Genomic DNA, 72089 nt, shown 5'->3' with positions numbered 1-72089 from the left:
ACACAGGACCTGCCCTACAAGAAATGCTAATGGGAATTCTTCAGGTTTAAAGGCTAGGACAACCCAGGTATATCTTGGAGATACTGTGGATTCAGTTGTAGACCGTTACCATCAAGCAAAATCACAATATAGTGAGTCACATGGGTTTTTTGGGGACTCACAGTGCACAGAAAAGTTATGTTTATACTACACTACCTTATCTTAAGGGTTGAATAGAATTATGTCTAAAAAGCAGTGTACATAACTAAACTGTAAAAGAGACACAGAGTGAGCATTTGCTGTTGGAAAAATGGTGCCAGTAGACACTCAATGCAGGGTTCCCACAAACCTCCAATTCATAAAAAACACAATATCTGCAATTTGCAATAAAATAAAGCATAATAAAATGATATATGCGTATTATATAATAATATATGGCTTGGAACCATATGAAGAAATAAATACCTCAGGTAAATACAAACAAGAGTTTGAGATATTCCCAGTACATAAATCTACATTTTTATTTCTTACATAATTTAGAACATAATTGAATAAAAGTAATCATATTTCTCTATTATAAGCACACAAAATACGAAAAGGTAATATGTAGCAAAACAATGTAATAAGGGGGAAAGTAATGGTATAGGAACAGAGATTTGTATGTTATTGAAGATAAGTTGTATCATTTTAAACTAAGCATCTAAGTTTACTACTGAGGATGTTAAACACAATCCCCATCATTACCACAAAGAAAGTGTTTAAAATATACATGGAAACAAAAATGAGATCAATCCTTTCCTCTACAGAAGTCAACTATACACAAAAGAAGACTGCAATGAAGGAAATAAGGGGAAATAAAGGTGTAAGACATACAAGAAACAAAGGACAAAATGTCTGAAGTAATTGCTCTGAATGTAAATAGATTAAACTCTCCAATGAAAAGGTACAGACTGGCAGAATGAATTAAAAAGCATGATCCAACTGTGTGTTTTTACAAGACACTCACCCTAGATCCAAAGACACAAGTAGGAGGAAAGTGAAAGGATGAAAAAATCATTCTATGCAAATATTCACTGAAACAGAGCTGAAGTGACTATAATAATATTAATATCAGACAAAATGGATTAAGTCAAAACCATTACAGAGAAGAGAAGGACACTAGATATTAATACATGAGCAATGCACCAAGGATATATAACTATTATAAACATGTACAGGTATTATCAAAGAACTAAACTATAGGAAACAGACATTTACCAAACTGAAAGGAGAAATAGTTCTATAATAGAGACTTCAATACAACACTTTAAAAAATGGGATGCAATATCCAGACAGAAGGTCAATAAGGAACCAGATGACTTGAAAAATACTAAAAAAAAAACTAACCCCCAAAAATGTACAACACTGAAATAGCAGAATACATTTTGCTCTCAAGTACCTGAATAATTCCCAGATACACACCAAATAGTGAGCTGCAAAACAAGTCTTATAAATGAAAAAAAATTAACACTATATAAAATATCTTCTATGACCAAAATAAAATGAAGCTAGAAGTCAATAACAAAACGAAAACTGGAAAATTCACAAATATGTGGAAATTGAACAACATATTCTTAAAAAACAAATGGGCCAAAGAAGATATCATAGGATAAGTTATGAAATATTTTGAGATGAATGAAAAAGAAAACACTACATAAGAAAAGAAAATTATAGAGCAGTCTGTCTAATGAGTATAGATATAAAAATCTTCAATAAAACTTTAACAAATTGAATCTAACATCGTATTAAAAGAAGTATACACCATGACCAATTCTGACATACTCTAGGAATGAAAAGGTGGCTCAACCTAAGAAAATTGATCAAGGAAATACACTAAATTAACAGAATGAAGAAAAAAACACATGATACTCTCAATTGATGCAGAAGGCATTTGACAAAACAAACACACATTCATGATAAAACCACTCAGAAAAATAGGAATAGAATGTAACTTGCTCAATATGATAAAGTGCATATGTGAAAAATTCACAGCTAACATTTTACAAAATTTTGAAATACTAAAAGCCTTTCCTTTGATGTCAAGAAAGATACAAATATACCTGGTATCACCACTCATATTGAACATTGTGCTGGAAGTCCTTTCCAGAGCAATCAGGCAAGAAGAGGAGATGAAAGCCTTCCAAACTGGAAAGGAAGGAGTTAAATTCACTCTATTCACACAAGAAATGATCTTTATGTAAAACGATCCATAAGAAAAATATTAGAACTAGTAGACATATTTTGCAAAATTGCAGGATAGAAAAGTATTATAGAAAAAGCAGTTGTGTGTCCACGTATCAGCAAAGTGTGTTCTGAAAAGGAGAATCCCATTCAAAATAGCTACTAAAAGAATAAAATAACTAGGAATAAATTTCACCAAGGAGATGAAGGATTTTTCACAGAAAAGTAAAGAAGATTGCTGAATGAAATTAAATAAAACTTAAAAAAATGCCAATATATCCTATGTTCACCCATATGAAGACTTAATATTATAAGATTCAATACCACTCAATGCAATCTTCAGATTGAATGCAATATCTATCAATAACTAGCAGTCATTTTTGCAGAAATGGAATAGCTGATCCTCAAATCCATGTGAAATTGCAAGGGACCTCAGAAAGCCAAGTCAATATAGCAATGGAAGAACAACATTTTAGGTCACAAACTTCCCTATTTCAAAACTAATTACAAAGCCATAGTAATCAAAATACTGTGTTACTGGCATAATGATAGACATAAAGCCCAGTGAATTTCATTGAGAATTCAGAAATAAACCCACGCATCTTTGGCCAGCTGATTTTTGACAAAGGTGCCAAGTACACTAATTGAGGAAGGAACGGTCTCTTCAGTAAATGGTGTTGAGAAATTGCATATCTAGTTGAAAAAGAATGAAATTGGACAACTACCTTAAAACATATACGGAAATTATCTCTAAATGAATCAATCACCTACATGTAAGCAGTAAAACCATAAAACTCCCAGAAGGAAACATATGGGAGAACTTTCATAACCTTCGATTTTGAACTAATTTCATAGCTATGACACCAAAAGCACAAACAAGAAAATATAAAATCAATAAAATAAAAAAAAATCACTGTCAAGTGGGTGAAAAGATGACCTAACATAATGGGAGAAAGTAATTGATAGCTACATAACTGAAGAGGGCTTACTATGGTTTATAAAATACTAAAACAACTAAACAACAAAATTACAAATAACAATGTTAAAAAATTGGCAGAGAACTCAAATAAACATTTCTACAAAGAAATATGCAAATAGACAACAGCACATGAAAAGTTTCTCTACATCATTGGTTGCCAAGAAAATGTAAATAAAAATCACTACCTTACACATACTTGGATGACTATTATTAAATTTTTAAAAAAGTAAAATGATGATGAAGATGTTGAGAAGTAGGAACATTTATACATTGTTAGCGGCATTGTAAAATTGTACAGCCACTATGGAAATAAGTTTGATGGTTTCTCAGAAAGTTAAAAATAACATTAACATAAGACATACCAATGCCATTCCTTGGTATATACCCAAAAGAATGGAAAGCAGTGACTCTAGGAGATATTTTCCAATGTTTACAGCAGGAGTATTCAAAATAGCCCCAAATTGGAAGCAATCAATTATCCATCAACACAGAAAAGAATATATATACAAATAATGGAATATTATTATTATATACATATAATGGAATATTATTCAGCTGTAAAAGAGAAATCAAGTTCTGATGCATGTTCAACATAGTTAAATCTTGAAGACATCATGCTGAGTTAAATAAGACAAAAAAAGCAATTATTGTATTATCTCATTTATATGAAAAATGAAGAAGTAATACATTTCATACAGACAGATTACAAGTTACCTCAGGGTGAGGGTGGAAGGAGTTATTATTTAATAGGCACAGAGTTTCTGTGTAAGTTGATTAAAAGTTGGGAGAAAAAGGTATTATCAATGGTAGCACATTATTACAGTATTGTCTATGTATTTAGTATTATTAAATTGCACACTTAAAAGTGGGTAAAATGAGTAATATGTCACTACAATTGAAAAAAAAGTTTCTTAAATAGCTGGGATATTGACCATGTTTTTCAAATCAGATTATATAAAGAAATTTTTACTTTGTTAGGTATGATAATGGAATTGTGGTTATATTATAAAAACAAAAATCTTTTTATTGGAGATGTTTACTGAAGTAGTTATGGGCGAGATGGTGTGATATCTGAATTTTCTATAAAATGTTAAAATAAAAAGACAGTATCAACAGGGGAAATAGATGAAACAAGATGGGCAAAATGATAAAAATCATCAGAAATGCATTCTGGTGGCATAGAAACACAGAGACTGTTCTCTCTCTTTTTCCACATGCTTGAACATATCCACAATAAAAAAAAATAACAAAATTAACTTCAATTTCTGGTTTCCAATGTTTCCAACTACTTCATAAGTGTGGTTTTGTTTAATCTGATATAAAAATAAATGAACAGGAAAGAAAGCAGTCACATAATTTTTCATTTATATTTTGGCTTACCTTACATCATTAACAGCCAATATACTTAGAAACATAATTACATTTTAATCACACAAAACTAGGGAGTTGTTAATGATGACTACACATCTGTAACATTTCAAAATTAAATGGAAATTTTTTTCTTGAATAGAGAATATTCCTGGAAGGCATTTTTTCTTTCCAACCATTAAGAGTTAATTTCTCAGATTTAGGAACTGGCAAGATTGAGCCTGCATAGGAGACATAACTTGATTTGGAAATCTTTATAAGGCGGTTTGAATTTACAGAGTTATATGCAGTAAGTAAAATTGACATTCTCCAAATATCTTACCCCAGAGCAAGACTTTAATCCTAATACACACTTTCATTAAATACAGCAATGCACTTTGTTGTAATAATTACCTTCATAGTCACAAAAATAAACACTTTATTGGACAAAGGAGCATTAAAACTCCTTATTTATTCACATGACCATAAATATAAATTAATTCTTTTCAGCACCAAGACAGTCTGAATCCTTATAAACATTTTAATCTCTGATCTGCTGGGTCTGGAACTGTTCTCCTGTATTGATTAAATATATCACTGCAGAAATGGTGATGCTTATTGAATCTTAAGGACATGAACTTGTAAATACTCTAATTTAATGAAGTTAAATGGTGGAATGAGTCCCTCTTGTTCATGAGTATACCTTTTACACCCACAATATATCAACTTAAACTCAAATAGGAATCATGATTAGAAAAGGCAGTGCAAAAGGCTCATTACATCTGCAAGTACATTATTTTAGCATCATTATTGTACTGATAGCACTCTATTAGATATTATAAGTTCATTGCTCAAGAAACTAAACATTATGGAAATAAACTTCCACTTGCTAAGTGTATTCATATATTTTGCAACTCTTTGACATCTTCACACTTCCTGTCTCTAATATGTACCCTCTACACTTCATAATTTTATGAGATCCCCATTTATGACCCTTAGCATCATTTCCTAAAGAACCTCAAAAGCCCGTGAACCCGCTTTATGATATAGGGACTACATATTTTCCCATTATTGCCACTTGCTTTATTTTTAAAAATGATAGACCTTTTAACCTCTTTAAAATCATTCAGTGTTTGTAGGTTGTACTATGTAAGCTAGCACGTGTTTTAGTTATTCAGAGTGCAGGCAGATAATAGGAAAAGTTAAATGGATAAACAGAATCCTAAATATTAAGGTATTAGCATGACCTACTCACATAAGATAAAGATAGTGATATCCAGCTGGCTGTATCTCAGTTCCCTTTGAGCAGCATTGTCTTAATGCAGCCATTTGGGTGGAGGAATCTTCTCGTTTGTCTGCTATGAATTGCTTACATCAGTGTCTAGGGTTTTCCATGTTGAGGGGGAGAAGACGAAGCCTCCCACAATTACTTGCTAAAAATACCCTCTTATTAATATTCCAGGGCTGCATAAGGCTGATACTGGAGATGCCAAAGACATTTAATATTCATGAATATTGAAATAATTTGAGATTTTCAAATTATTTTGCTACTTGGTCTCAGAAACCTGGGATTACTTAAAATAAAAATGAACAACCTAGGAGTCAATGTAAAGATAAAACATGTCCTTCAAAAATGATGATAATTTAAAAACACATTAAGGAGTATATTAATGTGATTATGACATTACTAGTTTAAACTTGATGTGGGCAGAGGAGATAAATAGTGAATTATTGAGAGTTCAGCTATATTTGAAGACAATTAAAATCACAGGAAGCCCATGGTAGAATTCAGCTATTTTTATCCAATACCTCAACATAAATACCAGCCTGTTTCTATGTAACACAAATATAGTTATATATGTTAATTTGTAGTGCTATAGTAAAAGCAGTAATAATAAAAACAACAGCCCATTTCATATACATTTGTCTAGCACTATGTAGTAAGACATTACCTTGGGCTACAATTCATGGTTTTGCTATTTTTTTTGTATTTAACTGTTTGTTTTATTCTTAACTGCTTATTTGCAGGATTCCTGGGATCCTGGCTCCATTGTTTACCTGTTCTCTTACCTATTCCTGTTTTTAGTATATATGAATTTCAGAATTCTCAACTGTACAATGAAATTAAAAAGACAGACAATTATGTATGGAATATTAGATGGGCAGAGCTTGCCCAGGACAAGCGGAGTGGTAATAAAATTGCTCAGTCCAAATCCAGATGGTCTGTAATAATAGGCATTTAGTTTGTTATAGAGAATACATTACAGATCATAGTTATATTCCTGATTTTTTAATTTGAATATTAATGATGTGGTAAATCCTACCCTAATTTAGAGTAAGATTAGTTGCATGAGTGTAGTCTACATTTAAAGTCAAGATACTGCATTTCCTATCAAATCCTGGGATCCTAAATGAATGAAAGCAGTATATCAGTTATAAGTAGCATACAAGTTTTCAAATAAATACTGAAGCAAGAGGATAACTATACTTTGTAATAAATATTTCATCATTTCATCATCCAAGCATTCTTGTTCATGGGGTTACAGGTTGACAAAATTGATGCTCTAGTGACACAGAGTTACCATTGTCAGTTGTGGGGGCAGGTATAATTTTTGCCCAATGTAGATTAAGCCCTTTTGTAGGATCCCAGCACAGGTGGGAATTAAGGCCAACCAAGCTCTGTGTCAAGAGAGAAGAGAGATGTATCACTTGGAATTGCACTCTAAAATAAAAAGTACAGGGAAGTTGTTGTCTGAATTGAGATTAATAAAAGACTATTGTATAAATATGTGGGCAAGATTGAGATGAAGCAAAGAGAATTTGTGCAGGATTTCCATGCTGGCAAGAGAAGAAATCTTTTGCCACCACTACCCCTGAAGGGGCATTCGGAGGTAACAGTTAACAGAGTTCATGCAGACTGGCTGTGTAGAAGGCCATCTACCAGTGACTGTGACCCTGGCTAATCCAAAGTCAGAATTAAGGGGACACTTAGATGTCATTCACTCAGCTTGGCCTCCTGTAGGAGAAAGAAGGTGGAACATGTGTTGGGATTGCACAGATCTCTAGAAACAATGATCAATTCACTAAAATATGGTGCCTGGACATTCTAATTCCAGCAGAAGTACAGTGTCATTCAGAAGTTACCCAATTACAAATGCACTCACTTAGAATGCTTCCACCTATTAGCAGTTGTGAATACTGGTGCTGTTAACATTGGTGCACAGTTATCGACTCAAGCCCCTGTTTTCAATTATTTTGAGTGTATAGCTAGAAATGAGACTGCAGAGCAATGTGATGATTTTACATTTAACTTACCAAGGAACCTCCAATTCATTCTCCAAAGTGTCTGCACCATTTTACAAGCCACCAAGAATGCACAAGTCTTCTAATATCTGTGCACCCTTGACAGTTTATTTTGATTTTTGTTAATAAAAGCCATCCTATTATTGTGAAGTTTGTAGTTTGAGGAGTGCAGTGGTATCTCCCAGTGGTTTTGATTTGCATCTCACTAATGGATAATGGTGTTGAGCATTTTTTCATATGCTTAGTCGCCATATGTATTTCTTTGGAGAAATATCTATCCAGGACCTTCTTCATTTTCTTATTTTGATGATTTTTCATTAATGTCAATTTGTTGGAGTTTTTATATATTCTGAATATAAAATCCTTATAAGATATTTGATTTCAAAAATATATTTCCCATTCTGTTAGGATGTCTTGTCATCCTTGTGCACAGAAATTTTTAATGTTTATGAAACCCAAAAATGTATTTTCTTTCTTTTTTGCCCATGCTTTGCCTCTAATATCAAAGAATCCTTTGCATAATGTAAAATGACATCTTAGATTTTCTCCTATGATTTTTCCTAAGTCTGGGTTGATTTTAGCTTTTATTTGAAGGCCATTGATCCATTTTGATTTGATTTTTGTGTATATTAACAAGTAGGATTACAATTAATTGCATTCCAAATTACAATAATCTGGAAATCGCTTTAAGTAGTATTGAATCCTTAACAATTTTTAAGTCTACCAAGCCATGAACACAGGATACCTTTAACTTTATTGAGGTCTATTTTAATATACTTCATAAATGTTTTGCAATTTTTAGCATACAAGTCTTTTACATTCTTGATTAAATTTATGCTTAGATATTCATAACACTATTATAAATGGAATTGTTTTCATGACTTAATATCCAGATGCCCATAGATGATGCATAGAAATGCAAATGATTTTGAGCATTGATGTACCCTGCAACTGTGCTAAACTGGATGTTAACTATTTTCTTGCCTAATTTCTCTGGCTAGAATTTCCATTATGATATTGCATAGCAGTCATGATAGTGGGCACCTTTTCTTTTTCCTGATTTGAATTTTGGGAACACATTTGGTCTTTCATGGTTGAGTATGATTTAGATACATCACTTCAATGGCCAGTTTTATGAATTTGTTTATCAACAAACTGTGCTGGTTTTGTCAAATGACTTCTCTGTAAATTGAGATGATTATGTGGGTTTTTTCACTCATTCTCTTAATGTGAGTCTGACATTGACTTTCTTTGTTGACCAACCCTTGTATTCTCAGGAAATTCCACTTGATCCTGGGATATAATTATCTTAATGTGTCCTTTCACTCAGTTTGCTAGTAAATCCCCCACCATATGATATTTTGTTCTATAAATCAAGTGACCCACCTAATAGCTGCTGTTATATAACTCACTCTAAGAGTTGCAATACCCACTAGCACTGTTTCTCTTGAAGGATGTCCTGTTGCCCATACTTGAAATTATATAATTATATTCACCTTGCCTTTGACGTATATGTGGCACCAGATGATGCTTTTTATTCCAGAATTCTTTCAACCACTCTTATATGTGGAACCCTGGATATAGAGCAGCATCTTTTCACATGGATATTGACCAAAATGATCAGCTGCTTCTGAGTGATGCTAATAACTTCTTCAATAGTGCTTTTCATTACATTCTGAGCTTTCCTGAAAATGGAGATAAGATCACTTGGAATAATAAAATGGTACAAATCTTCCCATTATTCTTAGTTTTTGGACTTCTTATGCAACACTTATTGTGGCAGGTCTAGCATTTCAATCCCACCTAGAGTTGGTCTTTTTAATCGTTAGTTTCATGTGATAATTTGGCTAAGCTAAAGACAAGTTGCTTAGACAAATACTTACCTAGATGTTGCTGTGATGGTATTTGGCAGCTGTGGTTAATATCTACAAACAATTGACTTTAATGATATGGGTGGTGCTGACCCAGTAAATTGAAAGCATAAAGCACATATTCTGAGGTTTCCCAGGGTAGATTAAATTCAGTCTAAAACAACAGTAAATCCTGTTTCAGTTTCCCATCTGCCTGCATGCCTTATGGATATCAGGCCTAATTGGCCCACACAATTGCCAGTGACAATTATTTAAATAAAAATCTTTAAACACATATGTCCAGAGTAGAGCTAGAAGAACAGAAAATTCATGGTGCTGTGGTAGGTGCTGTGGACACACAGTCTAGCTTTTAGTGCCATTGGAGAGACCAGTGAGGCATACAGGCTGGGTTGAGTAATAATGCAAAGGCTGCAGTTAACTGAGTATCTAAGTGGGTGATGTTGTTGGCACTCTGAATAAACAGAATGGACACCCTCCCCCAAAATTTCATTCAAACATGAAGATGGTGTGAAACAATTTATTACTCACATAATTAGACTTTCAGGGGAAAGCACACTGCTCTCAAGCAGTCTGAAAAATTGCTTGAGGGAACTGGGAAAGGAAACTCTGTAGGTTTGTTCATTCAACCTTGTCTCTGTTTGACCACCTAAACTGAAAATGAATTCTTCTGGATTGACCCACTTTTCTAAACTGGAGGCAGAAAAGCTTCACAGAAAAAAAAAGTAATGGAGATTGGGAACTGAGCTGCTGTAAGACAGAGTGGGTACCAGAACTAGAAAGTTTAAGGAAAACGGGGCACTGAGGAAGAGAATTTTAACACATCGTATGTACAGGGGAAAAATTTTTGCACAAAATCAAAGAGATGAAAATTCCCAGAGAAGGAAGAGAAGAAAGGAAGCTTTCTCCTGAGGGTAAAACAAGTGCACAAAAATTGCAATTGTAAAATTTGTACAGCCTATCCAGGGAAAGAGACAAATGAAGAAGAGCTTAGAAAATCTGAGCAGTTAAGCATGGGCTACTCTGAAGACCCAGAATAAGTTGGACAAAGCATTAAAGAGGAGCCTTAACAAAAAGCCCATAAAAATAAAACTCTAGGCAAGAGGGAGAAACTGACATACAGAGTCAGCACATCAAAATAATCAAGGCCCAAACACTGGCAAAAAATTACAAGCCATTCTAAGAAACAAGAAGATATGGCTCAGTCAAGGGATGAATTAAAACTTCAGAGAAGACACAGAATTTGGAACAACTAATAAAATAATTTGAAAAAATTCACCTAAATAAATTCCAGGAGATGAAGGGAAATATGTATAAAGAACTAGAGAATATTAAAAACACAATGTGTGAGCATAAAAAAGAATTTGAAAGTTTAAAATTAAACGTACAGAAATTATGGGGATAAAAGGCAAAATAATGGAGATTGAAAATATACTCTACACATACAACAACATATTTGAACAGTCAGAGGAAAGAATCAGAAAAGTAGAAGACAGGGTAATTGAAATCATACACTCAGAAAAACAGATAGAGAAAAGCATAGGAAAAAAATGAGCAGTGTCTCAGGGTTTTGAATCAAAGCATGAAGCACACAAATATTATGTCATGGGTACCCCAGAAAAAGACAAAAAGTGAAAACAGCAGAAAGTCTATTTCAGGGTAAAATAACCAAAAAATCCAGACTCTTTGAAGGACATAATTATACATGTCCAAGATGTTCAATGTACTCCAAATGGAGTAAATCATAATAAACCTATTGTGAGACACATCATAATCAGAATGGTAAATGGCAAAGATAAAGAGAATTCTGAAAGCAGCAAGAGAAAAGGATTCATTGCAGACAAGGTATTGTCAATAAGACTAAGAGCTGATTTGTCTTGAGAAACCATGGAGGCAAGAAGGCAGTGGGATGACATATTTAAGGTGCTGAAAGAAAGAAACCTGCCAGCCAAGAATTCATTGTCTGGTAAAACTTCCTTTCAGACATGAGGGAGAGTTTTAAATATTCATAGATGAACAGAAACTGAGAGACTTTCTCATCAAAAGATCTGCCCTACATGAATTACATATGGAGTTTTGCAGGTTGAAAGGAAAAGATAGGAGAAGGCATCTTGGAGGAGTTATCTTCTATGAAAGTAACTTAAAGGATAAATTCAGAACCCTGTAGTGTTATATCCTCAATATACAACTCTACCCTCTAATTCCTGTAAGAATCAGAATTTAAATAAACAAGTAAAAGGCATATTTCCTTAAAATGGGCATGCAAAATACCAAGTGGTAATGTGGAACGAAGACAACATAAGGTAGAGAAGCGGGCACATCAAAACAGAGAACATGTGTGCTATTTAAGTTAAGTTGATTTTTTTTCAAACTAGTAGCTTATATTTGTAGGTTGTGTAATACAAACCCCAAGGGACACACACAAAGTATTCTAAAAAATAAAAAGAAACAGAAATTAGAGAAGTACCAGTCACATACATCACAAAATGTCAACTATACATAAAAACAGGATGCACTAATAGAAAAGAGAGACCAAAAAATGATATGACATATAGAAAGCAAAGGACAACATGGCTTAAGTAAACAATGACTCAACAGTAATAAAACTGAATGTTAATGGATATAATTCCCCAACCAAAAGATACAGATTGGCAAAATGGATTTAAAAAAATGATCCAACTGTATGTTATTTACAAGAGATTCACCATACATCCAAGGAAACAAATAGATTGAAAGTGAAGAGATGGAAAAAACGATATTCCACTCAAGTAGTGACTAAAGGAGAGCTGGTGTAACTATACTATTATCAACAATATAGAATTTAAGTCAAAAGTAGTTACAAAAGACAAAGAAAGACACTAAATATTGATAAAAGCATCAACCCACCAAAAAGAAATAACAATCATAAATATTTTTTAATATAACCACGGTGTTCCCAAATTCAAGAGGGAAACACTGGCAAAATTGAAGGCAAAAATTGACACCTCTATGATCTTTGTTGGAGATTACAATATACTACTCTCATCTATAGATAAAACATCTAGAAGGAAAATCAATAAAGAATCAGAGAACTTGAATAATTTGATAACTGAACTAGAACTAAAAGTCATATACTGAACATTGCACCCTGAAATATCAGTGCATATATTCTTCTGAAGTGCACATGGACCAGGCTCCAGGATAAGCCACATGTTGGGTAACAAAAACAAGTTGCAATAAGCTTTAAAATATTGAAATTATGCAAAGCATCTTCTCTGATCATGAATGAAGCTGGAAACCAATAATAGGCAGAGAACTGGAAAATCCAGAAATATATGGAAGTTAAGTAATACATTCTTAAGCAATCAGTGGGTCAAAGAAGAGATTGCAAGTTAAATCAGTCAATGTCTTGAGATGAATGAAAATGAGAACAAAAGATAGCAAAACTTATGGGAGGGAATGAAGGCAGTGCTGAGATGGAAATTTATAGTCCTAAAATGCTTACATTAAAAGAGAGGAAAGAGCTAAAATCAAAGACCTAACTGCATTCCCAGAGGAAATAGAAAAAGAACCTTGAAGTAATCCCAAAGCAAACAGAAGGAAAGAAATTGCAAAGATAAAAGCAGAAATGAATGAAATGAAGAATAAATAAGCAATAGGGATCATTACCAAAACCAAAAGTTGGTTCTTTGAAAATATCATTAGATTGACAAACCTTTAGCTAGACTGACAAAGAAAAAAAAGAGAAGGTAAAAATGAACCCTCTGAAATGCGAGGGGAGGTATTGCTACTGACCACACAAAAATAAAAATGATCATAAGAGGATACTATGAAAAACTGAATGTCAATGAATTAGACAACCTAGATGAAATGGATTAATTCCTAGAAACACACAACCTCCACTGACTTGAAAAGGAATAGAATATCTCATCAGACCAGTTAAAGTAAAGAAATTGAATCAGTCTTCAAAAACCTCCCAGAAAGAAAAGCCAATGACCAGCTGACGTCACAAGTGAATTCTACCAACCATTACAAGAAGAATTCATACAATCCTGATCAAACTCTTCCAAAAAAATTGAAAATGAGGGAACACTACCTAATTCATGCTACAAGGATGAATATTCTATCACCCTAAAATAAAGTCAGTTAAAAATACCACAAGAAAAGAAAATTACAGACCAATTTCTCTTATAAATACAGTGGCAAAAATCCACAACAAAATATTGCAAATCAAATTGAACAGTACATATAAGGAATTTTTCACCATAGTCAGTGGGTTTTATCTCCAGTGTTCAGGGCAGTTAAATCTAGGAAAATCAATTAATGAAATAAATCACATTAACAAAATGAAGGGAAAAAAACACATGATCATCTCAATTTATGCAAAAAATGTATTTGAAAAAATCCAGCATAAAATGTTGATAAAAACACCTAGAATGAGAGGAATAGAAGGAAACTTCCTCAACATGATGAAGAGTGTATATGAAGAAAAACACAGCTAACATTGTGCTCAATGGTGAAAGAATAAAAGCTTTCTCTCAAATGTCTGGAACAAGTCAAGGATGTCTACTGTCACCACTGTTATTCAACATTGTGCTGGAAATTCTAGCCAGTGTAGTTAAGCAAGAAAATGAAACAATAGCCATTCAAATAATAGAAAGGAAGAAATAAAACTTTTTCTATTTGCACATGATACGATCCTAAGTGGTTTGGTACAAAATTAACATGCAACAATCAGTAGTGTTTGTGTATGCTAGCAATAAGCAATATGAGGAAGAAAACAAAACAAAACGAAACAAGAAAGCCCATTTAAAATAGCAACTAACAAAGTAGAATAGCTAGGAATATATTTAACCAAGGATGCAAAGATTTATATTTTGAAAACTACAAAACTCTGCTAAAAGAAATTGATGAAGATCTAAATAAATGGAAGGACTTTCCATGCTCATGGATTGGAAGACTAAATAAATATTGTTAAGATGCCAATTCTATGAAAATCAATTACAGATTCAGCATGATCCCAATGAAAATTCCAACCGCAGACTTTGAAGAAATGGAAAAAGCCAATTATCAAACTTCTTTGGAAGGGTAGAGGGCAATGAATAGCCAAAACCATCTAATAAAAGAAGAAAGAAATTGGAGGACTGACTCCTCCTGACTTTAAAACTTATTACAAAGCAACACTGGTCAAAGCAGCATGATACTGGCACAAGGATTGACATATAGACCAATGGATTCAAATTGAATGTTCTAAAATAGACCTTTGCATCAGTGGCCAATAGATTTTTGATGAGACTGCCAAGTTCACTCAATTGGGAAAGAATAGTATCTTCAACAAATAGTGCTGGGAAACTGGGTATCCATATGAAAAAGAATGGAGGAAGGCCCCTATCTCACACCGTATACAAAAATTAACTCAAAATGGATTGGAGACCTAAATATAAGAACCAGCACCATAACATCCTAGAAGAAAATGTAAGGATATGTCTTCAGGATCTTGTGCTAAGCGATGGTTCTTAGATAAAAGAAAACAATCTCATCAAAATTAAAAACTATTGTACATCAAAGATTTTATCAACAAAGTGAAAACAACCTATTCAATGGGAGAAAACTACACATCTGATAAAGGTTTCATATCCAGAATATATGAAGAAATCCTACAACTCAACCACAAAAGGACAAACAACCAAATTTTTAAATGGGCAAAACTTGCATAGACATTTTTACAAAGATGATGTACAAGTGGCTAAAAAGTCAATGAAATGATGTTCAGCATCATTTGTTATTAGATAAAGTAAAATTAAAATTACAGTTAGATACCATTTCACACCCATTAGAATGGTTACTATTAAAAAAAACAGAAAATTAAAAGTGTTGGAGTATTGTGGAGAAATAGGACCATTCATTCATTGTTGGTGGGAATGTAAAATGGTGCATCTACCTGGAAGACAGTTTGATACTTCCTAAGAAAGCTAAGCATAAAATTACCATAGGACCCCATAATCACTCTACTAGGTATATACCCAAAATAACTGAAAGCAGGGATTCAAACACATATTTTCACACCGACATTCATAGCAGCATTATTTACAATTGCCAAAAGATGGAAGCAATTCAAGAGTCCTTCAACTGCTGAATGGATAAACAAAATGTGGTATATACATACAATGGAATATTATTCAGAATTACAGAGAAATGAAGGTCTTGTTCATGCAACAACATGGATGAACCTTGACATAATGTTGAGTGAAATAATCCAGGAACAAAAGGACAAATACTATGCAATCTCACGAATATGAAATAATTAGAATAAGCAAACTCATAGAGTTATAATCTAGAATATAGGTTACCAGGGGCTGAGTTGGAGTATGTAATGGGAAGTTAATGCTTAATTTGTACAGAGTTTCTATTTGGGTTGATTATAGAGTTTTGGAAATGAGTGGTAGTGACGGTGACACAACACTGTTAGTGAAATTAACAGCACTGATTATATATGTGAATACGGTTCAACACAGGGAACCCTATTTTAAATCATGGGCATAGTTAATAGTACAATTATAAATATTTTCTTTCATGAATAATAACAAATGTACAACACTAATGCAAGTGTTAATAATAGGGTGATATATTGGGGAAAATTTACACCCTACTATAAACTATACTTAATAGTCCAATTATGCTATTCTTTCATCAGTTGTCACAAGGCACCACACTAATGCAAAGTGTTAAAAAGTGTTGTAGGGTATATTGGAATTCTGTATTTTTGCATGGTTTTTCTGTAAATCTACAACTCCTCTAATAAAAACAAAAGTTGAAAAAATACTTAAAACAGCAGAGTCCTGACGACCATGTATTTAATACCGCAGAAAAAAATTCAAATTAAATAGTATATTGAGATTAGCTGGTTCACTCCTAACTGTGAGGGAGAATATTAGGAATAAAAATAGGGACCTCAGGGTCTCAGTTTCCCAGAGGATATCTGTACAAAGGAAGAAAAGTTTCTATATCTCCCCTGGAAAAAACAACAACAACAAAAAAAAACAAAAACAGAGGTGACATATCTGAAAAGTAACTCAGACCCTAATCCACTAGTGGCTGAATTGCAGGAAAAGATGAATTTCCAAACTTACTGATATCTGCTTTTAAATTGAGGGCATTGATTGAGAAGCAGTGGCATCCTGAAAATCTGAATGGGGACCTAGTCTGGTCCTGATTTAGCTGGGGCTTAAAATCCCCAAATTATGCTAATTCCTATTGCCAGTAGCATCAGTCCTTCCAGCATACCTGAGATGGCTAACCCTGCTTATTCCTGAAAAAAACTGTATTAGTCTTCCTTAATGAAGATACCTTGTGGGACTGTTGATTTTCTTCAGGAACAACCCCACACCACACATCATGCTTCTAGACCTATAAGTAAACTTAAGTCCCAGCTAGTTCCAAAGGTTGAGGTGCAAAGTATAAACTGTAACAAAGTGTGCTACACTCCAAATCAATTGCATGGGTTTTCCAAATTTATAGGCAGAAATATGGTGAATGTGTATATGATAATTAATATTATGGGTATGAGATATAGTGGAAGCAACATAAAATCAACCAGGCTTAATTTAGTGATAAAGGGAGATGCTGCTACGTCCACTAGAATTGCTAAAAATGAACATTGACAATACCCAGCATTGCTGCCAATGTGGAGCAAATATAACTTGCCAGTCTTGCTAGTGGGAGTGCAAAATTGTCTACCTGCTTTTAAAAATAGTTTATTCAGCAGGTAATCATACTTAAATAAGAGAAGTAAGAAACTATAATTATGAAAATGAGGTTAATGTAGCTTTATTAATAAGAGATCCAAACTGTAAATGGCATATATGTTCATGAAAAAAGTTAAGTGAAAACAACTATGATATATATATACAATGGAATAGAACCAATAAAAGAGCAAGAAGTGATAAATTTAAAAATAATGGAGTTTGTGTGTGTATACATATGATTATGTATATATTGTATACATGTATAGAATTATATATTTCTTATTGGCTTCTTACAAATACACGCACATATTTTAACATATATATATATATATATATATATATATATATATATGTATATATTATGGGAGCAAGAAACACAAAATAAAATTTCCATTTATATGAAATACTAGAATAGACTCAACCAAAGTATGTTAACAAAAATTATATTATATGTGATTGGAATTTTCATGGACAAGAACAGACTTTTCTTTTCATAACAGTATGTGTATCTCTTGAAAGTGGGGATGATTTGTATGTGTGCATGTATTTGTCACAACTGTCTAAAGGTATACTTCAGATCTGGGAATTTTATTATGCATGAATTATATCTCCATACTAAACAAATGTCAGCAATGAATCCTCAATATTTCTTGAGTATTTGTTACTTGATTCTTTCAACAAATATTTACTGTGATGTATAAAGAAGAAATATCTTACTAAAAATTTGTGATTCACATATGTTTAATATTACACAAATTTTACTTGTTGATGGCATATTAGCAATTTTAATAGAAGTATGGAGATGGATCCACATGTCAAAGTAAAAGAGAAAAAAATGTATCTATAAATGCACAGTTAAATATGATGAAGTTTTTATCTTTACACAAGAGATTCACACACTACAGTGTTAGTCTTCAATATTGGGGTAAATCAAAGTAAACTTAGTGATGATTCAAGGCAGCACAATTACCCGTACACTTTGCCAAGGCTCCCATGACATCATTGTTCCTCAGACTGTAGATGAGGGGTTTCAAAGCAGGAGTGAATATAGTATAAAAAGTTGACACAATCTTGTCATGGTTAGCTGACCTGTAGGATTTGGGTCTTATATAAATAAAAGTAGTAGCGCCATAAAAAAGTCCCACCACAGCTAAATGTGATGAACAGGTGGCCAAAGCCTTCTTGTGGGCTTCTGTGGATCGCATGTGGAGAACAGCAGCTAGGATGAGATTATAGGAGGTCAGGATGACAGAGAAGGGGACCAGGATCATTAACACACAGCAGATGTACATGGCGTACTCAAAGACAGATGTGCCAACACAAGCCAAGCGTAACAGAGTAGGAGGCTCACAAAAAAAATGATCAATCTCATGTGATTTGCAAAATGGGAAGCTTAGGGTTGCAACAGCCTGCATAAGACCATCAGCTGCTCCCAGAAACCAAGATCCCAGAATCATTCTCAGGCATAATTGCCAACTCATGAGGACAGGATATCGCAGAGGGTGACATACAGCAACATAGCGGTCATAGGACATGGCTGCCAGGAGGAAGGACTCTCCACCATCCAGGGTGAGGAAGAAGAAGATCTGGAAGCCACAGCTAACAGGGGATATGAACTTCTTGCCAGTCAAGTAGTCAGCAGCCATTTTGGGCACAATGGTGAAAACCAGCATCATGTCCATGAGGGAGAGTTGGCTCAGTAGAAAGTACATGGGTGTGTGAAGGCGGCGGTCCTGGTGAATCAGGAAGATCATGAGGGCATTGACCAACAGGGAAATGAAGACCACTGTCAGCATCAACCCAAAGAGGAAGATGTGGGCTCTGGTATGGTTCAAGAGTCCTAGCAGAATGAAATCTGAGGTATAATTTCTGTTTTCCATTATTTCAAACAGGAATGACACTGCAAATGGAAAAATAATTCAGAGAGGTTACCAGAGACATGTTTGAATGTGGAAGAGGAATTGTTTCTTAATATGTTTTTGATTAGGGGTAATGAAAACCTTTTGATAGTAGATGATGCTCTATATAGCACAACATAGTTAATATAATTAATGTCTTTTTCTTGTACTCATGGACATGGTTAAAGGAGGACATTTTGCATTGTATACATGTTATAAAATTAAAAATTAGTACATAAATAGAAAAAAGAGACATCTCATGCTTCAAAGGATTCCATTGAATTACATATATTATTAAAATTACTTGAGTATGTATGAAGACATCTATATCAAATCCTTCATCTGCCATATGTAAATGCTTTAAGTACAGCACAAAATTCAGTTAAAGGAAGAGTGACGTCATCAAATGGCAGTCTCTTTTGCAAATGGTGTTGGGGAAATTGGATACCTACTTGTAAAAGAAAGAATTTGGACACCTACCTCAAAACATATACAAAAATTATCTCTAAATGTATAAAAGACCTGAACAAAAGAGCCAAAACCATAAAACTCCTTGAAAAAAACAGGAGAAACACTTCTAACCTTGGATTGGTTCTGAATTGTTAGATGTGAAAATGATAGAAAAAATTGATAAAATGGACTTCATCAAAGTTAATATGTTGTACATCACAGGACACTATCAAGAAGATGAAAAGTTGACCTAAGATAATGGGAGAAAATATTTGCTTGCCATACACCTGAAGAGGGTTAAATATACAGAATTCATAAAATACTGATGCAACTCAACAATAAAAATTAAAAAAAAACTCAATTAAAAAAAACTGTCGAAGGACTTGAATACACATTTCTCCAAAGAATATATTCAAATGATCATAAGCTCATGAAAAGGTGCTTAATATCATTAGTTAGCAGGAAAATGTAATTTGAAACCACAGTGAGATACTACTTCAGGCCTGCCTACTATTTAAAAGAAAACAGAAATTAATATATTTTGACAAGTATGCAAACAAATAGGAGACCTTATACATTGCTGATGGCATTGTAAAATACTGCAACCACTTTTGATTGTTTGATTGTTTGAAATAAGTTTGATTGTTCCTTGGAAAGTTGAAATTAGAATTATGATATGATACATCAATCCCATCTCTTGGTACAAATCCCAAAGAATAGAAAGCAGGGACTCTAAGACATATTTACATCAATGTTTGTAGCATCATTAATCACAGTATCTAAAAGGTGGAAGCAAACCAACTGTGAAACATAATGTAAATGTGTAGATAAAATGTGATATTTACATGCACTGGAATATTAAACAGTCATAAAAAGACACAAAGTTATGATATGCATGCACAACATGGATGAAACTTGAAGACATCATGTTAAGTGAAAAAGCCAGATTCAAAAGTACAAATAGTGTGTTATCTCACTTGTCTGAAATACATGGAAGAAACAAATCTCATGCAGGCACATAGTATACTTTAGGTTAACTCAGGGTGACAGTGGGGAGAGTTATTGTTAAATAGGTGCAGAGTTTCTGTTTGAGGTGATGAAAAAGTTGGGTTAAACAACACTGGCAATGGTAACAATATTAATGTATTATGAATGTAATTGATAATATTTAATTGTATACTTGAAAGTAGTTAAAATGGGCAATTTCAGATTATACACTTATTACTACAACTAAAAAATGTTTTTCAAACCACAGATGATATTGACTATAGTTTTCTTATCAGATTATATAAAGGAATTGTTATGAATGTTTAGGTATTATAATGCAATTATGGTTATATTAAAACACAAAATCCTTATTTGCTGGAGATGCTTATGTAGTTGTAGGGGAAATATTACAATATCTGAATTTGCTTTAAAATGCCAAAAAAAATAAGAAAAAGAATGAGAACATGGCAAAGAGATAAACCCAGAGAGGCAAAATGATAAAATAATTAGAAATGCTTTATCCCAACATAGGGGATCAGAATACTTTTCTATTTATTTTTCTGTATATTGAAAATGAGGCTAATAAAAAAATTTTTAATAATAAAACCAGAATTACCTTCAACATTTTTCCTCTCAAGATTTCCAGGAAAAGTATTTTACAGGTGAGTTTTGATTAAATGATATAAGTAAACAAAATCGTTGGTAAAGCCATCTACTTTACATGTCTGGTTTTGTTATATTTGACACCAAATAAATGGACAGGAAAAATGATTCACAGAATTTATTATTTATTTTTTGCTTATCTCACATGGCTCAGAGTCAGTATAATTTGAAATATAATTGTTTTAATATATTAAACTAGGTAGTTGATAATGATAGTTACACATTTATAACATATCAAAATTTAATGGAAAACATTTACTTGCATAGGTATCGTTCCCAGAAGGCATTTTTTCATTCCAAACACTGAGTTATTCTCTCAGATTTAGGAACTGGAAAGATTAGGACTGCATATGGAAGCAATTTAATCTGGAAATGTTTTATAAGTTAGTTTGAATTTACAGAGTTATACACAGAAAGCAAAAATGATTTTCTTAAATCTTTTCCCCAAGTGCAAGACTCTAATCATAATGCACACTTTCATTAACTGTACACAGAAGGTGTTGTGATGTGAATGATTACTTTCACAGACACATGAGCAAGTACTTTATAGGGTAAAGTGAAAATCCCATATTTATTCAAAGGACCATAGAGATAAATTAATTCCCTCTTCTGTCCCAAGAGCAGTCTAAATCCTTAAAAACATCTTCATCTTTCATATGCTGGGGCTGCAATTATTCTAGTGTGTTGAATAAATCTGGCCAGAGATGCAGAGATGAGAGGCTTATTCAATCATAAGGATATGATCTTGTAGATATTCTAATTCATGGGAGAAGTTGCATGGGAGAATGAGTCCATTTCTTTCATGTATGTGCCTTCTCCACCCACTCTACACAACAATTTTAAATTTAGTGCATCATCACTGTACTGATAGCACACTATTTGAGGGTTTGGGTTGGTTGTATAAGAGTTAGATGTCATGGAAATGCACTTACATCTGACCCAAAGTTTTCATGTGTTTTCTAATGCTTTGAGATCTAGACACTCCATATCTCTAACATGTCCTCTCTACACACAGTTGCTTTATGAAATCTCCAGTTATGATTCTGAGCATCATTTCCTGAAGAAACTCAAAGGACCCCTAACTCATTTCTTTGACTCGGGGACTTCTATTTTTCTATTATTACCATCTGCATTATTTTTGAGAGGTGATACACCTTTTTTAATGTGTTTACAAGATAATTAACATTTGTAGGTTCCTGGGAAATTTTCTGAAACTAATTTTTTGCTAAGTAATATGTGAATTTGGAAATAAAAATTCCCTGATCATTGCTAGAGAACACAGCAAAAAAATGAGAAAGTTCTTTGTAATAAATTCCATGTCCACCTCTTTTATTCATGTTACTTCACATAAGTGTATATTTAAATATCAAGTTAATGGGATGTTTGATATTAGATTCTAGAAATTTTTCATATTTTGATCAAGGAAGCACACATAGCATAAAAAAATAGCAATGTGAGCTAATCTTCTGAATTAACTATTTGAGAAACGTTAAGGTGACTATCAAATAATAATTTCAATCACTTACATGTTTTTTCTGTTTATTCAATAGATTTTCTTATTAAGGGTTTTCTAATTAAGCCTAAGTACTTTTTATAAAAAATTGGAAGCTATTAGCTCTTAACTTTTCAATGGATACTGTCAATATATCTATGCATTATCTTTTTAGTAGAAATAAATGTATAAAAGTAATGAATCATGGATGTAATTGTCTAGTCAGAATGGTATAGTGTTTGGATTATTTAATGGAGTGATCAGTTCAAGCAACAATTAAATAAAATGAGTAATGGTGATTATATTTCTCTAAATTGTAATGCTGTTAAATTTGTCTTGCTTAAAATTCTTGATTATATTCTCATATATGCAAGTGAAATAATTGCTGCTAATTAAAAGGCCCAGATGCTAAAAAAAAAACATGGATTGTCTTGTATATAGTCTAACAGAATTGACTATGGATGGAAAGTATGTATCAAATTTAAAATGAGGAAATAGTTCACTGTGCAAATAAAGTATCTGTAATGGTTTTAAACAAAAGAATAGAAACTTAAAATTGACTAGTTTAGAAGCAGAATAATTGACTTGCCAGAAAATAGTTTTCTTTTACCGTCTCCACTGTGGCCTGAGAAATCTAGAGATTTCTCAAATATATTTTATTCTTTCTATATAATCCTTTACTTAAAATTTTATGTTTTTATTTTAATCACAATTCATGTCTTTTTGGATGGCACAAGCATATACCCACATTTTTCTAATTAATTTCTCTTTGAGTAATCACAGAAAATTAGAACAGTACCTAGCATCTTTCTGTATTTTCCCATCCTTGTTCCCCAAATCTGAGATTTAAACTGTAAATCTTTGTTCTAGGATATCGATAGCCTTAATCATTCATTTCCTGTATAAAATAAAGTAGCAACAGTCAAATCATTTATTTGATTGAAATGACAAGAGTTTTTGACCTGATAACTTTATCAGCTAGCATATATTTTAGTTCTTCAGAATATAAAATGGATAATAGAAAAAATTTCATTTGAAAAATTTTACCAAAGAAATGGTACAACGATGAATTTTCCGGGGTTAAAAATTTGCAAGCATGATACTAAATAATAAGAGATTAGCATTACCTACTCATGCAAGATAAAGATGGTGACCTCCAACAGGCTGGATCTCCATTCCTTCTCAGAAGCATCACCTTAGTGCACCACTGCAGGTGATGGAAGGATCCCCTAGTCTGGCTGCATCTGATTCACTTGTATCACTGCCTAGGTTGGTCCATGTGGAGGGGGAGGCATGCAGCCTCATGGTTTTTAGCTAAAAATACCATCTTCTTAATTAATATGCCAGGCATGTATAAGACTGACACTGGGGATGCCAAGATGTTTACTTTTCAGAAGCTATCCCAGAACTTAAAAATACTTCCTTACATGCTTTCAGAAAGATGTGATTCATTAAAATGAATTAAAAAAATTATGATCAAAAGTACAATTTAAATGAATAGATTTGATAAGAGAAGATGATTTAAAAATACATTAAGCAGCTAGCTAGTGTGATTCTGGGATTACTTGTCTAAACCTTCATAATGGGGAAGGTTAAAAAATGTGATATTAAGAGATCAACGATCGACAAAGATAGTAATTAAAATCCGAGGTAGCCCATTGTAGAGTTCAGCTGTTTTTCCCCCATAACTAGATTTGGCATGATTGTGGGAACATTATAACAATTCATTTGCTCATATCTGTCAGAAAATATTCTGATTTTGGATGATGACTCTTACCCAAGTAGCAAATTCCACTCTGAACCAGGATATGCTTGCTAACAAGTGAAGAGTCTATATTTAAAGTCCACTTATCTTATCCTCTGTGCAGAATCCCAGGCCCCTATGTAAGAACAAGTTGTACTTCAGGTATAAGGAGTATATCAGGTTTCAAAGAAAATCTTCCACATAATAAAAATTATTTATAACATAATAAAGTGTTTCTTTTTCCTTCTTCTGAATGCTATGTGTCATAGATAGATCATATGATGCTCTAGCCTTTGCCTTATGGAGATCAAATCTTCTGGAAGATTTTAGGAGATATGGGAATGAAGGTCAGTGAAGCTCTGATTTGGGAAATAAAAGAATATACTGGTAAGGATTCCATCCTGAAAGAGAAAGTTCAGTAAAGCAGGGAATCTGGGTTGAGATTAATAGAGAAGTATTTATAAATATGCGGGCAAAATTGAGGGTAACCAAAGAGAGCTTGTGCAGGAACTCAATATGGCAAGAGCAGGAAAATTTACTACACCTACTCATGAAGGAACATGAGGAGGGAGTAGTTACCAGACTTCATATAGGCCAGCTGTGTGGAAAAGGCCATATAACTGGTACTGTGAGCCTGGCTAGAGTAAAAAGCCAGGAAGCCATAAACCAGCTGTCTGAAAGCAAGGGGAATAAGTATCAACCTGCTGTTATCTTCCACACACCCAGAGGCACACTAGGACATTCTTGGGAAATAGGTTCTTAGAGATTGGCATACAGTAAATTTTGTGGGAGAGCTCCTGGGTTTAACACAATGAGGAACAAAGGAAACAGAATTGGGTGCAGGGAATTGAACTGAAGTTCAGTCACAAACGAGGTCTCAGCCTTCTTTGAGGAGTTCTGGAACTAGGGTGACCCAAAAGACTTGTACCACATTCAGTCAAGTGGTCCCTCCTATGTGGACCCTCTGGGAGAATTCACTGGATCTGGTCTACCCCCAGAATGGGAGCATGATGTTGGGCTAGGCAGTTTTCATCAATCCAGGGCAATTTCCTGAGAGAGGCTTACATTAGAGATGTCATATACTAATACTCCTAGAAGCTGTGTGACAAGATCTTCAGGTCTGAAGAGGCAAGGGAAATCTGCAGAGCACAGAGTAAAATACACTACACCCTGAGCCAAATTCAATCAGAAGTCAGAGGCTATTCACAAACAGGTTGGTCTCCTCTAACAGAGAGATGATGGTTCTTATCTAGGGGTCACAGATAAGATCTCTAGCAATAAGGATCAATCCACAAAAAAATATGGCTTCTTAGAAATTCTATTTCAGACAGAAAAGTACAAAATTTTTCAGAACTTGTTCACAAGGAGCATATCAGCATGAGGATCTCAACATGGACAGTAGCAGCCCTAGCTTTTTTTTTAAAGGACCCCTTACCATGTTTCTAATAAAACCATTTATCCTAAATTGGGAACCTGGGACCCAACCAAAAGATTCATGTTGTGATGGAATGCACACATTCCTCATGTAGGTCATTGGATTAGTGACAAGAGGGACATTTCATTATAACAGAGCATCCTCTAGGGTCAGCTAAGAATTTAGATAACCACCCTTGAAAGATCTCAGTATTTCTGTTTTCCCCAGTATGCCATTGCTCTGGCAGATGGCATTTGGTTCCTTTGGGGTAGGACTGGTGTATAGCCATGACATTTACTTGTTGCTTTCAATGGTCCTTCTTGTAGGGGACCTAATCTCCCTTTCATTTTATCTACTCACAGAATGAAAAAAATGATTCAGAACAGGAAGCTGAGTGGTAGAAAATTATTATTCTACACAATCATGCCTCACATCACTATTTTGCTCTCCAACACTTTATATTTTCTTTATATATTCTGGTTATGTAATTAAGAAACATCATGATGGATGCCCACATATATCTCAGCTAGGATTTCCAGGGTCCATTCTATCTATTCCTATTGGTTAAATCCCAACTGAACATTTTGAAAGCATGTTCACTGTGCCTGTGAAATGCATGTGAGACGACATGGCCCTTTTTAGTTCAGAATCTTTTCACCTCTACATTTATATAGAGCACTGGCTATACAGCAGCCTTTTTTTTACAATCAATTTTAGCCAAAATGGGCAATTATCTATGAGCTTTTCAATGAGGCCAGAAATCTTGATGGAACATTCCATTAGACTCTGAGCCCCTGGGGATTGAGGTTACCTCACCTTGCATAATAAATCAGCTCCAAAACACCCACAGCTCTTAGCATTTTAGCCTCTTGTTCAATGTCTGTTATGACTCCTCATGCATTGCTACCTCAGGTTGTCATTTTTCCAATGCTTCAAATTCAGTCCCAGGATCTAGAAGTCCTTGCCTGGATGCTAAACCCAGAGTCACAAAAGGTTTCCTTCAGTGAGAGGTTTGGGTCCTTCTTCTAGCCAAGAGGGTTCAGTGAGGGATGCACTCTGACTACACAGCCCTAACTTAAATGTAGGATACTTGCTGAATCTGTGAATCCAGACTCCTCTGCAATTACACTACTTTTACAATCAAGATGGTGGCTGAATTTAACACCAGTCTTTCCTCTAGTTGCAGAAGTTAAAGGTCTCTTCTAAGATGGTACCAAGTTGGTGGTAGTGAGTGACCTCTCTTCTTTCAAAGTGACACATGGCAGCTAAAGCACAAATATTCTACAATCCATATAATTGCCATTGTTTCAGGTCAGTTCATCTGTTCACATTGCATAAGAGTCTCATCCATTGTGATGCTGCAGCAAAATGGGAGTTTTTACCCTTCTCATTTTTCTGGCCAGCAAAAGATCCAGATTCTTAACCGTAGGATCAACTTCCTAGGACCACTTTGACACAAATTATCTTAGGTTGATTTTCTTCAGAAGCAAATACCAAATGCAAGTAATATATTTCAGTAATCAGCTCAGGACTTGCCAGGAAGGAGGGAGATGGTGAAACAGGGAAAAGAAAGATGCCAGTGAAGAGCACACTATTGCACATGCAAAATACCATGAGGATTTTGTGGGAAACAAAACTTATGACTCAAAGTTGTCTTTCACAGTGAAAAACAAGAGATATTTGGGGATGTTTCATTTTGGACTATTTCAATCTATATGCACTCCTGTTTCCCTTTTTAACTTTTTTTATATTTACATAGAAATACGTTTACAGATATATTTTCTATCAAATTTCATTTTTATACTACATATAATAAATAGATTCATGTGTTTCATCTGTGATATTTTCTGTATTTTCAGCACATAATATAAAGGATATTCAGAGTACAATTTTCACACATTTTTGGGGTTACACAAAATAATTACCTGATCAGAGAAGAATATATAATTAGAGCAACTATTTGGCCCCTTTGATGATGCAATGTTTTTTTCTCTATTTCTCATTCCTTCATTTCTTTTACCCAACCAGGCACTTTGTAACAGAACCAAAATCTGCAGCTGCAAGTGGTTTCCCTGTCATCATACTTATAGTAGAGTGCCAACTACTACCAAAATATCTCCCAAACTCCCAGAGGACCACTAGGAAATTGTAGAACATAAGAATCAATGTACATTAAGTAGACATCCTACATTTATTATCTGAATATGAGATCCTCTGAATACTTTCAAATTGCTCACAGTTAGGCATTGAAAATGAGGAAACTTCAGCTGAATACAACATAATGTCTTTTTGTCATCCTATGTGATCATATTTATTGCTTAATTTAATATACATTTATGAAAAGCAAAAACCTATTGTGTTCTGGTACTAAGTCTCCAAGGATTCAGCAGAAAAAAAATTTAAATAACCAAATAAATCCACAATATTCCAGGTAAAAATAGTACAAAGGAAAAAGAAGAGCAGGTTAAGTGAATACAATTGGTGGTTGATTGCAGCGGTGCCATCTTGGATAGTCCTCACCATGGTGAGAATGAGGAATAAAATTTCCTGAACAGACTATCAAGGGTTTCAGACTCAGAGATAAGTGTGATAATTTGCTTCCTAGGACAACGAGAAGACCAAGTCATCTATTGCTATTCAGAGTAGTGTGAGGCAGAACATGGGAATGAAAGATGAGGTTACAGAGGTCACTGGAACAAAATCTTGGAGTATGTGAAGGCCTTTTGATGACTCTGGATTTCATTATCAGTGAGGTGAAAGAGCAACAGAGATTAAGAAGAGAAACATGACCTGGCTTACATTTTAAAATGAACTATTTGGCTGTTTTGTGATTAATATCTATGGGACATTTTAAAGAGTAATTCAGGTAGATGAAAGAGACCTGCTTTTGATCACTTCAAACAGATACCCTGTATCTAATAAACACTATAGATGCTAAAATGTCAATATTGTTGCTTCAAAATTGCCAGTGTAGTTTATTGAACTCTTTGGTTATTCACTGACCTCTTTCTGACGTTTTCTTTTAATATCAAATGACACTTGAAAGTGGAAATATATTTAAATCAGTTAATTTTCAGAGATGATAAGATTATTTGAGGATATGACAGAGTCAGCAAAAGAAAAAATAACAGTTTAGAAAATAGAAAGTAACTGTCAATCAACCAGTTTGTTATCGTTTTCAAGATTGTGTATGTGTATGTGCAAGTGTATGTAAACTTTCTTTGAGAATTGGGGAGCTTAATGCAAAATAATTGGCTTAACTTAATTTTCTTTTGTTTGTTTAAGAGTAGAGCAATAAATAGTATGATTTCCTCCAAATTGTGATAAGTATTCCACCTTCAAAAAAGCAACAAAATTTTAACTATGTCAATAATCATAAGACCAAAAAAAAAGTTAACAATAAATTTTCTCTTCAAATATCCAAGTAAAATAGCCACACATGGTTGAGATTCAAAATTTATTGAATATATTTCTTCAGTGTTCTGTGCCACTTAATTGACATTAATGTCAACCAAAATTAGATTGTGACTTAAGTCCTGTTAATCTTCATGTTCATTCATGGAATTAAAATTATTTTACATGAATAAATTCTTACAGAGATGTCAAACTTTACTTAATTATGAAAACATTTTAATTATAATATATTTTTGAAAGAGTTTTAAATTTATAAAAATGTTGAGAAGATAGTACAAGATTATCCATATACCTCATAAACACTTCATCTAATATTAACAACTTACATGAGTTTAGTTCATTTTTTATAATTAATAACTGTTCTGGTTTGCTAATGCTGCCATTATATAAAATACCAGAAATGATTGGCTTTTATAAAGAGTGTTCATTTGATTACAAAGTTATAGTCTTAAGGCCATAAAGTGTCCAAGGTAAAGCATCAACAATAGGATACCTTCACTGAAGGATGGCCAATGGCACTGTTAGCTGTGAAGTCACGTAGTTGGCATCTGCTTGTTCCCAGGTTGCATTTCAAAATGTCAGTGTCAGGTTTCAATGGCCATCTGCAAAATGTCTCTCTAAGATGCAGCTGCTCAGAGGTCCTTTTGTTTGTGAGCTATTATAGGGCTCCAGTAAACAAATGAAGACCCATGCTGAATGGGTGGGATCAAACCTCCATGGAAATAATCTAATCAAAAGTATTACCCACAGTTGAATGGGTCACATCTCCATGGAAACAGCCTAATCCAAAGATTCCAACCTAATAAACACTAATACATCTGCCCACACAAGAGTGCATTGAAATACATGGCATTTTGGGGGCCATAATACATCCAAACCAGGACAATGAACAAATATTGAAGCAGTCTTATTAACTGAAGTCCATAATTTAGTCACATTTCCTCAGTTTTTACCAAGATCTCATCCAGGATACATCATTAAATTTAGTTTTTTCTTTGCTGTGAAATTTTCTCAGATGTTCCTTCTTTTTGATGACCTTGACAGTCTTTAGGATGAATGGTCAAGTATCTTATAAAATGCTCCTCTATAGGAATCTGTCTTAATTTTTTTCTCATGATTAAACTGGGATTATGGATTTGTTAGAGGATGACCACAAGAAAACTTTCATTCTCATTGCATCATATCAAGTGGCCATATTATCAACATGGCTTATCATGTTTAATGTTAACTTTGATGACCTGGATGAAGTAGTGTTTGACAGATTTCTCCATTGCAAGATTACTCCCCCACCCCCCACTCCATTTCCTTTCTGTACTCTTTGGAGAGAAGCCTCTATGCATCATTCACTTTGAAGTAGTGGGAATGTGTGCTTCCCCTCATGGAAAGTAGAGTATCTAAACAAATTATTTGTAAGCTTTCATCATGGGAGATTAGCCTCCTCTCCCTCATTTATTTCTTAAACATTTATTTATATCAGTATGTTTATTTTATATTTTGTATTATAATTCATTATTGTGTTGTTTATTTTCTTGCTCCAATTGTTCAGCTTTGGACTTCTGGAGCTCTTTGAGTTAACTCCTGGGTCCTTGAAATATCCCAAACAATGGGTTTTTGTTTGTTGACTTAGAGCACTTCCTTACATTTTGGTACTATAAGACACCCCTAGTTTATCTAGTATATATTCTGTTCCAGACCTAGAATCAGCCATCTCTCCAAAGAACTGTGGTTCCTTTTATTGAAGAATGCTATAAGAAAGCAAGTTCTGGTCACTAGGCATCCTTGTTGCTAACTGGCTGCAATTGCTGCTATACCCTCTTTGCTGATGGAGAAATAAAATAGTTGCATTTATACTACAATTGTGTATTTACTTCTCTCTAAATACCTCTATATGTATCAATTCATATCTATATCAAACTAAATATGGTTTCATACTGATGACTCCAACTCTGATGCATTACCACTTGGACCACCCTAATTTCCCTTTGCTTATCAGTAATCTCTCACTCCAACAATGAGAAACTTGGTTCCCAACATCTGATATCCATATAGTACATTTGAAATGCTCTTATATATGTGTAACAGTACTATGAACAGTCAGGATCATAATTGTTAAACCATACCCCATGGGAAAAAACTTTGTCATGTAGGGTACATTTCTTATGTGCCCTTTCTTGTGCCTTTAATTTTACAAACCCCACTCCCTTCCAAAATTACTCAGATCTGCACTTTGCCTTGCTTCCATATCCTTCAGTGGTATTAATACATTTCTAAAAGTTATATTCTGCATTCCTCCCTGGGATCTCCTGTCTTCCTTGATGAGTTATTATAATTTACATACATTAAGTGTTATTCTATGGTCTATAAAATTCTATGGCTTTTTTAAAATGCATAATGCTGTGTATTCACCTAGTAGTACCATGAGAAAAGCTTCAGCTTAAAAATTCACCCATTCTAGCCAGTCTTTCTCCATTTGAATCTGTGGCAAGGCCTGATCCTTTCCTGTCTTTATACTTTTGTCTTGTCCATAATGAAATATAATTGGAATGATGTAATGAAATGTATAGTGTCTTTAGACATGCTTCTTTCACTTAGCAATATGCATGTGGATTGATAGATTATTTTTAAACTTTATTGTGGTAAAATATATGTAACAAAATTTTCACCCATATTTTAGCATGCATTAGAACTTAATACCATTCATGGTTGAATGACATTCCATTTTATGCATACTCCACGTTTTCTTTATTCATTATTCTGTAAGTAGACACAGGTTGCTTCTACCTTTTGGGTATGGGAGAATAATGCTACTATGAAAATTGTGTAAGATCAACTGTTTCAGCCCCTGTTTTCAATTCTTTGGTTCTTTGGGTATATACCTAGGAGTGGAATTGTCAGGTCAAATAGTAATTTTATGTTTAATGTTTTTGCAAATTACCAACTGTTTTCTGGAGTGGTTTCTTTGTTTAATCATCCCACCAACAATATATAAATGTTCTTATTTCTCCACATCTTCACCAACACTTACTTTCTTTTTTAAAAAATAATAGCAATTCCAGAGGGCTTGAAGTGTATCTCATTGTGGGTTTGCTTAGCATTCCCTTAATGACAGTTGAGCATCTTTGTACATGCCTATTGGCCATTTGTGTATCTTCTTTGATGAAATGGATATTCAAGATCTTCACCCATATTTGATCTTCATCTGTATTTGAAGTGTGTTGTTTGTCTTTCAGAGGTTGAATTTTAGGAGTTCTTTATTTATTCTGGATATTAAACCCCTATCAGATATATTACTTGCATCTATTTTATTCCATTTTATATTTATTATCCTTTCACTTTATTACAGTGTCCTGTGATGCAAAAATATTTTTTTATTTTGATGTATTCCAACTTATTTCTTTTTTTAAATTTTTTGCTCATGATTTTATGTCATATCTAAGAATCCATCCATTGCTCACATGTTTAGGTTGTTATCCATTTTTAGTTAATTTTTCTTTTTTTTTTTGTAAATTAGATGTCCAACTTGCATTCAGCAATTCAGTTTTCCCACACCATTTATTGAAAAGAATATTCTTTTCATTGAATGTACTTGTGACCCTTGTAAAAAATAAATTAGAAATACATGTATATGTGTGTGGGATTATTTCTGCACCAGTGGACTCTTAACCTGTTAGTCTGTACATCTATTTGCATATGACATGATACTATTTAGAGAAACTCCTGAAAAATCCACAACAAAGCTACTAGATATATTAAACAAATGTAGCAAAGTGGCAGGGTATGAAATCAACTTACAAAATCAGTTATGCTTCTTCACACTGGTTATGAAGTATCTGAAGAAGAAATCAAGAAAAGAATCCATTTACAACAGCAAGTAAAAGAATCAAATATCTAGTAAAAAATTTAACCAAGGAAGTGAATGACTTGGACATGGAAAACTACAAAACACTGCTAAAAGTAATCACAGAGGACCTAAATATACATGGATATATTTGTACATGTAAATGTACATGGATTGGAAGACTAAATATTATAAAGATTTCAGTTCTACCCAGAGAGATTCACACAGTCAATTCAATCCCACTGAAAATCCCAAGAACCTTGTTTGCAGAAATGGAAAAGGCAATCATTATATGTTTGTGGAAAGATATGGGGTCTATATAACCAACACCATTTTAAGAAAGAAGTTGGAAAGTTCATAGTTGCTGTTAAAAACTTAATAGCCTCCCCCACCTGGCTGAGGAGCAGCACCATGGCAGGGCCCTTGCCCCCACCAAGACCCATCACCCACCTCATCTTTGACATGGATGGCCTCCTTCTAGATATTGAAATGCTCTATTCAGCGGTGTTTCAAGAAATATGTGGATGCTATGACAAGCAATAAAGCTGGGATGTAAAATCCCTCGTGATGGGGAAAACAGCATTAGAAATGGCACAGGTGATCATCGGTCTTGCAGCTTCCAATGACCAAAGAGCAACTGGTGGAAGAAAGCGAAATGAAGTTAAGACAGCTGTTCCCCATGGCTGCCATGTTGCCAGGTGTCAAAAAATTCACCCACTACCTACAAAAACACAACACACCTTTTGCTCTTGCTCCAAGCTCAGGGTCCACATCATTTGAAATGAAAACAAATACATAAAAAGAGTTCTTCAGTTTGTTTTACCATATTGTTTTGGGAAATGATCCTGAAGTGATGAGTGGCAAACCAAATCCTGCCACATATCTAACTTGCATGAAGATATTTTCTCCTTTGCGCCTGTGGAGAAGTTCCTTGTGTTTGAAGATGCCCCCAATGGGGTGGAGGTGGCCCTGGCAGCTGGGATGCAGGTGGTCATGATCCCTAATGGGAGGCTTGACACAAAAGGCCACTGTCGTGCTCAGCACCCTGCAGCACTTCCGCTATGCAGGACTTCTGGCTTGCCACACTATGAGAGACAGCACCACTGCCACTGCAGTCCTCGCTCTCCACCCCCAATGTCCTGACTCCTATCACTGAGGAAATGATGGAAGCAGCTGGACAGCTTCCAGAGCAGAAGTGCCCAGCCATCCCTGCCTTCTCTCAGCCCACCCTCTCCCCTAGCCTCAGGGGGATGTCTAGGTCCTTGGGAAGATTACCTTTGTAGCTGGGCTGGTAAACCCTCACTTGACAGTTGCTGGGAAGCAAAGGAGCAAAGCAAAGGAGAGAAAGCCCAGAACTAAGATCAGTCTTGAATTGCCATTGGAATGAGCAAACTGATTCCCTGTGCTAAAGTGAATATACACATAAACATATACATATGTACATACAAATGTGTATATGTAAGCATTCTTACACTTGTATATGTCTGCATGTGTGTATAGTATTGTGATATATATGTATATATTTAATTTACATTTTCAAGACTGAAATTATATTTGTGGTCAATTATTTTCTTTTTAGTTTGCTAAACACTGGCAGGAAAACGTAAAATATATATACATATATTTATATGCTTTTAAGTATATATTTATGTAAATATATACATGTGTGTATTTATATATATACACTGCTTCATTCTCCTCTGCACCTATCTTAATGTGCAATTGCAACTGAAAAAAATGAGATGGTAATTCTATTTTATTTATATTCTGACTGAAAAAGTAACATTATCGATGACACCCAAGAAATCATTTCTTTATTAGCAAACAGAATTCTTTTTACTCTCCCAAAATGTCTCTTTGGACCTTTACTCTAGGACTAACTCTGAGCCATATCAACAATAGTTTCCTTTTAGTTTGAATATAACTCTTGCATATACCTTATATTAACACCCTTGTCCATATTTGAGAATGTTTACTACCTCCGAAAAATTATTTTCTTCCTTTAAGAACATTGGTTTCCTAATACATTCTTTGATGGAAATGTGATTTTCTTTCAGAATGCACAATTGATAGGACCAAGTGACAGTTTATTTTTATGACACTTGAGTGATTGGCCTCTTCTTATCGATTTTCTCAGTCTTTGGGATTTTTTCTCTAACATTGCAGGGGAAAAAGCAGAGATAGAGGAATGGGGAAAGGATCCTCGGAATTTTCTCTCCAGGGCACCCCTCTGGTGTTCTGCCCTTTATTTTATGTTTTAGAAACTGTAGTGGCTCACATGCTCATCTGTCTGGCAAACTCCTTTTGGCATTTCTTACAGCCAGTTCCCATACCTGCTCTTTGGATTGTCCTTTGAACCAGTTGCAATATCTTACCAGGCCCCTCACTTATTTTGTGAAATAAAATCATTAACATATGTTCTTGTTAAAAACAAAAACTTACAGAAGGAGCAAATTCAAGGGTGGGGGTAGCCAGCCTCCAGGATGGACCCCAATGATCCCTGCCCTCTGTAGTCATGGTCCTGTGTAGTCTCCTCTCACATTCTACCAGGATTGGTTTGTGTGATGAATAAGACATCACAGGAGTGATAGTAAGTCACTCCAATATTAGTTTATAAAAGACCCTGTGAGTTCTCTTTCTGTCTCTTTGTCTCACTCTTGAATCACTTGCTCTGAGGAAGCCTCCTGCCAACAGTCAAATGAGTGAGATTGGAAGCAGATCCTCCAACTCCAGTCAGACCTCCAAGTATCTGCAGCACTGGCTGACAGCTTGACTGCATCCTCAGGAGGCACCATGAGCCAGAAGTACCCACCTAAGCCAATTTCAGACTCCTGGTTCTCAGAAAATTTGTAAGATAACAAACATTCATTGTTTTCAGTGTTAAGGTTTGGAGTAGAATGTTACATAACATCAGATAATTAATACAGAAGGGGAGAGGAAAAGGAACATAGGATGAGGAGATGATATCAAGATAGTCAAGCTGAGTGTGAAAATTGTGAGAAATACTTTTTAAAATTTCCTCTTTCATAAAACAAAATTATTATAAAGATATAGTAATTAAAACAGCATGGCATTGACACAAGACATAAAGAACAATGAAATGAAATTGAGAGTTTGAATACAGACACTCACATTTATGGCCAACTTATTTTTGACAAAGGTGCCAGTTCAACTGAATTGGGAAAGAATAGTCTCTTCAGCAAATGGTGCTGGGGAAACTGGATAACCATATGTGAAAGATGGAAAGTGGAAACTTCCCTCACACCATATTCAAAAATAAACTCAAAATGGATAATAAAAAATCTAAGTATAATAACCAAGACTACAAAACTCCTAGAAGAAAAAACAAGAAAGTGTCTTCAGGAACTTGTAATAGGCAATAGTTTCTTAGACTTTACACCAAAGCACAAGCAACAAAAGAAAAAATAGATAAGTTGTACTTCACCAAAATAAAAAAAATTTTTGTGCATAAAACAATTTTATCAATAAAGTAAAAAGACAACCTACAGAATAGAACATATTTGGATACCACTTATATAGTAAGGTTTTTTAATACAGTTTTATTGAAATATATTCACATACCCTATAATCATCACAGTGTGCAATCTACTATTCACAGTACCATCATAAAGTTGTATGTTCATCACCAGAATCAACTTTTGAACATTTTTCTTACTCCAAAAAAATAAAAATAAAAGTAAAAATAGAACACCCAAAACATTCCCTCTCACCACCTTCCTGCCATATTTTTCATTTAGATTTTGTCCCCATTTTTCTCCTCATCTCTCCATACACTGGGCAAAGAGAGTGTGAGCCATGAGGTTTTCACAATAACAAGGTGATTATGAGGTTACAGTCACAACATGTAAGCTATATAGATATACAGTCTTCTTCAAGTATCAATGCTACTTCCTGAGTTGCAGTTCAACACTTTCATGTAGTTCCTTCTAGCTATTCCAATACAATAAAAACTAAAAGTATATCTATATGGCACATACGAATGCCCTCCAGAGTGACCTCTCAACTCCATTTGAAATCTCTCACCCATTGAAACTTTATTTTGATTCATTTCACTTCCCCCTTTTGATCAAGAAAACTTTCTCAATCCCATGATGCCATGTCCAGGCTCATCCCTGGGAGTCATGGCTCACATTGTCAGGGAGATTTATACCCCTGGGAATCATATCCCAAATAGTGGGGAGGGCAGTGAGTTCACCTGCCATGGGGGCTTAGAGAGAGAGAGAGGGCCACATCTAAACAACAAAGAGGTTCTCTGGGGAGATTCTTAGGCACAATTATAAGTAGGCTCACCCTCTCCTTTGCAGCAGTAAGCTTCACAAGGGCACACCTCAAGATCAAGGTCTCATCCTACCAGACTGTCAATCCTCAATGTTTGTGAGAACACCAGTAAAAACCCAGGTGGGGGAGTCCAATATTTCCACATTCTTCCCCAGTTCCACAGGGATCCGTCAAATATATCCTCATTTTCTGCCCAAATTACCTTGGGATGTATCTGAATTTCACACTAAGCTATACAAACCTACCAGACATCACTTCCTATTTAAAGTTTCATGTAATTATGGTGTTTGAATAAACTGACCATAAAAGTTAAATTATTTAGTGTGCTGCAGAAAATATAGCTCCTGCACCAAATAAACATCCCTTCCCTTGGTCTCACACAGAAGTTGAAGTTGAAAATGCAGTCAATATTATCCTTTACCCTTTGGTCTGATTTGACTTAGTCCTAACCAGATCTGTTTCATTCATAGCTGTAACTGAGGTGTGAACTCTTTTTCAGCTTTTTTTTAAACAGTTGCTGTATGAGAGAATACTGACATTCATGGCTGCCAAGCTCTGGCTCTTAGTTTCAGGTGTCAAACAGATACCTAAATTCCAGAGACCAACCAGGTTATACACAAAGAGCTCAGTACCTCAGAATTTAGAGATAACCATTACAACTCAGGAATAGATGTGACTGCCGTGAGTGTACAATCTAGGGAGTATTACAATAAGTATTCCCCTGATAAGCTGGAATCTAAGATTCAATTCTCATAGTTTTATAGTTAGTCCATATTAGTGAGGCATTATAATGTTTGTCTTTTTGTTTCTGGTGTACTTCACTCAAAATGCTGTCCTCAAGATCCATTCACCTAGTTGTGTGTCTCACAGCTTCATTCCTTCTTGCAGCTGCTCAGTATTCTATTGTATGCATAGAGCACAGTTCACCATTCTGTTTATCAGTTGATGTATCCTTAGGTCACCTCTATATGTTGAAAATTGTGAATGCTAGCACCATAGACACCAGTGTTCAAATGTCCATTCGTGTCTCTGCTCTCATCTTCCAAGTTAATACTCCATAAATAAGTTGCAGGACCTTATGACACCCACATACTTAGCTTTTTGTGGGACCACAACACTGTCCTCCAGAGAGGCTACTCCATTCTACTTCCCCACCAACAATAAATAGATACATTTCTCTCTCCATGTTTTCTCCAGCACTTATATCCCTCTGTTTATATTTTCCCCCTCAATTTTATAGAGATATATTCACATAACTTACAATCATCCACAGCACACAATAAATTGTTCATGGTATCATCATATAGTGATGCATTCATCACAATAATCAGCACTTAAAAATATGCATTACTTCAAACATTTTTAAAGAATAATAATAATTGCGGGCCCCGCCCCCGGCCCGCGGTGGCGGCCCAGCGCGGCACTTGGCTCTGCAAGCGGAGCCGCGCGGCGGGTGCTACCGGCGGGCCGGGGTTCTAGGGTGCTTGTTGTCTTCTGTGGTCCAGTCGGCGCGCCCGGGCGCTGTACGACTTCAGGTCCGAGAACCCCGGCGAGATCTCACTGCGGGAGCACGAGGTGCTGAGCCTGTGCAGCGAGCAGGACATCGAGGGCTGGCTCGAAGGGGTCAACAGCCGCGGCGACCGCGGCCTCTTCCCTGCCTCGTACGTGCAGGTGATCAGCGGCCCCGAGCCCAGCCCGGCAGGCGACGGCGGCCCTGGTGCCCCGGCTCGCTACGCCAACGTGCCGCCCGGCGGCTTCGAGCCCCTGCCCGCGGTGCCGCCCGCCTCCTTCAAGCCGCCGGCCGACGCCTTCCAGCCGTTGCTTCAGCCTCAGCAGGCGCCGCCGCCGAGCACCTTTCAGCCGCTGGGCGCGGGCTTCCCGTACGGCGGGGGCGCCCTGCAGCCGTCGCCTCAGCAGCTCTACGGCGGCGGCGGCGGCTACCAGGCCAGCCAGGGCAGCGACGATGACTGGGACGACGAGTGGGACGACAGCTCCACGGTGGCGGACGAGCCGGGTGCGCTGGGCAGCGGCGCGTACCCGGACCTCGACGGCTCGTCGTCTGGGGTCGGCGTGGCCGGTCGCTACCGTCTGTCGACGCGCTCTGACCTGTCGCTGGGGTCCCGCGGCGGCTCGGCGCCCCCACACCACCCGCAGCACCACCCGTCGGGGGCCAAGAGCTCGGCCACCGTGAGCCGCAACCTCAACCGCTTCTCCACCTTCGTCAAGTCGGGTGGGGAGGCCTTCGTGCTCGGCGAGGCGTCGGGCTTCGTGAAGGACGGGGACAAGCTGTGCGTGGTGTTGGGGCCCTACGGTCCGGAGTGGCAGGAGAACCCCTACCCTTTCCAGTGCACCATCGACGACCCCACCAAGCAGACCAAGTTTAAGGGCATGAAGAGCTACATCTCCTACAAGCTGGTGCCCACCCACACGCAGGTGCCCGTGCACCGGCGCTACAAGCACTTCGACTGGCTGTACGCGCGCCTGGCCGAGAAGTTCCCGGTCATCTCGGTGCCCCACCTGCCCGAGAAGCAGGCCACGGGCCGCTTCGAGGAGGACTTCATCTCCAAGCGCAGGAAGGGCCTGATCTGGTGGATGAACCACATGGCCAGCCACCCGGTGCTGGCGCAGTGCGACGTCTTCCAGCACTTCCTGACGTGCCCCAGCAGCACCGACGAGAAGGCCTGGAAGCAGGGCAAGAGGAAGGCCGAAAAAGATGAGATGGTGGGCGCCAACTTCTTCCTGACCCTGAGCACGCCCCCCGCTGCCGCCCTCGACCTGCAGGAGGTAGAGGGTAAGATCGACGGCTTCAAGTGTTTCACCAAGAAGATGGACGACAGCGCGCTGCAGCTCAACCACACGGCCAACGAGTTCGCACGCAAGCAGGTGACAGGCTTCAAGAAGGAGTATCAGAAGGTGGGCCAGTCTTTCCGCGGCCTCAGCCAGGCCTTTGAGCTGGACCAGCAGGCCTTCTCGGTGGGCCTGAACCAGGCCATCGCCTTCACCGGAGATGCCTACGACGCCATCGGCGAGCTGTTCGCCGAGCAACCCAGGCAGGACCTGGACCCGGTCATGGACCTGTTAGCGCTGTATCAGGGGCACCTGGCCAACTTCCCGGACATCATCCACGTGCAAAAAGGAGCTCTTACCAAAGTAAAGGAGAGTAGGCGACATGTGGAAGAAGGGAAAATGGAGGTTCAAAAGGCTGATGGCATTCAAGATCGCTGTAACACTATTTCTTTTGCCACTTTGGCTGAAATTCACCACTTCCATCAAATTCGAGTAAGAGACTTTAAATCACAGATGCAGCATTTCTTACAACAGCAAATAATATTTTTCCAAAAAGTGACCCAGAAATTGGAAGAAGCTCTTCACAAATATGACAGTGTTTAATGACTGGACATTGAATTATGGACTTTTTTTCAGTTTGAGGAAATTTCTACAGCAGAATAAAAACTGCTATCAAAGATCTATTGCCAACTGTCAGTGGTGGTACAAGGATGATTTTGTGTTCAAATGAAACCCAGCTGAATATATAATTATGTAGGAAAGAAACAGTTAATATGGTTATGTAATAGAAACAGTACCACACATTGTAACTAAATTATACTATGTATGCCTACACTACCATTGTAACTTTTTGAATAATGATTATACTATTTGCCTTATTGCTTTTTGAAGTATGGGTATTTTAGTGCATACTTTGTAGACCTCAAAACCCATGAAGGGTCTCAAAGAAGCTGGCTGGATAAAAGCCTGCTGTGGATGTCTTTTTACTCTCATAGATCGGGATTACCTAAATTCAACCTATTCTCTGTTTACAAACTCCAACTAGAGCAGCTATGCTACTTTGTGCCTTTAGACTCTTGGTTTTCATTTCTTCCCCCTCCTTTTAATTTTTTTTTTTAAGTAAGCCACAACTTTTATGAATGAAAGTGTAAAAGGCCAGTGCATATAATGACAAACTGATGGCCACCTCATGTTTGCTGAGGGTGGGGGGTGGGGATCAGCTGTCATCATTTTGCACGGCAAGTATTATCTCCTGATAAAATGCCGGCAAGAGCAGAGAAGAGGGACTCGATGGTCATCTCAGAATGAAGTCTTTTAGGAAGGGATGTGGTGCCACTCTATTCCCTTAGATGCTATAGTAGCAGAAGTCTCTTTACTCAAGGGAAAACTTGGCATGAAGATTTAAGCGAACATGTCTTATAAAATGGAGAAGAGGAGTCTGGTCAATCAGGGGATACAAGTACAGGATCAGTGACAATACACACTCGGTTTTAAGTTCTTAAAGATTTTTTGTTTTGTTTTTAGCTTGAAGATTTTAATATTTAGTGTGTGTGTTTTTTTCTTAATGGATCCATACTGTTAACTGATTGAGACTCCACTGTGATTCACTCGTTTACTTAATCAAAAACTTTTCAGGGATGTCTGTAAAATTCAGTGTTATTCGTGATGAAAAGTAGTGTTGGTTGCTATGAGGAGGGACCAGAAATAATTCCTATTATTCCAAATACTGAAGGAAAAAATAATTGATTTATACTGCATTTAAAAAAAAAAGTATTGATAAGCCCCAGAATATTTGACCTTAAAAGTTATTTTAATATATTCTTTTATTATTATAAGGGAAATACAAATGGCTGATAAATACCAAAAAGATTCAAAAGCAGCTTAATTTAAAAAGCACAAAGAGATTCTGGCTTGAAATGCCAAATTCTCAATGTTTTTGTAGTTGGTGAGCTAAATAATGTGGTCCTTGAGTTTACAGATTTAAAACTGTCACTGAAAGCTTAAAATATCCACTGTTTTTATGAAGTCAAATTTATGCTGCCTCAGAAATCCCTTGGTACTGAAATGGTAACCTGGAAGTAAAGAGGTCAGTTGGAAAATTGGTGAGTCACTAGGTCAGTTTGCAGATAGTAAAAAACGAAAAGGTTATTGAAACAGATACTCAACAGCACATTTAATTTCTAAAAAGTAATTCATATGGGTTATATTTTTTAAGACTAGTTTATCATTTTGACCCTTGGTCAAAATTTCATACCTTAGAAATTTTTGATTTGACATCATGTGGCTTTATCTTTACTATAGATATTCAGAACTGTAACCAAATACATTGTCCTCTAAAAAGAAACCTTTATCTTCTTGATTGCAAAATACAGTTCTGTAAACAAAATCCATATATATAAAAATGTTAATTTTATTGTAGCAGTTGGGAGAGTATAGTGTTTAAAGTTTGAGTCTGTATTGGACAGATAAGCACTATGCTCTTCAAATGATGTGAAAATCACTTGTCTCTATTTTGATGTTGGTTTGAGGGTTTTTTGTTTTTGTTTCTTTTGTTTGTTTTTTTTTAAAGAAAATCACTAAACTTGTGCAATGGTAGCATGGAAATTATCTGAGGTCTTGTATGATTGTGCTTTAGCCAGGGTGGATATAGCTTAAATTATAACAACTAAAGATTAAAGTACAAGGAAGTAGCAGTTCATGCTGCCTACTTCTAAGAGAACCTTTTTACTTCGTAACTACATTACATTATAATGCCACTGATTCATAAGGGGTTTCAATTATTTTTGTGAGATAGAACACCAGAATTACTAGTCTTCCTTTTCATCTAAGATCTTTATTTCTCAGACAGTCCTGTTGGAGCATTTCAGGACTCAACATTGCTGCGACGTTAATGCCCAAGAGAAAAGCCATCATGAGTGTGTGCTGGTTGTCACGACCAGCGTGGAACAATTTTTAAAAAATAAACTGTCATGCCCTTCAAAAAAAAAAAAAAAAAAAAAAAGAATAATAATAATTAAAAAATGTGAACATTGAAGGCATAATGTTGAGTGAAATAAGCCAGACATAAAAGGCTGATGATTCTATTATCTTACTTATATGAAATAATTTGAATATGTAATAGAATCAGAAAAGAGAACATGGGTTACCAGGGACAGGGTTGAGTGTATGACATGAGGAGTTAATAGTTAAGTTATGCAGAGCTCCTGTTTGGGGTGATGAAAATTTTTGACAGTAGATGGTGGTGATCATAGCACAACATTGTGAATGTAATTATATCCCTGAATTATATATTTGAAAGCCATTAAAATAGGAAATCTTATATTTCATATACCTTACTAGCATAAAAATAATACAAAAACAACTGTACAACACAGTGAACCCTAATGTAAACACTGGATTATCATTAATATATTAATGATATATTTTTTATTTTTTCAACACTTGTAAAAAAGGTTCCTGGTAATGCAAGATGTTAATAATACGGTAAACTGGAAAAGTACATAAGGAGGTGGGTACATGGGAACTCTGTACTTTCTGAATGATATTTCTGTAAAATTACAACTTCCTTTTATCAAGAAGAGTAAAACTCCTGAGCTTGGTGGGGATAAAAGTGTTGCCCCTTGGGGTATACCTGTAGAATCCTGATCCCAATCTCAGTATATGCAACAAGTCCTTTTCCTTTTCCCCTCTTTAACACACTTCTTAGGATTTGTTTGCAGTTCTGGCAGTGCTAGTATCCCATGCAGGACCCCCTAATACCAATCTGGAATGTATATTGGTCCTTGGTGCTTCCCCTCCATATTACTGTACAGGGAGGGGTGAGGGAACTGTGTGTCTGTTTTATTGCCAATATATCATGATGTGTCTACCTAAATAATTCTAAAAAGGCCAAAACTAAATTATAAAAGATACATCCCCAATTGAAATGACTGCCAGCTATGCAAACTCACTTGAACTCTTCTTTTGACTTCTTTGACTGGCTTAGCCCCAGTACCTGGGTCTTTTGGTTGGGAATGCTCCTCCCAGGAGACTTGATCATCCTCCTGGTGGTGGTTGTCCTAATGGCACTGGTTAAACATGAGTCAGCCTGGTGGAAAGACTTTGTGGTGAGCCACTGCCATCAGGTTATTTGGGTAGTACATCAGACCTATCTCTGCCTTCAAATTTGAGGTGGCCACTGGTCCTTAATGGAACATGCTATTGAAAATTCTTTCTTGAAGACAAGTGGGGATCAGGGAGTGGGCAGTTGGGGAAGCAACAATCTTACAAACAACTTCCCCTCTCCTGCTTGCTCAGTCATAGCCCTGGACAAGGAATATTCTTGAATTCAATGAGATTTTGCATGACCCATGTTTTCCTTCCTTATTGTGTGATTCTTCCACATTCCAGGAGAACAGTGAACTTAAAACTGCTCTGGGAAATAAATCATAATTCACCTGGTCAATCCCAGCAGTGTATCTGTTCCCAGTGGGAAGGGATTGGGGTTACTTGCTACAAGACAAGACGAGTGTGGACAGATCCTTGCCTGGCATTGGCTATTGGGAGGAACCTGCTAGCCATGGGATAATGGCACATACTACTACAGCCCTGTCTCTTCTCTATATGAGTAAAGCATTGTTCCAAACAGTGCTTGTGTGTGATGTGCCTTCCTAGGTGACTGCTATACATGCACCACATTCTGGAAAGAACTGTTTGGACCCCTACACTTGGTGATCTTCATAGTCATGAACTTTCTCATCCTCCATGCAGTAGGGCTTCTCTACTGAGATTGGTAGGTGCTTTAATAGCTTGACATACATGTTATCACTATGCTATAAATTGTGCCTAATATTATTTTGAAGAAATATCTTTTAAAACAATTTAGAATAAGCAAAATAAAAAATATTTCCCTTTCAAATATTGAATTTCTGATACTATTCCTTCATTTATGTAGATACAAGTTTTTGACCTATATCATTTTCCTCTCCCTGAAGAATTTCATTCAATAATTTGCAGACCGAAGGCAGGGCAAGATGGCAGACTGGTGAGCTGTATGTTTTAGTTACTCCTCCAGGAAAGTAGGTAGAAAGGCAGGAACTGCGTGGACTGGACACCACAGAGCAATATGACTTTGGGCATACTTCATACAACACTCATGAAAACGTGGAACTGCTGAGATCAGCGAAATCTGTAAGTTTTTGTGGCCAGGGGACCCGCACCCCTCCCTGCCAGGCTCAGTCCCGTGGGAGGAGGGGCTGTCAGCTCCGGAAAGGAGAAGGGAGAACTGCAGTGGCAGCCCTTATCGGAAACTCATTCTACTGATCCAAACTCCAACCATAGATAGACTGAGACCAGACACCAGAGAATCTGAGAGCAGCCAGCCCAGAAGAGAGGAGACAGGCATAGAAAAAACACAACATGAAAAACTCCAAAATAAAAGTGGAGGATTTTTGGAGTTCTGGTGAACATAGAAAGGGGAAGGGCAGAGCTCAGGCCCTGAGGTGCATATGCAAATCCCGAAGAAAAGCTGATCTCTCTGCCCTGTGGACCTTTCCTTAATGGCCCTAATTGCTTTGTCTCTTAGCATTTCAATAACCCATTAGATCTCTGAGGAGGGCCCTTTTTTTTAATCCTTTTTTCTTTTTCTAAAACAATTACTCTAAGAAGCCCAATACAGAAAGCTTCAAAGACTTGCAATTTGGAAAGGTCAAGTCAAGAGCAGAACTAAGAGAGCTCTGAGACAAAAGGCAATAATCCAGTGGCTGAGAAAATTCACTAAACACCACAACTTCCCAAGAAAAGGGGGGTGTCTGCTCACAGCCATCATCCTGGTGGACAGGAAACACTCCTGCCCATTGCCAGCCCCATAGCCCAGAGCTGCCCCAGACAACCCAGTGTGACGGAAGTGCTTCAAATAACAGGCACACACCACAAAACTGGGCGTGGATATTAGCCTTCCCTTCAACCTCAGCTGATTGTCCCAGAGTTGGGAAGGTGGAGCAGTGTGAATTAACAAAGTCCCATTCAAGCCATCATTTCAGCATACTGGGAGCCTCCCTACACAGCCCAGCAGCCCAGAACTGCCCTGGGGGGACGGCACTCACCTGTGACATAGCACAGTCATCCCTCAACAGAGGACCCAGGGTGCACAGCCTGGAAGAGGGGCCCACTTGCAATTCTCAGGAGCCATACGCCAATACCAAGGACTTGTGGGTCAGTGGCAGAGACAAACTGTGGCAGGACTGAACTGAAGGATTAGACTATTGCAGCAGCTTTAAAACTCTAGGATCACCAGGGAGATTTGATTTTTAGGGCCACCCCCCTTCCCTGACTCCCCAGAAAGACGCCCCATATACAGGGCAGGCAACAGCAACTACACACACAAGCTTGGTACACCAATTGGACCCCACAAGACTCACTCCCCCACTCACCAAAAAGGCTAAGCAGGGGAGAACTGGCTTGTGGAGAACAGGTGGCTCGTGGATACCACCTGCTGGTTAGTTAGAGAAAGTGTACTCCACGAAGCTGTAGATGTGATAAATTAGAGATAAGGACTTCAATTGGTCTACAAATCCTAAAAGAACCCGATCAAGTTCAGCAAATGCCACGAGGCCAAAAACAACAGAAAATTATAAAGCATATGAAAAAACCAGATGATATGGATAACCCAAGCCCAAGCACCCAAATCAAAAGACCAGAAGAGACACAGCACCTAGAGCAGCTACTCAAAGAACTAAAGATGAACAATGAGACCATAGTATGGGATACAAAGGAAATCAAGAAGACCCTAGAAGAGCATAAAGAAGACATTGCAAGACTAAATAAAAAAATGGATGATCTTATGGAAATTAAAGAAACCGTTGACCATATTAAAAAGATTCTGGACACTCATAGTACAAGACTAGAGGAAGTTGAACAATGAATCAGTGATCTGGAAGATGACAGAATGGAAAATGAAAGCATAAAAGAAAGAGTGGGGAAAAAAATAGAAAAAATTGAAATGGACCTCAGGGATATGATAGATAATATGAAACGTCCAAATATAAGACTCATTGGTGTCCCAGAAGGGGAAGAAAAGGGTAAAGGTCTAGGAAGAGTATTCAAAGAAATTGTTGGGGAAAACTTCCCAAATCTTCTAAACAACATAAATACACAAATCATAAATGCTCAGCGAACTCCAAATAGAATAAATCCAAATAAACCATTCCAAGACATATACTGATCACACTGTCAAACACAGAAGAGAAGGAGCAAGTTCTGAAAGCAGCAAGAGAAAAGCAATTCAACACATACAAAGGAAACAGCATAAGACTAAGTAGTGACTACTCAGCAGCCACCATGGAGGCAAGAAGGCAGTGGCACGATATATTTAAAATTCTGAGTGAGAAAAATTTCCACCCAAGAATACTTTATCCAGCAAAGCTCTCCTTCAAATTTGAGGGAGAGATTAAATTTTTCACAGACAAACAAATGCTGAGAGAATTTGCTAACAAGAGACCTGCCCTACTGGAGATACTAAAGAGAGCCCTACAGACAGAGAAACAAAGAAAGGACAGAGAGACTTGGAGAAAGGTTCAGTACTAAAGAGATTCCATATGGGTAAAATAAAGGATATTAATAGAGAGAGGGGAAAAATATGACAAACATAAACCAAAGGATAAGATGGCTGATTCAAGAAATGCCTTCACGGTTATAACGTTGAATGTAAATGGATTAAACTCCCCAATTAAAAGATATAGATTCGCAGAATGGATCAAAAAAAATGAACCATCAATATGTTTCATACAAGAGACTCATCTTAGACACAGGGACACAAAGAAATTGAAAGTGAAAGGATGGAAAAAAATATTACATGCAAGCTACAGCCAAAAGAAAGCAGGTGTAGCAATATTAATCTCAGATAAAATAGACTTCAAATGCAGGGATGTTTTGAGAGACAAAGAAGGCCACTACATACTAATAAAAGGGGCAATTCAGCAAGAAGAAATAACAATCGTAAATGTCTATGCACCCAATCAAGGTGCCACAAAATACATGAGAGAAACACTGGCAAAACTAAAGGAAGCAATTGATGTTTCCACAATAATTGTGGGAGACTTCAACACATTACTCTCTCCTATAGATAGATCAACCAGACAGAAGACCAATAAGGAAATTGAAAACCTAAACAATCTGATAAATGAATTAGATTTAACAGACATATACAGGACATTACATCCCAAATCACCAGGATACACATACTTTTCTAGTGCTCATGGAACTTTCTCCAGAATAGATCATATGCTGGGACATAAAACAAGCCTCAATAAATTTAAAAAGATTGAAATTATTCAAAGCACATTCTCTGACCACAATGGAATACAATTAGAAGTCAATAACCATCAGAGACTTAGAAAATTCACAAATACCTGGAGGTTAAACGACACACTCCTAAACAATCAGTGGGTTAAAGAAGAAATAGCAAGAGAAATTGCTAAATATATAGAGACGAATGAAAAGGAGAACACAACATACCAAAACCTATGGGATGCAGCAAAAGCAGTGCGAAGGGGGAAATTTATAGCACTAAACACATACATTAAAAAGGAAGAAAGAGCCAAAATCAAAGAACTAATGAATCAACTGAAGAAGCTAGAAAATGAACAGCAAACCAATCCTAAACCAAGTAGAAGAAAAAAACATAACAAGGATTAAAGCAGAAATAAATGGCATAGAGAACAAAAAAACAATAGAGAGGATAAATATCACCAAAAGTTGATTCTTTGAGAAGATCAACAAGATTGACAAGCCCCTAGCTAGGCTGAAAAAAATCAAAAAGAGAGAAGACCCATATAAACAAAATAATGAATGAAAAAGGTGACATAACTGCAGATCCTGAAGAAATTAAAAAAAATTATAAGAGGATATTATGAACAACTGTATGGCAACAAACTGGATAATGTAGAAGAAATGGACAATTTCCTGGAAACATATGAACAACCTAGATTGACCAGAGAAGAAATAGAAGACCTCAACCAACCCATCACAAGCAAAGAGATCCAATCACTCATCAAAAATCTTCCCACAAATAAATGCCCAGGGCCAGATGGCTTCACAGGGGAATTCTACCAAACTTTCCAGAAAGAACTGACACCAATCTTACTCAAACTCTTTCAAAACATTCAAGAAAATGGAACACTACCTAACTCATTTTATGAAGCTAACATCAATCTAATACCAAAACCAGGCAAAGATGCTACAAAAAAGGAAAACTACCGGCCCATCTCCCTAATGAATATAGATGCAAAAATCCTCAACAAAATACTTGCAAATCGAATCCAAAGACACATTAAAAAAATCATACACCATGACTAAGTGGGGTTCATTCCAGGCATGCAAGGATGGTTCAACATAAGAAAATCAATCAATGTATTACAACACATTAACAAGTCAAAAGGGAAAAATCAATTGATCATCTCAATAGATGCTGAAAAAGCATTTAACAAAATCCAACATCCCTTTTTGATAAAAACACTTCAAAAGGTAGGAATTGAAGGAAACTTCCTCAACATGATAAAGAGCATATATGAAAAACCCACAGCCAGCATAGTACTCAATGGTGAGAGACTGAAAGCCTTCCCTCTAAGATCAGGAACAAGACAAGGATGCCCACTGTCACCACTGTTATTCAACATTGTGCTGGAAGTGCTAGCCAGGGCAATCTGGCAAGACAAAGAAATAAAAGGCATCCAAATTGGAAAAGAAGAAGTAAAACTGTCCTTGTTTGCAGACGATATGATCTTATATCTAGAAAACCGTGAGAAATCGACAATACAGTTACTAGAGCTAATCAACAAATTTAGCAAAGTAGCGGGATACAAGATTAATGCACATAAGTCAGTAATGTTTCTATATGCTAGAAATGAACAAACTGAAGAGACACTCAAGAAAAAGATACCATTTTCAATAGCAACTAAAAAAATCAAGTACCTAGGAATAAACTTAACCAAAGATGTAAAAGACCTATACAAAGAAAACTACATAACTCTACTAAAAGAAATAGAAGGGGACCTTAAAAGATGGAAAAATATTCCATGTTCATGGATAGGAAGACTAAATGTCATTAAGATGTCAATTTTACCCAAACTCATCTACAGATTCAATGCAATCCCAATCAAAATTCCAACAACCTACTTTGCAGACTTGGAAAAGCTAGTTATCAAATTTAATTGGAAAGGGAAGATGCCTCGAATTGCTAAAGACACTCTAAAAAAGAAAAACGAAGTGGGAGGACTTACACTCCCTGACTTTGAAGCTTATTATAAAGCCACAGTTGCCAAAACAGCATGGTACTGGCACAAAGATAGACATATAGATCAATGGAATCGAATTGAGAATTCAGAGATAGACCCTCAGATCTATGGCCGACTGATCTTTGATAAGGCCCCCAAAGTCACTGAACTGAGTCATAATGGTCTTTTCAACAAATAGGGCTGGGAGAGTTGGATATCCATATCCACAAGAATGAAAGAGGACCCGTACCTCACCCCCTACACAAAAATTAACTCAAAATGGACAAAAGATCTCAATATAAAAGAAAGTACCATAAAACTCCTAGAAGATAACGTAGGAAAACATCTTCAAGACCTTGTATTAGGCGGCCACTTCCTAGACTTTACACCCAAAGCACAAGCAACAAAAGAAAAAAGAGATAAATGGGAACTCCTCAAGCTTAGAAGTTTCTGCACCTCAAAGGAATTTCTCAAAAAGGTAAAGAGGCAGCCTACTCAATGGGAAAAAATTTTTGGAAACCATGTATCTGACAAAAGACTGATATCGTGCATATATGAAGAAATCCTACAACTGAATGACAATAGTACAGACAGCCCAATTATAAAATGGGCAAAAGATATGAAAAGACAGTTCTCTGAAGAGGAAATACAAATGACCAAGAAACACATGAAAAAATGTTCAGCTTCACTAGCTATTAGAGAGATGCAAATTAAGACCACAATGAGATACCATCTAACACCGATTAGAGTGGCTGCCATTAAACCATCAGGAAACTACAAATGCTGGAGGGGATGTGGAGAAATTGGAACTCTTATTCATTGTTAGTGGGACTGTATAATGGTTCAGCCACTCTGGAAGTCAGTCTGGCAGTTCCTTAGAAAACTAGATATAGAGTTACCATTCAATCCAGCGATTGCACTTCTCGGTATATACCCGGAAGATCGGAAGGCAGTGACATGAACAGATATCTGCACGCCAATGTTCATAGCAGCATTATTCACAATTGCCAAGAGATGGAAACAACCCAAATGTCCTTGAACAGATGAGTGGATAAATAAAATGTGGTATATACACCCGATGGAATACTACATGGCAGTAAGAAGGAACGATCTCGTGAAACATATGACAACATGGATGAACCTTGAAGACATAATGCTGAGCGAAATAAGCCAGGCACAAAAAGAGAAATATTATATGCTACCACTAATGTGAACTTTGAAAAATGTAAAACAAATGGTTTATAATGTAGAATGTAGGGGAACTAGCAGTAGAGAGCAATTAAGGAAGGGGGAACAATAATCCAAGAACAACAGATAAGCTATTTAACGTTCTGGGGATGCCCAGGAATGACTATGGTCTGTTAATTTCTGGTGGATATAGTAGGAGCAAGTTCACAGAAATGTTGCTATATTAGGTAACTTTCTTGGGGTAAAGTAGGAACATGTTGGAAGTTAAGCAGTTATCTTAGGTTAGTTGTCTTTTTCTTACTCCTTTGTTATGGTCTCTTTGAAATGTTCTTTTATTGTATGTTTGTTTTCTTTTTAACTTTTTTTTCATACAGTTGATTTAAAAAAGAAGGGAAAGTTAAAAAAAAAAAAAGAAAAACAAGGAAAAAAAAAGATGTAGTGCCCCCTTGAGGAACCTGTGGAGAATGCAGGGGTATTCGCCTACCCCACCTCCATGGTTCCTAACATGACCACAGACATAGGGGACTGGTGGTTTGATGGGTTGAGCCCTCCACCATAGGTTTTACCCTTGGGAAGACGGTTGCTGCAAAGGAGAGGTTAGGCCTCCCTATGGTTGTGCCTAAGAGCCTCCTCCCGAATGCCTCTTTGTTGCTCAGATGTGGCCCTCTCTCTCTGGCTCAGCCAACTTGAAAGATGAAATCACTGCCCTCCCCCCTACGTGGGATCAGACACCCAGAGGAGTGAATCTCCCTGGCAATGTGGAATATGACTCCCGGGGAGGAATGTAGACCTGGCATCGTTGGACGGAGAACATCTTCTTGACCAAAAGGGGGATGTGAAAGGAAATGAAATAAGCTTCAGTGGCAGAGAGATTCCAGAAGGAGCTGAGATGTCACTCCGGTGGGCACTCTTATGCACACTTTAGACAACCCTTTTTAGGTTCTAAAGAATTGGGGTAGCTGGTGGTGGATACCTGAAACTATCAAACTACAACCCAGAACCCATGAATCTCGAAGACAGTTGTATAAAAATGTAGCTTATGAGGGGTGACAATGGGATTGGGAAAGCCATAAGGACCACACTCCACTTTGTCTAGTTTATGGATGGATGAGTAGAAAAATAGGGGAAGGAAACAAACAGACAAAGGTACCCAGTGTTCTTTTTTACTTCAATTGCTCTTTTTCACTTTAATTATTATTCTTGTTATTTTTGTGTGTGTGCTAATGAAGGTGTCAGGGATTGATTTAGGTGATGAATGTACAACTATGTAATGGTACTGTGAACAATCAAATGTACGATTTGTTTTGTATGACTGCATGGTATGTGAATATATCTCAATTAAAAAAAAAAGAAATACAATATTTAATAATATACTAGTCTAAAATAAAAAAAATAAAAAAATAAAAAAATAATTTGCAGACCAAAATTTTCGGTGACCAATTCCCTCAGCTTTTTTTGGGGGGTGGGGCAAAACCTTAATTTCCCTCAGTTTTTTTGGGGGGTGAGGCAAAGACTTAATTTCTCCCTCACTTTTGATTTAGAATTCTGGAATGGTGATTTTTTTTCAATCTTTTAAATATTTCAGTCCTCTCCTTTCTTGTATGGTTTGTTTAAGACAAGAAGTCTCCCGAAATTTTTATCTTTATTCCTCTATTGGTAAAGTTTTTTTTTTTCCTGGCTTCTTTTGAGGTTTACTCATTGCATTTGGTTCTTTGCAGTTTGAGTATAATATGCCAAAACATACATATTTTTGTTGTTATTTATTCTTCTTGCACTTCTCTGAGCTTCCTTGTACTGTGGTCTGGGGCCTGTCATTAATTTTGGAAAGTTCTTTGCTATTATTACATCAAATATTTCTTTTATTTCTTTATCTCTTTCTTACCTCTGATATTCAAATAATGGCTATATTATCTCTTTTGATATTGTTCCATAATCTTTGGATGTTCTCTCCTGTTATTTCATTCATTTCATCCTTTCATTTATTGCTTCAGTTCATGAAAATTCTATTGACATATTTGAGTTCACTGACTCTTTTCTTGCCTGTGTCCAGCCTACTGATGAGGCCATTAAACACTTTCTTCATTTCTGTCTTGGTGCTTTTAATTTTTCCATTGATTTTTAGTGTGGTGAAATATATACAGTTGATATGTTCCATTGTAATCACTTTCAAGGGTAAAATCCATTGGTATTAATTACTTTCAAAATTTTATGCTACCATCACAATTCATTACCCAAACTTTTCAATTACCCCAATCAGAAACTCTGTACTTAAGCAATCACACCTCATAGTCTCTCTCTCTCTCTCTCTCTCTCTCTCTCTCTCTCTCTCTCTCTCACACACACACACACACACACAACTGCCAGTAAACTATAATCGATAATCTTATCTTTCCCTATAAATTTGCACATTCCATGTAAGTGGAAGCATACAACCTTTATCTTCTTGTGAATAGCTTATTTCACACAAAATAGTGCTTTCAAGTTTCATCCACATTATAACATAAATTTCATTCTTCTTTATGGCTGTCTAATATTGTATTGTATGTATATATCATATTTTATGTGTTCATATGTTGATGGACATTTCTGTTGCTTCCACCATTTGACTATTGTGAATAATGTTATTATCACAGTGTTTATACTGTCTCTTCACCTCTTTGCTTTCATATCTTTCAGGAATATACCTAGAAGTGGGGTTGCCATCTCATATGGTAAGTCTATATTTAAACTTCTGAGGAATCCTCAAGACAGTTTTCAAGAGTAGCTGCACAAATTTACATTCCCACCAACAATGTGCAAGGGTTTCTATTCCCTTGTATCCTTGCCAACGGTTTTAATTTTCCATTTTTAAAATTAATACCTGTCTTTTTGGGTGTGAATTTGTACAGGATTCCCATGTTACCCTTACTCCTGAAGGGAGATGGGGAAGTAATAGCTAACAGTTCATGCAGACTTGCTTTGTGGGAAGGCCGTCTAATCAGAAATCAGAATTAAGGGGACCATTAGGTGTCATTCACTCAGATTGGCCTCCTATAGGAGAAAGAAGGTGGAACATGTGTTGGGGATGCACAGAACATCTCTAGAAACAAAGACCAATCCAGTAAAAATATGGGGTCCTGGATGTTCTAATTCTAGCAGAAGGTACAAAGTCATTCAAAAGTTGCCCAATAACAATATGCTGGCACTTAAACTGTTTCCACCATTAGCTAATGTCACTAATGGTGCTGTTAACATTAGTGCACAATTATCTGTTCAAATTCCTGTTTTCAGTTATTTTTGGTGTACAGCTAGAAATGAGATTACACGGCACTATGGTGGTCCTACACTTACCTTATCAAGGGACCACCAAGTCATTCTCTAAAGGGGCTTCACCATTTTAAAAACCAGAAAACAATGCACAAATGTTTGAATATCTATGCACCCTTGACAGCACACTATTTTGATTACTTTAGTAATAGTGTTCACATTATTGTGACATTTGTAGTTTGAAGAGGAACAGTGCTATCTCAGTATTTTTTTATCTCGATGTGTTTTTTAATTCATTTTTATTGAGATATAGTCACAAACCATGCAGTCATACAAAGGGTACATTCAGTTCACAGCACCATTATATAGTTGTGCATTCATCACCAAAATTAATTTTTGAATGTTTTCATTACCACACACACAAAAATAATGAGAATAAAAATTGAAGTGAAAAAGAACAATTAAAGTAAAAAAGAATACTGGGTGCCATCTTTTTTTTTTGCCCCTATTTTTCTACTCATCCATCCATACATTGGACAAAGGGGAGTGAGGTTCATATGACTTTCACATTGTCACCCCTCATAAGCTACATTTTTATACAACCATTTTCAAGATTCAAGGGTTCTGGGTTATAGTTTGATAGTTTCAGGTATTTACTTGTAGTTATTCCAATTCACTAGAACCTAAAAAAGGGTTGCCTGTTGTGCATAAGAGTCTCCACCATAGTGACCTCTCAGCTCCTTTTGGAATCTCTCTGCCACTGAAGCTTATTTCGTTTCCTTTCACATCCACCTTTTGGTCAAGAAGATGTTCTCTATCCCATGGTGCTGGGTCTAGATTCCTCCCCAGGAGTCATATTCCATGTTGCCAGGGACATTCACTCCCCTGGGTGTCAGATCCCACATAAGGGGTGGGCACTGATTTCACCTGCCAAGTTGGGTTAGCCAGAGAGAGAGGGCCACATCTGAGCAACAAAGAGGCATATGGGAGAAGACTTTTGGGCAAAATTATAGGCAGGCCTAGCCTCTTATTTGCAGGAACAGTCTTCCCAAGGGCAAGTCCCATGGTAGTGGGCTCAGCCCATCAAAATACCAGTCCCTGATGTGTGTGAGCACATCAGCAACCATGGAGGTGGGGAAGCCCAACACCCCTGTATTCTCTGTTCCTCTGCATATTTTTTTCATTCGTTTGTTTTTTTTAATTCTCTTTTTTAAATTAACTATTAAGTATATCAAAAAAATTAAAAAAACATACAATAAACATTTCAAACAAACCATAACAAGAGAGTAAGAAAAAGACAACTAACATAAAATAACTACTTTCCTTCCTGCACGTTCCTACTCTACCCCAAGAAAATAACCTAATATAGCAACATTTCTGTGAACTTGTTCCTACCATACCCACCAGAAATTAACAAACCATAGTCCTTTCTGGGCATTCCCAGAACATTAAATTTATCCACTCTAGTCTATCTATTCTTACTGGGTTGTCATTTCCCTCATTTATTGTTGTCTGTCACTAGTTCCACTACATTCTACATTATAAACCATTTATTTTACATTTTTCAATGTTCACATTAGTGATAGCATATAATATTTCTCTTTTTGTGCCTGGTTTATTTCGCTCAGCATTATGTCTTCCAGGTTCATCAATGTTGTCATGTTTCATGACATCGTTCCTTCTTACTGCTGCATAGTACTCCATCATGTGTGTATACCACATTTTATTTATCCACTCATCTGCTGAAGGACATTTGAGTTGTTTCCATCTCTTGGGAATTGTGAATAATACTGCTATGAACATTGGCGTGCAGATATCTGTTCATGTCACTGCATTCAGTTCTTCCAGGTATACACCAAGAAGTGCAATTGCTGGATCAAAGGGTAACTCTATATCTAGTTTTCTAAGGAACTGCCAGACTGTCTTCCAGAGTGGCTGAACCATTATACAGTCCCACCAACAATGAATAAGAGTTCCAATTTCTCCACATCCTCTCCATCATTTGTAATTTCCTGTTTGTTTAATGGCAGCCATTCTAATTGGTGTGAGATGGTATCTTGTTGTGGTCTTAAGTTGCATCTCTCTAATATCTAGTGAAGCTGAACATTTTTTCATGTGTTTCTTGACCATGTGTATTTCCTTTTCAGAGAACTGTCTTTTCATGTCTTTTGTCTGTTTTATACTTGGGCTTCTGTACTATGGTCATTGAGTTGTCAGATTTCTTCATATATACAAGATATCAGTCATTTGTCATATACATGGTTTCCAAGAATTTTTTCCCCTTGATTTGGATGCCTCTTCACATTTTTGACAAATTCTTTTGAGATACAGAAACTTCTAAGCTTGAGGAGTTCCCATTTATCTATTTTTTTTTTCTTTTGTTGCTTGTGCTTTGGGTGTAAGGACCAGGAAGCGGCCACTTAAAACAAGGACTTGAAGATGTTTCCCTACATTATCTTTTAGGAGTTTTATGCTACTGTCTTTAATATGGAGGTGTTTGATCCACTTTGAGCTAATTTTTGTGTAGGATGTGAGGTAGGGGTCCTCTTTCATTCTTCCGGAAATGGATATCCAACTCTCCCAGCCTCATTTGTTGAAAACGCTGTTATGTCCCAGTTCAGTGACTTTGGGGGCCTTATCAAAAATCAGTAGACCTTAGATCTGGGGGTCTATCTCTGAATTCTCAATTCAGTTCCATTGATCAATATGTCTATCTTTGTGCCAATACCATGGTGTTTTAACTACTATGGCTTTCTGATAAACTTCAAAGTCAGGGAGTGTAAGTCCTCCCACTTCATTTTTCATTCTTAGAGTGTTTTTAGCAATTTGAGGCATCTTCCCTTCCCAAATAAATTTGAAAACGAGCTTCTCCAAGTCTGCAACGTAGGTTGTTGCAATTTTGATTAAGATTGCATTGAATCTGTAGATGAGTTTGGGTAGAATTGATATCTTAAATGACATTTAGCCTTCCTATCCATGAACATGGAAAATTTTTCCATCTCTTAAGGTCCCTTTCTATATCTTTTAGTAGAGTTACGTAGTTTTCTTTGTATACGTCTTTTATACGTTTGGTTAAGTTTATTCCTAGGTATTTGATTTTTTTTTGTTGTTGCTATTGAAAATGGTATCTTATTCTTGAGTATCTCTTTTTTCATTCTAGCATATTACTGACTTCTGTGCATTAATCTTGTATCCCACTACTTTGCTAAATTTGTTTATTAGCTGTAGTAGCTATATCATTGATTTCTCTGGATTTTCATATCATCTGCAAATAACAACAGTTTTACTTCTTCCTTTCCAATTTGGATGCCTTTTATTTCTATGTCTTGCTGGATTGCCCTGGCTAGCACTTATAGCACAAAGTTGAATAACAGTGGTGACAGCAGGCAACCTTGTCTCATTCCTGATCTTGGAGGGAAGGCTTTCAGTCTCTCACCATTGAGTACTATGCTGGCTGTGGGTTTTTCATATATGCTCTTTATCGTGTTGAGGCAGTTTCCTTCAATTCCTGCCTTTTGAAGTGTTTTTTTTTTTTTAATCAAAAATGAGTGCAAACAGCAGGTTGCATCCATGAGCCACGTATTCCCCTCAAGCCAGTTATCCCCAACTTTGTCTTTATGGTTAGTGGGGGTCTGAGTCTTGTGGGGGTCCAATTGGCACACCAAGTTTGTGTGTGTAGTTGGTGCTGCCCACCCTGAATGTGGGGCATGTGTCTGGGTGGTTAGGGAGGGCGGGTACCTTTAATAATCAAATCTCCCAGGTGTTCCTGGAGATTTAAAGCCATTTCAATATTCTAATCCTTCAGCTCAGTCTCACCAGTTTGTCTCTGCTGCTGAGCCACAAGTCCTTGGTATTGGTGTATGGTCCCTGGGACTTGTGAGTGGATCCCTCTTCCAAGGTGTGCCCACTTAGGCCCTCTGCTGAGGGAAGACTGTGCTATGTCACAGGTGAGTGCCATCCCCCAAGGAAAGTTCTGGCCCACAGGGCCACGTAGGGGCATTCCCAGCCTGCTGAAAGTATGGCTGAATGTAATGTGTTAATTTCTCCCTTTTCACACAGTTCCACCTTCCCAGCTCCAGGACAACTAGCTGCTGGTGTGTGAAAGGCTATTGTCCAGCCAGATATTGTGGCATGTGCACTTGTGGCTGGAAACATTTCCTGTCACACTGGGTTGTTTGTGGTAGCTCTGGGCAGTGGTTTTGGTGCCAGGCAAGAGAGTTCCCAGCCCACTGGGAAGATGGCTATAAGGGGACACCCCCAATTTCTTGGGAAGTTATGGTTTAGCAAGTTTTTTCAGCCACTAGACTTATTGCTTTGTCCCTCAGAGCTATCTTAGCTCTTGTTTTGCACTGGCCCAAATTGCAAGTCTTTGAGGCTTTCTGTGATGTGCTTTTTAGAGTAATTGTTTTAGAAAAAGAGAAAAAGATTTAAAACAGGGCCCTGCTTGCAGATGTAATGGGCTATTGAAATACTAAGAGACAAGGAGTTTAGGGCCATTAAGGAACAATCAAGAAAGCAGAGAAAGCTCTTCAGATAGGAGTCCTTGCCCTCTGGATTTGCATATGCATCTGATTCTGCTTGCACCCTGCCCTTCTCCATTTTATGTTGACCCAAGCTCCAAAAAATCTCTGTTTTTATTTTTAGGTTTTTTTTTTGTGCTGTTTTTGCTAGCCCTATATCCTCTCCACTGGGCTGACTGCTCCCAGATTCTCCAGTGTCTGGACTTAAGTCTATCTATGTTTGGAGTTTTTGATCAGCAGTCTGAGTTTTCAATCAGAGCTGCAACTGTAGTTCTCCTTCCTGTTTTCCATCACTGATGACCCCTCCTTCCATGGGACTAAGCTTGGCAGGGAGGGGCACGGGTCCCCTGGCCACGTGAACTTACAGATTTTGCTGATCTCAGATGTTTCATGCATTCATGAGTATTGTATGAAGTATGCCCAAAGTCAAATTGCTCTGCAGTGTCTGGCCCACACAGTTCCTGGCTTTCTGTCTACTGCCCTGGAGAAGTAACTAAAACCCACACCTCACCACTCCACCATCTTGCCTATCTCATAGTATTTTTGATTTGCATTTCACTAATTGCTTATAATGTTGAACAACTTTTCATACACTTCTTGGCCATTACATTATTTCTTTGGAGAAAAAAAATCTATCCAAGATCTTTTATCCTTTTTTTATTTCAATGAATTTATTGTTGTGGTTGAGTTCCAATTTTATATTTTCTGAATATTAAACCCTTGTAAGGAATATGATTTCCAAATATATTTCCCTTTCTGTTAAGTTTCTCATCATTTTCTTTCACAAAGATTTTTGATTTTGATAAATCCCAAAAATATATTTGTTTTCTTTTTTTCTCATGCTTTGGTCTCATATCTAAGAATCCATTGTGTAATATAATACATCATCCTAATTTTCCCCTGTGTTTCTTACTAAGATTTTGTGATTTTACCTCTTATTAGGAGGTCACGTGCATTTTTGACTGATTTTTGTATATGTTGGAAAGTATAATTCCAATTGTTTTGCACTTCAGATTATATTAAATCTGAAAATAACTTTGGGTAGCATTGACACCTTAACAATATTTATGTCTTCCAAGCTATAAACACAAGGTATCTGACTTTATTGAGGTCTTCTTTAATATCTTTGAAAAATATATTGTAGATTTCAGTCTACAAGTCATTTACATTCATGATTAAATTTATTTTTATATATTTATAATACTATTATAAATGGAATTTAATTTCATTATTTAATTTTTGGGTGTTCAAAATTTAAAATTAAAAGTTTTTAATTTGCATGCACAGAAACACATGATTTTTTGAATATTGATATTCTACGCTACAAATATGCTAAATTAGTTCATGACATCTAGTAGGTTTCTTTAATTTTTATGCATAGAAATACAAATGCTTTTTGAGTATTGATTTTCTACCCTGAAAATATGCTAAATTAAGTCACAAGACCTAGTATGTTTCTTGTGGATTCTAGAGGATATCATGTCATCTACAAATAGAGATAAATTTACTCCTCCCTTACAATTTGGATGATGGGTATTTTCTTGACTTGTATCTCTGGCTGATATTTCCATTATGATGTTGCATAGAAATTTGATAATGGACATCTTTTCTTTTTCCTGATTTGAATTTTGGGGAACAATTTTGGTTTTTCATTGCTGAGTATGACTTTAGCTGTGAGTTCTTCCTTTATGGGTGTTATGTTGAGAATCATCCCTTCTATGGCGAGTTTCATGAGTTTATTTATTAAGAAATCATGCTTCCTTTTCTTTGTCAATTGAGGTGATTATGTGAGTTTTCTCCTTCACTCTCTTAATGTGGTGTACAGCAATGATTGACTTTCTTAGGTTTAGCCACTTCTGCATTCTTGGGAGATCCCAATTGATCCTGGAATATAATTATTTTAATATGCTCTTGGATTTGGTTTGCAAATAAATCCTCCTCTTTGTGCTATTTTGTTCTATAAAACAAGCAACTCACTTGATGTGTGCCCTTATGTATGTGACCCTTGGAGCACCAAGACCCACTAGCTCCATTTCTATTGGTTGAGGACTTGTTACACATACTTGAAATTATACAATTATCTTCACCTTGCCTTTGAAGAGTATGTTGCACCAGATTGTGCTTTTTATTCCAGAATTCTTTCAATCACACTTATTTGTGGATCCCTGGATATAGAGCAGAATCTTTTAACATAGATCATGGCCAAATATGTACTCACTGATGAACTTTCGAATGATTCCAGTACAGACATCAAGGGTGTTTTCTATGACATTCTGGGCTCTTTCTGAAGATGGGGGAAAGACGTCCTTGAAAAATTAATTGGTTTGAATCTTCCCTTTACTTCTAGTTTGTTGGCTTCTTATGCAACAATCATTGTGCACATTTGGCATTTCTCTCCCACCTAGTGTTGATTTTTATCACTTTTATATGCAAATTTGGCTAGACTAAAACCAAGTTGCTTAGCCAAACACCTGTATAGATGTTGCTTTGAAGATATTTAGTAGTTGTTAAAATCTACAAATAGCTGACTTTAAGCAAAATGATTTTGGTACCGAGAGAAGTGGGGTGCTTTTGCTGCTGAGTTTGCAAATACCAAACATGTTGGAACGGCTTTTCAAATGGATGAAGGGAATATGCTGGAAGAATTGTGAGGAGTTTGATAGAAAAGGCCTAAACTGCTTTGAAGAGACTGTGGAAATATGGACTCTAAAGATACTTCTGATGAGGTCTTGAACAGAAATGATGGATGTTTTGTTGTGAACTGGCAGAAAGGCGATCCTTGTTTTAAAGTGGCAGAGAATTTGGCAAAATTGAGTCCTGGTGTCAGATGGAAGGAAGAATCTGGAAGCAACAACCTGGAATACTTAGCTGAGGAGATCTCCAGACTACATGTGGAGGACGTAACCTGGCTTCTCCTTGCAGCTTAGAGTAAAATGGGAGCGGAAAGAGATAAACTTAGAACTGAACTCTTGGGTTCAAAGAGACCAGAAGCTGAAAATTACGAGCCTCCAGGGGGTGGAATCCCAGAAGCTACAGCCCAACGTGAGGATGTAACCAAACATGGAACCCAGCCGCCATTTCAGTACTAGCCAAGATTGGAAAAGGAGTTAAGCAGAAAGGATTTGTGGAAAGTCCTATTGTCTGATGGCTTTGACCCCTGTGTGCTTCATGCAAAGCCAACAGAATTTTTGCGAGATCTTCATAGACAGAGCCATTGCCAGCCTGGACTGGAGGAGACAGACAAGGAACAAACTGAAGGAAAAATTTCTTCAAAGACAGAGCCATGGGGGTTGAGGTCTGGAGTCAGGAGGTCTCGGGCTGGGAGAGTGGAGCAGCCCACATGCATGGAAAGGGTGAGTTTGCCCTGGAAGTCGAGGGCGGGCTTTCCGCCTCAGTGCTCTGGAAGAGTTTTGCCATCTCAGGTCCCAAAGAGGTTGGAGCACATTCCCAGGGAATTGGGGCGAGCCTGGCTGCCACCACACTGTTCTGAAGGGGTTGAGAGAGTGCCCCAGAGATGGAAGGGAATCCAGGAGCTGCCCCGATGTTTGAGGAGGGTGGGGCCAAGAAGGTGGTCTCCCCAATGTGTGGAAATGTTGGAGCACTCACCCAAGCATTTGGAGAGAAAAGGGCTGCCACAAAGGCCCTTAAGAAGGGTTAGGCTCCAGCTCTCTCAAGCCCCACGGACGCAACATTGTTCTGTAAATGACTCTCAGACTTTGAAATCTAATGGAGTTTGTCCTGCAGGTTTTAAGAACTGTTTTGGTCCTGTTAACCCTGTTTTCCTTACTGTTTCTCCTTATGGCAATGGGAATGTTTATCCTGTGAATGTCCCTCCTTTGTATATTGGAAGCATATAACTTGTTCTAAGTCCACAGATCCAAAGCTAAAGGAAAAGTATGCCTTAGGACTGACCGTGTCAATATTTGATTTTGATGGGATCTTGTACTTAACTATTGTTACTGAAATGATGTAAGTTTCTGTGGTATTGTGGGATGAATGTATTTTGTATTTGGAAAGAATATGTTTTTCTGGGGTCCAGGGGGTGGAATGTGCCGGTTTGAATGTATTATGTCCCCCAGAAAAAGCCATATTCTTTGGTGCAATCTTGTGGGGCAGACAGAATAGTGGGGATTAAGTTGGAATGTTTGGATTAGGTTGTTTGCATGGAGATGTGCCCCACCCAGCTGTGGGAGGTGACTCTGGTGGGATACTCCCATGGAGGTGTGGCCCCACCCATTCGGTGTGGGCCTTGATCAGTGGAGCCATATAAATGAGCTGGCTCAAGGAGAGGAAACGGAGTGCAGCTGTGAGTGATGTTTTGGAGAGGAGCAAGCTTGCTAGAGAGGAACATCCTGGGAGAAAGCCATTTTGAAACCTGAACTTTGGAGCAGATGCCAGCCACGTGCCTTCGTAGCTAGCAGAGGTTTTCTGGATGCCATTGGCCATCCTCTGGTGAAGGTACCCAATTGCTGGTGTGTTACTTTGGATGCTTTGTGGCCTTAAGACTGTAACTGTGTAGCAAAATAAACCCCCGTTTTATAAAAGCCTATCCATCTCTGGTGTTTTGCATTCTGCAGCATTAGCAAACTAGAACAGATTCCAAGTTTGGTTACATCCTCACATTGGGCTGTAAGTTCTGGGATTCCACCCTCTGGAAGCCTGGAATTTTCCCAGCCATCAACCTCTGGCTTCTTTGAACCCAAGAGTTCAGTTCTAAGTTTATCTCTCTCTGCTCGCATTTTGCTATAAGCTGCAAGAAGCCAGGGTACATCCTCCACGTGTAGTCTGGAGATTGCCTCAGCTACATATTCCAGGTTGTTGCTTTCAAATTCTTCCTTCCATGTGATGCAAGGACTCAATTTTGCCAAATTCTCTGCCGCTTTAAAACAAGGATCACCTTTCTTCCAGTTTGCAACAACACATTGATCATCTGTGTTCAAGGCCTCATCAGAAGTATCTTTAGAGTCCATATTTTCACAGTGTCTTCAAAGCAGTCTAGGCCTTTTCTATCAAATTCCTCACAATTCTTCCAGAATCTTCCCCTTGTCCATTTAAAAAGCCATTCCAACATGCTTGGTATTTGCAAACTCAGCAGCGAAATCACCCCACTTCTCTGGTACCAAAATCTGTTCTAGTTTGCTAAGAATGCAAAACACCAGAGACGGATTGGCTTTTATAAAAAAGGGGTTTATTTGGTTACACAGTTACAGTCTCAAGGCCATAAAGTGTCCAAGGTAACACATCAGCAATCAGGTACCTTCACTGGAGGATGGCCAATGGTGTCCGGAAAACCTCTGTTAGCTGGGAAGGCATGTGGTTGGTGTCTTCTCCAAAGTTCTGGTTTCAAAATGGCTTTCTCCCAGGACAGTCCTCTCTAGGCTGTAGTTCCTCAAAAATGTCACTCTTTGTTGCAGTTGGGATATTTGTCCTCTCTCAGCTTCTCCAGAGCAAGAGTCTGCTTTCAACAGCCATTTTCAAACTGTCTCTCATCTGCAGCACCTGTGCTTTCTTCAAAGTGTCCCTCTTGGCTGTAGCCCCTCTTCAAAATGTCACTGACAGCTTCACTGAATTCTCTGTGCCCATCAGCTTATTTACATGGCTCCAGTGATCAAGGCCCACCCTGAATGGGTGGGGCCACACCTCCATGGAAATATCTCATCAGAGTTATCACCTACAGTTGGGTGGGGTGCATTTCCATGCAAACACTCCAGGAATTACAATCTAATCAATACTGATAATGTCTGCCCACATGAAGGATAATGGTGTTTGGGGGGACATAATACATTCAGCTGGCACAACATTTGATAATCTGATTGTTAAGTGTCTTGGCGTAGGCCTATTCAGACCTATTCTGTTTGGAGTACGCTGCACTTCTTGGATCTGTAACTTTATGTCTTTCATAAGAGATGGGAAATTTTCATTGATTATTTCTTCTATTATTCCTTCTGCCCCTTTTCTCTTCTCTTCTCCTCCTGGGAAACCATTGATATGTACATTCTTGCATTTCATTTCACTCTTAAGTTCCTGGAGATGTTGCCCACATTTTTCCATTCATTTTTCCATCTGCTCCTTTGCATGTAGGCTTTCAGTTGTTTTGTTCTCCAGTTCCTGAGTGTTTTCTTCTTCCTCTTGAGATCTGCTTTTGTATGTTTCCATTGTGTCTTTTGCCTCTTGTGTTGTGCCTTTCATTTCCAGATTCTGCCAGTTGTTTTTTTGAACTTTCAATTTCTGACTTACATATGCCCAGTGGTTTTTTTATAGCCTTTATCTCTTTTGCTGTAACTTCCCTAAACTTTTTAAACTGATTTAGTGTTAGTTGTTTAAATTCCTATATCTCAGGGGAAGTGTACGTTTGTTCCTTTGACTGGGCCATAACTTTGTTTTTCTTAGTGCAGATTGTAGCTTTCTGTTGTCTAGGCATCTGACCTCATAGGCCACCCCAATCAGGTTTTCCCAGATGTGAATAATCTCAGGTCACAGAAGGAGGAAATATTCAGTATCCAGTTTCCCTGATAGTATATCTTAGAGGACTGACACACCCTGTGCTTTTCTGCCCAGCATGTGGTGCCTGTCAGCCTGTCACAGGCTGATATAAGGGGGAGTGCCCCACAGCTCTTCTCCCCCAGGCTCTGGGGTCTGGTTCTGAATGTAAGGCAGGTAGTAGAGCTGGCAGCTTCCTGTTTCCTCTTGGGAAGCTATGCCCCCTAGAGAGAGAGGTCATTTGCATATAAACAGATTCTTTGTTTCTCTGACTCTTCTACCTCCACCCTTGTCTAGGTCAGAGTGCTGTGATTTAAAAATGGCTGAGGCTTTCTTTACTGCAGAACCCTGTGAGCTGAAAATGGCTGAGGATTTCTTCACTGAGCCACCCAGGTTGACAGAGAGAGAAGGGACAGAGAGCCCCCAGATTCACCCATCGGCCAGAGATAGCACCCGATCCTCTGGGTTCCTCATCTTGAGACAGATATGTCCCCTGACTCTCCCAAGGTCAGTCATCACCAAAAGCCTCTGTCTGCTTGTTGGGGAGTCACTGTTTTGAGCTGTTAACATTAAAACCCCAGTTGGAGCTGGGCTGAGGTATACTCACTTTTCAGAGAGTGGTGCTCTCTAGCACCATGAGGCTTCTGTGAGGGAGGGGCTCTTGGCTCTTGGTGCAGGTCCACAGTTTCTAATTACAGATTTTATGCTGTGATCTTGGACGTTTCTCCCAATTCAGGATGGTGTATGATGAGTGGACAGTCACATTTGTCTTCCACAGTTATTCTAGGTTATTTACTAATTTTTCTGTCATTTATGAATTGTTCCATGGGGAGTAACTGGCTTCCACTCCTCTCTATACTGCCATCTTAGCTTATCCCTCATGGTCATGTCCCATGTTGCCAGGGAGAATTACACCCCTGGGAATCATATTCCACCTAGGTGAGTTTACCTGTGGAGGCTGATTTTTACTTTTCTGACAAAATCCTTTGATGCCAAAAAAGTGTTCAATTTTGAGGATATTCCGTTTATCTGTATCTTCTTTCAATGCTCAAACTTTGGGTGTAGGGTCTAGGAAACCACCTCCTAACACAAGACCTTTAAGACATTTTCCTACATCTTCTTCTAAAAGCTTTATGCTCTTAGTTCCAATGTTCAGGTCTTTGAACCATTTTGATTTAATTTTTGTATAACATATGAGATAGTCGTCAAAGTGTTAGTTTCTTTGGCTGGTCCATGTTTCATGATTCTTAGAATGACTTGTGATTTTTTGCTCCCTAGGCATCTGATTTACTTGATTAGTTTTCTCTGGAGATAATTTTAATTCTTTTATCTAGGGTTATCCTATTTGTTGGCTTTTTTCTCTCTCTGTTCTTTGGCATTCAGTTCAACTTATCTTAGACCTCTTGCATAGCTTTTGTTTAATTGACCAGAATTTTCAGCTTCTATTTTTTCTTGTTCTTGTTCTGCCTATGTGGAATCTTGTTTTGAGAGGGCCTCCCCAGATATGATTGACCCCAATCATATTTTCCCAGTCCAAATAGGGCCAGGTCTTGGCAGGAGGGTGTAATCTGTATCAAGTTTCCTTGAGAATGAGACACAGTAGGTTGTCAGACCCTCCTGTGAAGACTCTGTGCTTTTCCTATTCTGCCCAGCAGGTGGCACTTGGCAGCCTGCAGTTCCCTATCAGCAGAAACCCCCGTACCTGCCATGGGCATGGTTGACTCAAGGTTTTTTCTGTTTTCCAGCCCCTGGGGTGTGAGTTCTTTATAGGAGTCCCACCGCTTGAGCTAGGCCCTGGCTCTCTTTTCTTGGGGAAGATATGCCCTTTAGGGAATTATCTCCCCCACTTGAATCATTGTTTTCTCTCTCATACTTAGCTCTGCCCATGCCTGTGTCTAGCTGCCAATTGAAAATATCTGAGGCTTTCTCAAATGAGCTACTTAGAATAGTTGTAAAAAGTAAGAGAAGCTAAAAAAAGGAAAAAAAGAAAAGAAAAATAAAGAAGGAAAATGAAATCCCCTCTCAGTGCCTTCCCCAGCCTCCAAAGTTCACTAGTCAAGAGCATACCCTGCTCTATGCACCCCCATTCTTGGACACACCTGCTTTCCAGTGTCCAGTCACTGAAATCCTCATCAAGTTGTTCCTGACTATTCCTGGCTATTTGCCAGCTGCCCTCACCATGCCACTATCTTGCCCCACTCCAGCACTGAACTTTTGATAGGAATTGCATTGAATCTGTACATTGCTTTAGGTAGTACTGACATCTTAACAATAATAAGTCTTCTAATTCATGATAATGGGCTGTGTATTTAATTTTTAACTGCTTATGTTTCTCATCCATTATTGCATGTTATCTACTTTTCCTTACCATATTAATTGTAATTATTTTAAATTCCCTTTTTAGTATTTCTCAAATCTGCATGATATCTGAATCAGCTTCTATTCTTTACTTTGTCTCTTCAGACTGTGATATTTCTTGTCTTTTAGCATTTCTTTTAATTTTTGTAGAAGCCCATACATGATAGGAAGGATACTAAAGGCTTCTGAAATGAGGTTTTATGGTAACCTGTTTAGGAATTCGGCTGAGTTTAATATTTGCTCTATCTATGATTTTCAGGGACTTAAATTTCCTCTAGGGTCTATGTGTTTGAAATTCCCTGTTTTCATACAGTTTCCCTAAATGCCTTCCCTTAGCTAGACCCCATGGCTTGTAGCTCTTTTAGCTACTTTCAACTTTTATCATATTGGACCTCTGTTTATGTGCTGGTAATGTGTGTGGGAGAAGATATGTTTTATGATGCTATGATTAAGTTTCTGTCATTCAGTGCAACTCTGTCCCTAATCTGTGACTTTCATAAGTGTTTCTTGGTTTCTCCCCACTCCCACCTCCTCTGAGTAAGTGAGATGGAAATACTACAGGGGCCTAGAGATTGGTGAATACACTTTACCCCTCCTCCAGGTGGGATAAGACACAGATGAAATTTTACCCCTGAATAGGTCTTTGTTAAGGAGAAATCTCTCATCTTATTTCAAAATGGTTACTCTTCTCCTACTATCAAAGCCACAAGAGGATAATTCTTCACTCTTCACCAGGAGAACTAGGTAGATCCTGTTCCCTAATCCACATGCAATGGAAAGGGGGCTAAAATTACAAACACAAGAGGTTTTTCAACCTCAGGACAGTCTACAATCATTGTCCAGCAATTCATCAAAATTACCATTTAAATGTTACTAACAGCTTATGATCCCAGAAGCTTCTACTCCAGAGCAGCAGAACATGGCTGTGATTCTGTAGATAGACCTAACTCTCTAGTAGTACAGGTGGACATCAATTCTCTGATCATCTGATTTACATTTTAATTTTTTAGTATTTTTTTCTGTTTTCATGATTGGAATAACTTCCAAACTATTTACATGTCAGGGATCAAAGTGTAAGTTCTCATTACAGTTTTAAATGATGATCTTAAATGACCTGTTTGCTTTTAAACACTAGTTATTAATATTTAAAGGTTTTTAAAAATTTCAATTAATTTAAATTTTGATGAATTATCATTTGAGGAACAATATTCCTCATGCTGTACTTGAAATAACTGTGAGAAAGCTATCCATTTCTTTGAATCATGAAGGACAGTGATGTAATTGATGCACCTAAGGGAACAGAGCTGTAGATCAGGGACATTTTCTCTGAGGACTGCATGTGGAACTGTAAATTGGCCTTGGACCACTGAGGTAATAACTTCACAGTATTTAAATTTCTTTGTTCAGGAAGGCTCTGTGATTTTGATATTTTAAGAAAGATGATAGACATCTACAAACATCTATAAGCAGCATTAATTTCATTCATATCAGTGACTAATAACAATTTTCTAAGGAAAGTTCTTGAAGATAATCCATTAGGATTTCTTTAACTGCCTGGTATATTATGTGCTCATCTTGTGAATAAAATGGAAACTCTCTAAGAAGCCATCTATTTATAGCCATTGTTTACAGTATAAAAATTCATTTTATTACATATGCTGTTGATTCAGAAAGATCAATTTAAATCTGCTGGGAGATAGAGCCTTTTTAATTTATTGTTTCTGCTAAGGAACTTTCTCATTCATATGTTAATAATCTTGGTTTTATTTTATTTTCAAGCAGGTGTAATGCACCAACTAACCAGTTAAGCAGAGCCACCCAGTCATGTGTATGATATATCGCATATTGAGATATTCCAGGATTCAATCCCTAATTCTCACAGACTTTCCTAAAAGAATTTTTGAAAGCTGAAGGGAATAAGGTTTCATAGGCAACTGCATATAAATCAAATCATTTTATTAATAAACAGTCACTTAACTCTATTAATATTCTATTTTTTCAGGACAGATACATATTAATGGTAGCAAAATAATATGAAGCAAACAAATAAAAAGCTTTGGGTTGATTTTATTGTTCTTCATCATTCCCAAGGTCAAATTGGTGGATGTTTCAAGTCTTAATTGAAGAAAGTTGCCCCCATATTAATGTCTTTTTATTGATTATTGATATTTTTGGGTGAATTCAGTTGTCTTATTTTAATTTTCATGTTTTCTAACTGACAGCAATTGTGAATTAAACTGATACAAAATTTATAAGAAGCACATTTTTGCAACATCAGGTTGGGCCCATTTGGGACCAAGTCCATTCAGTTACAGTTAAGTGTTTAAGCATAAATCAGAAAAAAAAATCCAGTGGGAAATTTCTAAAACCATCAAGATATTTTAGAGTAAATGGCATAATAGATTCCTTTAAAAATGTAGCTTAGTGAATTAATCAAATAGGTCAATGAATCCTAACCAAAATGTTCATTAGGTCCCTCTGTAAACTAAAATGTGAGTGCCACGTTCTGTTAGAGAAAAAGAACCTTGACTTTTTTTAACACTTAGATTATGTGATTCTATTTTTACTACACAATGTATTTTCTCTTTTATCTTTGTCTTACAATGAAAGGTTTATGAAGACAAGGCAAATTTTAAATAATTAGTATGGGGTTGTGGAAGAGCCATAGCAGACACCTTTGTCTAGGATATTTGATCTCACAATAAATATTTAGGCTTTCTAAAACTAAATGTACTATTTTATGTGTAATTATATTAAAATGTAGCCTTTTCAGTCCAAATACTGGTGGGTGTTCATCAGTTCATCATGCCCTTACTAAACTACCATCAGTGAGGGCAATAATTTAAATTATGTTTCAGACAACAGACATAAATTTTTATTGTGTAATCTATTCTCTACCAGACACCCCTTTATGACTAATAGTCACACATTAAAACATCCTTCATTCAAGGATTCAGTTTTTAGCCATATGAAATGAGATATGTCAGCAAGTGAACCTCCGGATTTCCTCTCCTCCAGTGAGTTTCCTTATTGATGAATCAATTGCAGCATAAAATGAGAGCCATCAGTGAATATTACTTACATAATTTCTCCTCAGGTTTTAAAAATATCTCCTTTTTTTTCCCTTTTGACAATATATCAGAATTCTTGAAGCAATTTGACTGTATGTATGATATTCAATTAATGACATCTGTGACTTTATACCGACTCTGAAATTTTCAGCAAACTCTTACGTCCTTGCTGTATAAAATTTATTGATAAACTGTTTAAACAAATACCTAAATATTAATGAAATCCTCTTGGTTTAGGGACAAGTAGTTAAGATATAAATTCATGGTGATCATATATGTTATGAAGATTTAAATTTCTAGAAAACCTTAATTTAAAATGCTTTAAAATAATATTTTAAACATAAACAAAATTTATGTCACCTCTCCCAATGTGGCAAGTGTCAGATTTTTGATGGTCTCTTGAGTTTCTATAGTGAAGTCTGGTGAAAGGCAATCATATTCTTTAACTAAAAGTAAAAGATAAAGGACAGGGAACAATATGGATTTGAGATGTTGGGAAATGGTGAATGATTTAATTTGTGAAAGTACAGATTGAAATGGTCTTGGAAATTGTCTTCAAAGTTACAGAAT

The 72089-nt window shown here is 36.9% G+C and overlaps 2 protein-coding genes and 1 pseudogene across 2 annotated transcripts; 2 read left to right on the top strand and 1 right to left on the bottom strand.

Moving 5' to 3' along the window:
• Positions 1-18361: 18361 nt before the first annotated feature.
• Positions 18362-20217, bottom strand: LOC119524625 (olfactory receptor 2T8-like). The gene is made up of 2 exons (XM_037823335.1): positions 20199-20217; positions 18362-19329 (listed from the first exon to the last, which is right to left on the bottom strand). Exon 2 carries the CDS (start codon positions 19298-19300, stop codon positions 18362-18364), a length of 939 nt encoding a protein of 312 aa, XP_037679263.1. The 5' UTR covers positions 19301-19329; positions 20199-20217.
• A 13514-nt stretch (positions 20218-33731) lies between these two features.
• LOC119524624 lies at positions 33732-34476 on the top strand (annotated as a pseudogene).
• A 1637-nt stretch (positions 34477-36113) lies between these two features.
• LOC119524623 (sorting nexin-18-like) lies at positions 36114-42297 on the top strand. The gene is made up of 2 exons (XM_037823334.1): positions 36114-36169; positions 39125-42297. The coding sequence occupies exons 1-2, from the start codon at positions 36114-36116 to the stop codon at positions 41007-41009; spliced, it is 1941 nt and encodes a 646-aa protein (XP_037679262.1). The 3' UTR covers positions 41010-42297.
• Positions 42298-72089: the final 29792 nt, after the last annotated feature.

Source organism: Choloepus didactylus (assembly GCF_015220235.1).
Source record: "Choloepus didactylus isolate mChoDid1 chromosome 11 unlocalized genomic scaffold, mChoDid1.pri SUPER_11_unloc3, whole genome shotgun sequence".
NCBI classification, from domain to species: Eukaryota; Metazoa; Chordata; class Mammalia; order Pilosa; family Megalonychidae; genus Choloepus; species Choloepus didactylus.
The sequence above is the reverse complement of the archived record's forward strand: the minus strand, read 5'-3'. Positions and strand labels throughout refer to the sequence as shown.

Bases quoted from the DNA above. Each gene is read 5' to 3' on its own strand.
- LOC119524625 (XM_037823335.1), bottom strand. From the start codon at position 19,300: ATGGAAAACAGAAATTATACCTCAGATTTCATTCTGCTAGGACTCTTG.
- LOC119524623 (XM_037823334.1), top strand. From the start codon at position 36,114: ATGAGCCAGAAGTACCCACCTAAGCCAATTTCAGACTCCTGGTTCTCA. The intron at 36,170-39,124 runs GTAAGATAACAA...TCTGTGGTCCAG, and splicing joins TCCTGGTTCTCAGAAAATTT to TCGGCGCGCCCGGGCGCTGT.